This window comes from Wolffia australiana, chromosome 9, assembly GCF_029677425.1.
Source record: "Wolffia australiana isolate 7733 chromosome 9, ASM2967742v1".
Lineage (NCBI taxonomy): Eukaryota > Viridiplantae > Streptophyta > Magnoliopsida > Alismatales > Araceae > Wolffia > Wolffia australiana.
In genome coordinates, this window is record NC_135843.1 from 8532916 (window position 1) to 8604441 (window position 71526).

The 71526-nt window shown below is 41.2% G+C and overlaps 5 protein-coding genes and 1 pseudogene across 6 annotated transcripts in view; 4 read left to right on the top strand and 2 right to left on the bottom strand.

Moving 5' to 3' along the window:
* The first annotated feature begins 26844 nt into the window (after positions 1 to 26844).
* On the top strand, positions 26845 to 28030 carry LOC144707454 (F-box protein At5g46170 pseudogene; annotated as a pseudogene).
* Positions 28031 to 29660: 1630 nt separating this feature from the next.
* INT2 (inositol transporter 2) lies at positions 29661 to 33234 on the bottom strand. Its single transcript, XM_078580565.1, has 6 exons — positions 33121 to 33234; positions 32974 to 33044; positions 32274 to 32609; positions 31693 to 31800; positions 31013 to 31615; positions 29661 to 30231 (listed from the first exon to the last, which is right to left on the bottom strand). Exons 1-6 carry the CDS (start codon positions 33191 to 33193, stop codon positions 29758 to 29760), a joined length of 1665 nt encoding a protein of 554 aa, XP_078436691.1. The 5' UTR covers positions 33194 to 33234; the 3' UTR covers positions 29661 to 29757.
* Positions 33235 to 34996: 1762 nt separating this feature from the next.
* LOC144707594 (glutaredoxin-C1-like) lies at positions 34997 to 36289 on the top strand. The gene has a single exon (XM_078580791.1). The coding sequence runs from the start codon at positions 35301 to 35303 to the stop codon at positions 35802 to 35804; it is 504 nt and encodes a 167-aa protein (XP_078436917.1). The 5' UTR covers positions 34997 to 35300; the 3' UTR covers positions 35805 to 36289.
* Positions 36290 to 36413: 124 nt separating this feature from the next.
* On the bottom strand, positions 36414 to 38945 carry LOC144707592 (putative ALA-interacting subunit 2). Of its 2 annotated transcripts, XM_078580790.1 has the most exons (9): positions 38542 to 38945; positions 38251 to 38425; positions 38071 to 38132; positions 37903 to 37977; positions 37684 to 37800; positions 37520 to 37590; positions 37117 to 37414; positions 36759 to 37048; positions 36414 to 36695 (listed from the first exon to the last, which is right to left on the bottom strand). In XM_078580790.1, the coding sequence occupies exons 4-9, from the start codon at positions 37948 to 37950 to the stop codon at positions 36641 to 36643; spliced, it is 879 nt and encodes a 292-aa protein (XP_078436916.1). In that variant the 5' UTR covers positions 37951 to 37977; positions 38071 to 38132; positions 38251 to 38425; positions 38542 to 38945; the 3' UTR covers positions 36414 to 36640. The 2 variants fall into 2 exon arrangements, with proteins under 2 accessions (XP_078436916.1, XP_078436915.1); XM_078580789.1 differs by lacking the exon at positions 38251 to 38425.
* A 23707-nt stretch (positions 38946 to 62652) lies between these two features.
* Positions 62653 to 68339, top strand: LOC144707931 (S-adenosyl-L-methionine-dependent methyltransferases superfamily protein). The gene is made up of 9 exons (XM_078581209.1): positions 62653 to 62993; positions 63113 to 63257; positions 63354 to 63444; positions 64934 to 65131; positions 66703 to 66908; positions 66974 to 67105; positions 67181 to 67248; positions 67317 to 67378; positions 67644 to 68339. The coding sequence occupies exons 1-9, from the start codon at positions 62887 to 62889 to the stop codon at positions 67790 to 67792; spliced, it is 1158 nt and encodes a 385-aa protein (XP_078437335.1). The 5' UTR covers positions 62653 to 62886; the 3' UTR covers positions 67793 to 68339.
* Positions 68340 to 69244: 905 nt separating this feature from the next.
* The window catches only part of LOC144707930 (glycerol-3-phosphate acyltransferase RAM2-like), a 3423-nt gene continuing 1141 nt past the window's right edge, over positions 69245 to 71526 (top strand). Inside the window, exon 1 of the mRNA XM_078581208.1 lies at positions 69245 to 70487. Coding sequence (XP_078437334.1) covers positions 69684 to 70487 — 804 coding nt within the window. The 5' untranslated portion in view covers positions 69245 to 69683. The remainder of the gene's footprint in view (positions 70488 to 71526) is intronic.

Here is a 71526-nt window from a genome sequence, read left to right on the forward strand (position 1 = left end):
ATAGAGACGGTAGCTAATTTTCTAGAAAATTCAGGTCCAAGTATAATCAGGTAGTGAATATTAAAATGTGGGAAGCAGGATGGCTCATAACATAGTGAAAGTATATGTAAATAATACTTATAATAGTCGTACCCCTGTTTAGAGGGCATAGCGAATTAGAAGAAGAGTAAGAGAGAGGAGAAGAAGATCATTAACCATGATAACTCCCCATTTCATTTTATCTTCACCCATTTATTTGTAATTTTTATTATCATTCTCACACAGAGGGAATGAAAATAAAAAAAAATGCAGTGTATGCGAGAAGATAAAAGGATAAAACTAGAAACATGACATTTAAAAAGACAAAGTAAATGTTTGACGTTAAGGTGAAAGGTAGGAGGTAATGGCATGGGGGGATCGGTAGAAGACGAGTAAGATCCAATAGGCGGATGTAAGGTGAGTAGTGGTAATTTTTTGGGGCGGATGATGGAGCAATGAAGGTGAGGATAGGCTTCAGGAATAGATAAAGTTCCATGTGTTTAAACTAATTTACTCTCAATGATCTACTGAAACTAGTTATGTTGTAGTGCATAAGCACATATAATAGATGGCCTATGCTTCTTTGGTTCAGGGAGGCCCACCTAGAAAAGGAATAATAAGCATGTTGTGAGCCAAAAAAAACTATTCATGTGATTATTACTTAGTCATGCTTCTTCTGGTACATGTTTCATCTTTCAAGATGACAGAGGGGCAAGAATGTCACATGAGATGTCTCAAAAGTTCTATAAGGAACTTGGGGGATCTCTATATCTTCATGATGAACTCAAATTTAGGTTCGTAATTTGTCGTTAATATTGAGTTAATCAATAATAATTTATAAACTTTTACTCATAAAATAATTTGACTAGTTAGTGATGAGCAATGGTCATCTCCACATGGAATGGATAATAAGGCTTAAATACTCGTTAAATGATGATAAAAGAGGGGTGAGAGGAGATACACGTAAACTAGGATATTGTGATGTGATGAAGAGGTGGTTAGAGGGTGATAATAATTATATATCAACTCTTTTTGACAGTCCCTTAGAAAATATGGCCCCCAAAAGTTGGATGTTAACCTTCTCCTTTCATTATGTTCATAATCTATTTCTCTTATCATATCAACCCTCTTGAACATTATTTTCCCTTCCCCTCATCAGCAACCACTGTCCTCAATATTTTTGGAGCTCTCAATAAGAAGTGACGATAACTCCCTAGCTTTCACCTGTTGTGAGTGATGATCACAAATACTCTTGTTGGAATCAGCTAACCACCAGCCTTGATTAAAGGAAGACACAACCCTCTCAACTGCGTTTTGACATTTCACATCTGTGGGATGACTTTTCAGTACATGATCAGGCTCACTTTAATCATTAAATTGATTTTGACCACTTTCCAATCACTCACCTATATCGCTCTTGTGTGGAGCTGTATCATATTAAGTCTTGGTTTTATTGGAGTCTTAAGATTTGTGTATTTCAAAAAATAACAATTTGATTATATTTGCAACTTGTTTTGTTGGTCAAACCTATCATCAAACTCGCTTTACAGTTTTTCCAATGACTCTTTCAAACCCTTTTTTGGAAATTTTTAAGAAACTGAGGTATTCACGATAACATTTAGAGTCAGGATGATACCATCCATATCTTTGGATGGACCTGGACAATTGTTGCATAAAAACCCTTGACTCGTAGTGTATTTTTCAAATTTGATAAGTTTTACTGTTCAGTTTGTGTGCTATTCATTTAAAAAATATTGCCCAACCATGATATTACTAATTTCTTTTAGATTTCATTCAAAATGGTTGGAATATTATATAAAAAAGATAGAGGTAGGATCTGGAAAACACCTGATAATAGGAGTACAGACTTTTACTCAATTAATTAAAAAATCAATCAGTTTGATGCTAACCAAATTTGGACCCTTTTTTTTAAAAAAAAATTCCTATCATCAAGAGATGTATATGGTATGCATGTACATACTAGAGTCTATACTTATGTGTTTATCCGTGATGAGAATAAATTAAAATTACATTATGAGTTTTATTAAACTAAATCATATTTAAAATTAAATAATAAACATAGAGGAATTCTTTGAGTCATTTTGTTGAATTTTTTCAATATATCACAAGTTTATTCCCCCAAAATTGGCTAATGCTTTTATTTTCAAAAAATCAATATTTTTGTGAAAACATAAAAACTAAAAAAATAATGTTTTCATTAAATCTTATATTGAAGAACACCATGACATAAAAACTAAAAAATAACGCTTTGAAATAAATCTTTAACAAGAAGTGAATTTTTAAGTTAGTACCCTGAAACTTACATGTTTTAATATATGTGTGTTATCAATCCTGAAATGATTGTCTATTTTGAAGATATATTATTAGGTTTATATATTTTGTTGGTACTTTTAAGGATTTTCTGGAAGACTTACTCTGAATTTATTTTTTTGAGTCAGATTTTTTATAACTAACATTATATGAAAAAAAATATTAATTTTCTAATTCAAAAAACATATTTTATAGCTTATATTGTATTTAGCTTTATTTATAATTTCATGTCTTAAATTCTCTTCACCTTGTGTGTCCACATTCGATTCGATTGAATGGCGATCAATCATGGTTTTTGGCAATGATTAGCATAGTTTGTCATTGTGAAGAGGTACCACTATAGCATCATAAATCACAATGAGATAACAGTCAATAATTAAATGATGCCAGTTTTTTAAGTATCCTTGCCTTACATTTTTTTCTTTTCATCTTGATCATTAGGGTTGTAATGTTATCCATATCATTATCGTGTCATTTACTTTCTTTCTTCCATTGCATCTTATCCCTTGCGTATCATTGTGGCATCACCATCTCACTATTACTCCATGATCACAACATATGTATTTCACATCATTATGTCTTTATCTTATTACCGTCATTCCACTTCCATGAATTCTTAAATCTTCACATCTCTGTACCTATGTATTTATCTTCTTATCTCATTATCATCACCTCCTTATCAATATCACTCGTTTTTATAATCTCATTCATATCACCATATCTTATATTAATCCTCCGGATATTGTTAATAATTATTATATCCTCACCTCATATTTTCCTCATCTCTCTATCTTGCATTTTACAGGTATCTCCTCTCATCTGTTTAATCAATATTCTAGGAATATTCAGTCCTTAATTATCTGTGGAGATTATCCATACACTTCACTAAGAAGAATTATTTATGTGAGTATAGGTTTATATTTTATTGACTACACTCAAAAGCATCAATGACGAATTAAAAGTATGATTTTGAGTTTATCCGTCTTTTCTTTTCAACCCTTTGAATATTTTGAAAATTAAAGGAGATATAAACTAACATCTAAAAGGGTGTAACAAAGATATAACGAAATAATTTATATAATTCTGATCTTCATCTACCTTTTATCCATTTTATATCATTTCTCTAGGCCTTTTCGTAATAAAAAATTCAAAGTGAACATAATAGTTAATCCCCACAAGTACTATGTATATACCCTTTTCCAGACTTAGTGCATAACATTAAAAATATTATCCAATTGATAACTCCATTTGTAGGGGTAAGACTATGTAATTTAAGTAACCCTTAAGACATGATTAGTGAATTTTACCATTTTATAATTTCACCATGAAAATTTCTCAATTTTCTTGATACTTTCTCCATTTATAATATTTCATTGACACTTTATTGATTTAAAAAAATCAGAGATGTGGACACTTACCCATAAGGATGATTAATGATTTGCTCATGATTCAAAATCAATTGTTGAGGCAAATGAGATTCTTTTTCTCTTTTCTGCCTTTTAGGAGAATTCAGAGAATGGAATGAACATTATGTGACTATTGAGCCAATCACACAGCCATATTATGTTCAATTCAAGTTCATTAAAATAAGTTAAATTCATCTTTATTATTTTCATGAGATGTTTATTATGAAGTACCTAAATATGTGAAATGACTTAGTGAATTATGATGGGGTCATAATATAGTGAGTATTATTAGTTAAGTACATATTGTGAATGTACATATTTGGCAGATACTCAAGTAGACATTGAACTATCCTGATAGAATAACACCATCTGATATTTCTTATATGATGAGTATGATTGTGCTTATGAACATTAGTGTGGAGATAAAGAGACCACTGAATTAATTAATATGAATCCCTGAATGGTATTATAATTCAACATCAACCAGAATGATTCATGTCATGATTGTATAAGTGGTCTGTTAACCTGACACACCAAGGATATAATGTGTGTAGACAACTATATTTTGAGTATGATGTATGAGTCTCTAACCAAGGGGTTCATACATGTATTAGCTCGGACATGTCAATAAGTAGACAAAGGTGATTGAGTGATCAAGATGGAATCATCTGCCCTCGATATAAGAAGAGATTTACTTGAGGAAGAATATGCGTTCATTACTTGGCCAGGGTATTGAGGATATTAGATAAGGTGTTCTCTAATGAATCCCGTTACGCATCAATAATTAATCAATGTGTTGATAGAGTTAATTAGTAAGGTTGGTCGATAAATGTTATTGAGCTATTAAATTAATTAACTAGAAGGTCTTGAGGCTCACATATATAATATTAATGGACATCGGTGATAGTGCCAGCGTGATCTACGTACCCTCCCCAAAAATTTTGTCTTTCTCTTCCATTATATAATCACCCCACTTGAAGGTCTTGATGGTGAGAAGATTAACTAGATCTTCAAAAAGAGTTAGAGAAGAGGAAGACGAAATCCAATAATCCCTTGGTCACTTGGATCCATCTATAGACTGGGCACATGAATGGTTGAAGACACTCTCCCACGGAGCAAGTCAAGGATGGAACATCATAAAAGTTTTAGTTCAATCATTTTTTCTGTGAGTTTTTTCCACTTAAATACATGGCTGAATGATGAATCAAGTTGTAACAAAACCCAACAAACTTCTCTTTAAGTATATGAACTCCATGTCTCATCAACATGAAATATCTTGGAATCATCCATTTCAAAACTCTTTTTGATGATGCTTTATATGTACATATATTTGGAAAATTTTAAAACACTATTTATCTATCACTATAAATACGAATGATGCAGAACGACAAGTTGGATCGAACAACCATTCCGACATCAATTAGACGGGTCAAAAATGCCATGGAATTTTGTTGTGAATGCACATGTAAAATCCACGATAAGGAAAAACAGGATGTAATATGACACTAACGACTACTAAATCATGGTAAGAGGGACCTCGGAATACCACTAGGCTCCTAATGACCCGGACGATGGCTTGAAGACCGATGGTGCGAGCATGGCTACTACCGCTATTGTGTGCACCCTCGACGGGTCCAACTAAGGACATACCAAAAAAAACCCTATCCCTCATAGCGTTAGGCCTATCTATTCATATCCAAGCCCTGACGATGGAGACATGCTCGAGAGGTACTGATGGAAATAACAAACATAGAAAGGGGTGACGATGGGCGCACCTGCAGGGTCGAAGCCCTGTCAGTCATGACAATGATAATGGGAATCCGGTAGGCACTCCATTTATTTTAATGGGGTCAGCGGGCAGTGGTTTGATGGCGGCAATTCGGCGGCTAGGCTCAGCGAATCCCAATTTTTGTGGATGCGAGCTGTGCTCGGGAAGCCGGGGTATTGATCAGGGTGACCGATGATCACAATTGATCTGATGGCAATTTCAGAGTGCGCACACGGAGAAAATTAACAGGCGCAAGGACGCACATGTGGGGACGCAATTCAGGTGCTTCCTTGGCTTCCTCAAAGACGTAGGTTTGCTGATTGATGGGTGTAGAAACCAAGGCATGGCCAGGTAAGACTAACGACACCATCGGCAATGCCACGGGCGGCCCCTGTCATGGTGGGACAGCGCTAGCACTATGAAGGGTGTTAGTGTGACGTCATAGGGTTAGTGGGTCCCTGTTCTATAAGGCCCACTAACCCCACTTATCCCTTAACTATTCTAGGGTATATATACCCTCTTCTTGTCACTTGCTCATTATCAACGAGTATTCTTCTTCTTCTCCCTTGACATGGTATCAGAGCCCTAGGCTCTTACTCGATTTGGTCCCTGTGGAACACGTTGTTTCCACAGTGTTTCTTCTTCCACGTTGTTTCCAAGTGCCGCCGTCCGCTGCCGTCCACTGCCGTCGAACATTCGTCGGACATTCGTCGGATTGTCTTCGGACACTCTTCGTCGGTTTTCCAGTGGTTGATTTGCGGTTTTTTTCATCTTCGATCTGCCATATTCATCTTCGATCTGTTTTTCCGGCCGGAAAACCGCCGGAAATCGACCCTAACAGGCCGCCGGAGGGGCCGCGGACGGGAGAAACCGTCGCGGACGGACCAGCCTCCGCGACGTCAACCAGACGGGTCGGACCGTCATCCGGACGGCATAACCGTCAATCGAACGGCTCTGAACGTCATCCGGACGACTTAACCGTCAACCGGACTGTTCTAAATGTCATCCCGAGGCTGAATTCGTCATCCATACTCGTCATCCGTCATCCGGCGCCGTTTCTTCTGTCCTCCGACGCCGTTTCTGCTGCTTGTGCACCGTCCGTGTAACCAGTGATGGCAGAACTCAAACCGACTGCCTCGAACGTCGAGAATTTGCCCGCTGACCTTACCTACACAGAGGCGGACTTTGCGGACAAGCTTCCCTCAAGCAAAATCGGCACGCCACTTCCCGTCCCGGTGGACAGTCAGCGCCTTCGTGGCCCGAACATCCTACACTGGATGACATTTGTTGAGACCACTCTGCAGGCTCGTCTCCTCTTCAAGCATTGCACGCATCCACCTGTATCAAGATGAGCCCGCATACTTCTGCATGGCAGGCCGAGGAGCATTTCATCCGCGGTTGGCTTCTCAATCAAACCCTACATCCGAGATTTACTCCAAATTCGGAACCGCCTAACCGCCAAAGCTTTTGGGACCAAGCACGTTCATTTGGGGTTCCGACCAGAACAATTGGCGTCTCTTCGGATCTCGACTTCCTTGAGCAAGATTGTTCAGGGAACTATGTCTATCGCCGACTATGCTATGGCTCAGGGACAAATGGGATGATATTGACTATTATGCCCCGGTGAAGGGACGGACAATGCAGATCGACGTGTTACCGTGACGCTCCGTCTCATGGGATTCTTGGCTGGCCTGAATCCTGTGTATGATGCCATCAGTAGTCAGGCCCTGAAGCGCGCCAAGGCCTTCAGACTTCGACTCACTTGTCCAGGAACTCACTGGCGGAAAGCCATTCTCGCAGTCCACTCCGTGGATCCCATATCGGACTCCTCTGCCCTTCTCACCCGCCGCCTTCGACTCCACTGGACCGGGACCGGAGAAGGTACTTCCAAAGTGTGATTACTGTGGAAGTTTGGGCATATCAAGCCCAACTATTTTAAGCGCCTCAATCGCGAGTCCCGGGCCCGCCAAAGAAAAGAGAACCTAAGGAAGCAAAGGACAAGGCTCTCATTGCCGAGACCTCTACTTCTGGGTCTACTTCCGTCGACCAGCTGACGGCAGAGGTAGCCCGTCTCACCGCCATGGTGTCAGCCATGCAGTCCCAGTCCACGGCTTCCTTCGGCAATTTCGGTGGGTCATCGTCTCCTTCATCTGGTGATTGGTATTGTGGAACGTCCGCTCTCACCGCGCCACTTCTGTCGGATACCACCTGGGTGATTGACTCGGGAGCTACCGAGCATATGACTCCGTTCAATCACAGATTCGTGTCCTACACGAAGCATGTTGGGGTCTCCAGTCTCACAGCGGGTGGAGGCAGACTGGTCGCGGTATTGGGGCAATCCATGTGGACGGCCTCGGTGTGGTCACGAATGTTCTGCATGTGCCATCCCTTCGTGCTGTGCTTATGTCTCCTCAGCGTCTTGTTGATTCACTTTATTGCTCCTTTCACCTTCAGCCTGATGGGATGTTCTTGTCTGACAAGGTGGGGAGGACTATTACGATTAGACGGGACCGAGACTTGCTGCTGCTGGACGGTGGGGGCAGTTCGTGTCTGATGATACAGCGGAGCTCGAGTGATGCTGCGGAGCAGAGATGTGGTCGCCTCCAACTTGCCCATCAGCGGCTGGGACACCCGCCCTTCCTTATTCTACAGCGTTTGTTTCCGGATTTGTGTAAGGGGTTGGACCCGAAGACGTTTGTTTGTGACAGTTGTCAGTTGGCGAAGCATCGCCGTGCTTCTTTCTCTCCATCCACCTCTCACACGACAGCCCCACTATATCGGATTCATAGTGATGTGTGGGGACCTGCTCCACAAGCCGGCCTCAAGGGACACCGGTGGTTTCTGATTTTTGTGGATGAGGCCACTCGGTATACCTGGACTTACCTTCTTGTGGCGAAATCGGCTGTTGCGGTGACTGTTCAGCAGTTTGTTGCGATGATTAAGACGCAGTTTGGTCGTCAAATTCAGCGGTTCCGCTCCGACAACGCTCGAGATTTCTTTAACATTGAACTGGATTCGTTCTTTGTCTCTCAGGGCATTCTTCACGAGTCGTCCTGTGTTGCTACTCCGGAGCAGAACGGGATTGCTGAACGTCGGATTGGCTATGTGACATCGACGGCTCGCACCTTGTTGCTGAATTATAATGTACCATGGAGCTATTGGAGTGAGGCGACACTTACGGCATCTCACCTCGTCAATCGCCTTCCATCATCGAGCATCGAGTTCGGCATTCCTATTGATCGGATGGAAGCGGCCTTCCCGGACGTGAAACTTCGCACGGACCTTCTTCCACGAGTCTTTGGATGCACCGCATACGTCCACGACACCACACCGGGCTTGACGAAGCTCGACGCCAAGGCACTAAAATGTGTCTTCGTGGGCTATTCTTCGCTCCAAAAAGGGTATTGTTGCTACCACCCGTCCTCTCGACGATTCTTTGTCTCCGCGAATGTTACGTTCGCGGAGTTCGACTCCTTTTTGGAGCCACCTCCTCTTCACCTGGCCTACGCTTGGTGAGGATCCTTTGTCTCCCCACTTGGAGATAATTCCTTTTACGTCTGAGGAACCCACAGTTCCTAACTTATCTCCTCCTCCTGTTCCACCTTCACTTGAACTTCCTGCTCCTCCGTCGGAGAGTCCTTCGGTGGCGCCTACCGTGGACCCTTCTACGGACTTCTCCTTGCCATCCTCATCGACTTCGCAGTCCACTTCTTCTCATCCCCCTGATGAGTCTATCCTGCTTGATGGATCACCCTCTCCTGCTTCCGCTCCTCTGTCGGGTGATCCATCTCCTTCGTCCTTATCTGACGACGACGACGATGCTGATCTGCCCATTGCTATCCGAAAAGGGGTTCGCAAGTGCACCAGCACTCCCCTCTATCCTCTTGCGCACTATCTGTCTTTCGAACGGCTGAGTACTCCCTACCAGCTGTTTCTCTCCCGCATCGATTCGGATCCCGTACCACGCTGCCTTGCTGACGCTATCGCTTCTCCTCGTTGGAAGGCGGCGATGGACGAAGAGATGCATGCCTTGCTCAAAAATCGTACTTGGGATGTCGTGCCACTACCACCAGGCAAGCAAACCGTGAGCTGCAAGTGGATCCACGCCAAGAAGCATCATGCGGATGGCACTCTTGAGCGTCTCAAGTCTCGGCTTGTAGCGCGGGGATTCACGCAGTCCTACGGTGTTGATTATTTTGAGACATTCTCTCCGGTGGCCAAGATGGACACCGTTCGACTGTTGCTTGCACTGGCGGCCCACTTCCAGTGGGTTATTCGCAATCGATGTCAAGAATGCCTTTCTGCATGGGGATTTGACTGAGGAAGTCTATATGCGACACCCTCCCGGGTATCCGCCCACCGGGACAGCTTGTCTCCGCGAAAGTCTCTACGGACTGAAGCAGTCTCCCGGATGTGGTTGGACGATTCTCCTCCGTCATGCGTGCTCAAGGGTATATTCAAAGTAATGGTGATGCGACTCTCTTCTTCCACCATGGACCTGGAGGGATTGCGATTCTCTCGGTATACGTCGATGATATGTTGATCACCGGGTCAGATGTTTAGGAGGCATCCCGCCTTTCTGCTGCTCTTGCTGCCGAGTTCGAGATCAAGGCCCTTGGACCCTTGAGGTACTTTCTTGGACTGGAGGTGGCGTACTCGTCTCGAGATATCTTTGTATCCCAGCAGAAGTATGCCGTTGACTTGCTGATGCTCACAGGCATGGTTGATGCACGGTGAGTACTCCTATTGACCAAAACGTCAAATTGGGCAAAGGGGAGGACTCCCCCCCGGTGAATCATCGCCAGTATCAACAGTTGGTGGGGAAGCTCTTGTACCTCACTCATACGAGGCCAGACATCAGTTTCGTCGTGAATCTTCTCAGCCAGTTTATGCATGAGCCACATGAGATCCATCGACAGGCAGCCCATCGGGTCCTTGCGTACCTGAAGGGCTGTCCCGGAAAAGGCTTGTTGTTTCCTTGCAGCTCCGACAAGACCGTCAAAGTCTACCGATGCTGATTTCGCTGGGTCGGTGACCGACTACCGATCCACGACATGGTACTGCACTTTATCTTCGGCAGTCTTGTCACTTGGAAGAGCCGCAAACAAGACAAAGTATCCGCTCCAGTGCGGAAGCCGAGTACCGCGCTCTTGCCGATGGGGCCTCGGAAGGCCAGTGGATATATGGGATACTCCGCGAGTTACGCGTTGAGTATGCCGCCCCAATCCACTTCTTCTGTGACAACAAGTCTACCATTGCCCTGGCGAAGAATCCCGGTCAACAGGGTCGAATCAAGCACATGGAACGCGACCGCTACTTCTTCAAGGAGCGGATAGACGAGGGGATCTTCGACCTCGATTTTGTTGCTTCATCCGACCAGGCCGCCGACGTACTCACCAAGGGACTGTCCAACCCCCTACTTGTCCGTGCAGTCTCCAAGCTCGGCATGGATGATATCCACACCTCACTTGCGGGGGGCTGTTAGTGTGACGTCATAGGGTTAGTGGGTCCCTGTTCTATAAGGCCCACTAACCCCACTTATCCCTTAACTATTCTAGGGTATATATACCCTCTTCTTGTCACTTGCTCATTATCAACGAGTATTCTTCTTCTTCTCCCTTGACAAAGGGCATTGTGGGTGCCAACTAACGGCATTGCAACATGCCGAAGCTGTGGGTGGCAACCAATGGCGTGTAGGGAAATGATGATATGGGCAACGACCGACCGCATTGAGAGACAATGGCATTGTGGGCGGCGACCAACGGTGTTGCGGGATGACAATGTAGCGGCGATGGTGGATGCAATGACAATGGCAAGGTTAGGGTTTCACAAGGGTAACCCAAATCATGATGGGAAAATCATAAATAGTGACTCAAAAATAGAAAAATTAAAAATATAATATTTCTTTTTCTTCTATTTTCTCCATTTTCCCAACAAGGGGGTTAACCTCCTCCCAGACCCCACCCTTACATAGGGGTACTAATGGGCATGTAGAAGGCCCACCCTTGAGTCCTCACACCCAAGTCCACACACAAAGACATAGTCCCAAACACATAGGCCCATAAAACGAGAAGAAGTGACAAAAAAATACGAATGAAAATAACGTTAACCTCAGGGAGCCCATTGACTAGGCCAAGGTTTTGAGAGCAGGTATTCAGAGTTATATGGTCCCCATCACTGAAGTTTCAATACATAGGTTGATTCTCCCAAAAATATAGACAAAAACACGATCCACATGCTCCAAAATCAGTTGTAGTGGAATATTAAATTGAAGAATGTATCTAAAAAATATAAACAAACAAAAAAAAATCACATTTTCTCAGATTGAATTTGTGGTTTCTTGATTCCTTAAGTAAGCATCTTCAATCCATTCAAATGTCAAACCTCTAGATGCTTTCGTACAATCTTTATAATTTTGGATCTCCTCTTCATACCCTAAAACTCTATCGTTGGACATATGATTTCCTCTTCATCCAATATCACCAACAATAGCGCCTAGGAAGAAGAAGAGAAGAAAGTGGGGCACTCCACTTGACACACATGGGAAATTTATCACAAAAGTCCCTTCAATCCCATGTATCAGTCTATTTTTGTAATGTCAATGGATTAATAACCTTTATTGGCTAACCATATTAATTATGTATATCAACATATCAAGTAATTAATCACAAATCAATTTAACCTAATTTATTAGTTAACTCACTAGCATGTGGAGTGCTAAGCCACACTCCTTTTAGATCAAGAATAGGTCAACAAAATCTGATGCACTAGGTCTCCAACAAAAAGTTGGAAGCATAAATCCAAGATGAGATACAAAGAGAGAGGATAAGAGATCAAATAGAAGTGCTATAACTCTCCTAGACATTGGGTTTAATTCCAAGGGTTTAGACAGCTTGGATTACTTGATTTCCAGCCTATATCCACATTCCCTCCTTCCCAGGTTTAAAAACAGGCCCGTTAAAATAAAATTTTAGGTTATTTCCATTAATTATTGTCTTTGGTTAACCCAGTTCTTAAAGAGGTCTGAATGTGCTTCTAGAGTGGGCTTCTTGTGTATTGGGACTCTTCTAGATGGCTTAGGTTTCTCCTTTCCTCCCATTTGTATCTTAAATTCACCATTGTATTTACCTAACTCCTGTTTTTCAAATAAACTCGGAAGATGTGAGATATTCACTTGACTCTGAGGAGTCAAGTGGGGTTAGTCTAAAAAATCAGTAAAAATATCTGAAAATAGATATTAGGAAACAAAATCATAAATTTCTTATTTTATCCTTAAATAGTGAATAATGTAAGTGAAAATATAAAAATAAGTGATGAAAAAGATATATAAAAGCATAATTTTATTGATCTAATTTGATGTTATCAGGCAAACAACTCCATCTTGACCACATAATCACCTCTATGGACTTATTTATGCATCCAAGCTATGACAGTCTGAAATCTTGTAGAGAGAGACTCTTGATGGAAATATATGTGCCAGATAAGATAATCACAAGATGATGTATTCATTAATCAAACATATTCATTATAGTGCATGTGTGCCGCTTATAATAAAATCCATAAATACATGGCGCAACTTAGTGAATTATGATGAGATCATAACAGGGAGATGACTAATCTTCAAGGATGTGTTCTAAATCTTCTTATTTGAAATATACTCAAGAATAACGCTATCTAATCTCACTCATATGATGAGTATGGCCGGTCCAGTAGCCATTATTGTGAGACACTAAGGATACATAGTGTGTGCTCTTTAGCAAAAAGAATTCACTCAATTGATCCATAAAAATATCTTTAATGGTATTACACCAAACTGTCAATTAGGTTGATTGATGTTATAGTTGTGTAAGTGGTCATTGGATCTGAGACACCAAAGAAGTCTTGTGGATAGACAGTTTTACATTGACTGTGACATATGGGGTTGTAATAAAGGAATTCTAAAGAGTCTTAGTTTGGGTGTAGCGAGAAATTCACAAAGATGATTGAGCAGTCAAGGTGGGACTGGACTGTACACTCAATATAAGAGAAGACAACTCAAGGAAGATGATGGGATGAATTCCTTGGCTAAGGTGGCGAAATATCAAATAAGAGTTACCTAATGATTTCCAAACACATCAATACTAAATCAGATGCTCAAGTAGGTTTTGGTAGTCGAACATACCCCAAGTCATCTTATTAGCATCAAGCACATGAGGGACTATACGTATAGAGTCAGCGATTATAGACATGTTCCATGAGCAAGTCAATAAAAACTCATTTGTATATGTTATAGAAAAATGTGTATGTTTTCACTTAACAAGTTGGATACTCAACTTATTGATTGGGTTATATCAATATGTCATTAATTAGTTTATACGATGATATAGTTTATCAATTGGGCCAACATGGTTATTAACTAGACTAATACATGGGCCTAGAGGATCACATGTTCATAGTCTTTTATATGTCATAAGATAGACTTCAAGTTTGGGGGTTTTATGAAAGATTCTCAACAAGCATAAATAGCGTAAGGCCCTGAACGACATTCACCTAGACCATAAGTTTTAGGGCCCTTCCCCTTCTGCTCCCTTCACCCTTTTTATCCTCTCCATTCCCATGGTATCAGGATGGTGTAACGATGAAGATGGATCATGAATGGAGCTAATCAACATAAAGGAGGAGATTCAAGGTGCTAGGGATTGCACTGATACATCTAGAGACTTGATATTTCAGACTTTCAACACATTGAGAATCCAAGAAATCTCGGATCTGATCCATGACTAGGTGATTGTATCAATAGTTTAGTATATACCATTTAGTTTAATTATTAGTCTTCCACTTCATGAATCTCTTGAGTTCCACCCAAATGAAGGCGATAGTACCCAATGACTCATAGGTTATAGTTAATACACAACCATCCATCTTCAAGGCATAATTGGTTCCCTGGGTCTAAGGACCACTGACACAAATGTGACATGAATGTACCTGTTTGAGCCTTGAAATAATTCCATTAAGGATTCAAAAGAATCAATTATTTGAACTCCTTTCACAAAGAGAAGTCACTATCTATCATTGAATGGCTCCATAGTAGTGGTTACATGATTGGTATGCTCATCATATGAGCGGGACTAGATAATGTGAATCTTTCCAATTATTATGTTGCCTTCTCCAGTATCCTTTATGTATGTTAAAGTGCGGAATATGACCTAAAAAATTGATACAAGCTAACACTTGAACAATTTGGTGATATATCATAATATATAGTGCAATCTTTATTGAATGTTTCATCAAATGCACCTCTAATGAATGTTTCATAAAAGAGAAAAAATTAACCTTGTTAGATGTAGTGCAATACATGATGAGCTATTTAAGTTTTCTAGGATTCCTTTAGTCATATTTAATCATTCTAGCTACTAAATCCTTGACTTCCAAGTTAATGTCCATAAGAACCGCAGAAAAAGGAAGAAAACTAAATTTTTAGCATGTTAAAGTCTGGACACTCGCTCATGTGATGAGGCATAAGTCTGATTAGCTAGAGTTAAGGTCTCTAAGCTATAGATTGACAGAGGTCTAAAATAGATGTTTTGTATACTAGTGTCATCCTAAGGAACAAAGGTTTTTTTTTTCTAGAAGGATTGTCTTCATAGAAAATGTATCTTCTATGATAAGATATTCTATATTTGTAACCTTCATGAGATCAATAGACGAGGATTCACAGTCCTTATTCTTGTTCAGGTACATACTATTTGTAGACTAACTACACAACTTGAACAAAATTCCATGCAAAAATATTTTTAAAGTTCATCTCAATCACTAAATGACATATACAAAGGGCTCAAACAACGCTGAGGATGAGTATCAATAAAATGGTGAATATTTTAGAATACATAGAGAGTGAAAAAAGTGACAGGAGTATCCACTTAAGAACATCCATTATTGATATCACGATATCCACTATCCAAAAAATAGAAACATGATATTGATATCAGATATCAATAATGTAAAACATTTTTAATGGAGAATGGATAAAAATCATGAATATCATTAAATAGACAAAGATAATGACTATGATATTATGAAGGAACCAATCATGATATATGATACATAAACCTCTCTCCACCTTTTTCTCCCACTCATTTGCTCCGTCTCTCCTTCTTTGTGTGTGTGCGTCTTTCTCTTTCTTTCCCTCCCTCCCTCTTGATATGTTTCTTTATTCTACTCAATCTCTCCCTCTCCCTTACTCTCTCTTTCTCCCTCTCCCTCACCCTCCCACTCTCTCATTATCTTGTTATCTCTCTCTCTCTTGCTCTCTGCTCTCTTTCTCTTTTGCTCTTTCTCTTGCTCTCCCTTGCTCTCTCTTACTCTACCTCTCTCTCTTGCTCTCTCTCTCTCTCTTCAATTTCTATTTTGAGACACATCCTGATTGATCCATTAGCCTTATGTCATTTCTTTAAATAGGGATCATGAAATTAGCGGAAAAGCCCTCAACCAATTGGAAAAATGAGGCAAAAATGACACAAAAGATTATAGAAAAACATAAAAGGGTATTTTAGTGACTATCCCATATTTATAAATGCTCTCGTTATGGATTTACTATAGAAAGGCATTATCCATAAGGCATCTAATCAGCAGGACAGGGCATTCCTCATGGCCAAGTTGTTAAACCTACTTAATGCAAGTTTTTTGATGTTTTCACTCAATCTGTTCGCTTTTTTTTCATTAAAATATGGCTGATACTAGAAAAATGTAAGGATCCAGACATGAGAGGAAGAATTGAGGGCTCAAGAGATGTGTGTTAAGGTCATAGGAACTTAGATCTCCATTTTGTAGCATTTGCTATGCGTTTGTACCTTTATCCCACCATTTTTTTCTCACTCTAAATACATGTTTTCCCTTTTTTATCTCCCTCTATAATCATCTATTTGTCTGTATGAAAAATTATCCATGTCTCTATTTTATTACCCTTGATTTTCATAATAAATATTAACCATTTTGAGCTTCCAATTCCATTCACAACATCTCCTACATTATTTCTTCACTTTCTCTCTCGAGCTCTCTAAAGTCTGCCCTTTTATCTCTCTAGACTACTATATCCTCCCTATCATATCTCCCTGAAAGATCACAAAATTTTCCATCATTTATGAGTTCAAAATTAGGGTTCCATCTAGCGACATAACCTATGCTTACGTGGGTTACAATTTCAGTTGGCCAGCCGCATGGGTTTTCACTTATTCTATGGAGTTTACAAAGATGATTGAGAGTTCAAGATGTGATCTTCTACCCTCGATGAAAGATGAGACATAATCAATGAAGATGATGCAATTAAATCATTGCCAAGCTAGTGTAAATATCAAAGAGCCCGTTCTCTAATAAATTCTAATTTATGAATTCATCCTTAAATACTAATTATCTCTATATTAGTATCATCATAATTCAATAAGTCGGGCCATGTATTCATGGACTTCATCATGAGCATCACATGTGCATTATGATGTGAATATTATATTAATGAACATCGAACAAAATATGGAATGTGTTATTGGCCTATTGACCACCATGACAAGGTACTCAATTATTGTGTGCAAACTGGCTGCTTGAAGATACGTAAAATACTTGTAAAGAATTCTCGGCATCCTACAATTATGATCTAGACCAGGCATCATATCATCTTCATAATCTTCTTAATCATATCATTATAATTATAATATATTCAGAAAAATCCTGAGTATCATCAAACATATGAAACAAAATTTATGTCATGAAGTGTTATTTTAGTATCATTTAAGGCTAACTAAAAGGTGAACTGAGTGGCACCAAAAAAACCCCAGAATAATGGAAAACTAAGGAGAGAATCAGCATGAAACAAGGGCTTAACTATTCCTAGAAAAAAATTGTATTAAGCCATTGATCGGATTTTTCCTGTATCATTTTGATACTCAACTAGGGTCGTAAAATATTTATCTCCTAGTTAAGATTAGTGGATTAATCGAGAAAGAGTTCAGTAATATGTATTTAAACTTGTGAAATATTGTTTCAGTTTCCCTCATTTGGGACTCTGAATATTTGATCGCATTTGTCTTTCATCTGAAATTAATCTAAAATATAAAACTGAAAATGTTAACATTCAATCCAATTAGAAATTCCTAATTCCTAACTTCTTCTGGATGATCATGGAATTTATTTGTATCTAAAAGTATTTTTAATAATCAATTTTTTTTATAATCAAAATTTACATTAACTTATAAAATTTTGCATTGACTTCGACAGGTTAGCCATGATGGCCACCCATGGTGTTGTTGGATAGTTATCCTGGATGGGGATGTTAGGACGGATCCGGACATCATCCCTGTCCCTGACGAGAAATTAAGAAGCCGCTTTGTTGAATTGGTCTATCCATATCTGGATGGTATGCATAGCTGAATGACAATTAACTTATATAGACTTTAAGGCCCCGTACGATATCATCTCTCTCACACCCTCCCTCCTCCCTCTTGCTCCTCTCTCTCCCCCCTCTTCCTCTCTCACTCTCTCTTTCTTTCTCTCTTCTCTCTCTCTCTCTCTCTCTCTCTCTCTCTCTCTCTCTCTTCCTTTTTCTCTCTCCCTCCCTCTCCCTGTCTCTCCCTCCACCCTCTTCTTCTTCTCCCTCCCTCTCCCTATCTCTCCCTCCCCCCTCTTCTTCTTCTCCCTCTCTCTCATTCTATCTCCCTCCCTCTCCCTATCTCTCCCATATAGTGCAGGGACACGAACGGGATGGGATGCGGATAGGGCAGGATGAAATTCGTCCCGTCCTACGTCCAATGTTAGCGTAGGAATGGAGGACGGGACATTTTTTCATCTACCGACAAAAAAACCGTCCCGTCCAATAATCTCGGGATGGTGTTTCATCCCATCCAGGCTCAGAACCGTCCAGGCCTTCGTCCTGGATGAAAAACTATAATATAGTAGTATTTTTAATTATAAGCTTTCCTCTTTGAAAAGTAAAGTCTCTCGCGCGGCGCAGGGCGATCCTCCCAAGGAAGGAAGAAGAAGAAGATTTGGGGCATCCTCTGGAACTCTGAAGGAGGAAGAAGACCACCATGCACAGGGCTATCCTCCACCGCTTCTTTGACGTCGAGGTATGTTCGCAGCTTGAGTGTCTCTGAATATTCTCCTTCGTCTCCATCTCTTCCAATGGATTAAGTATTCCGTCTCTTTATTGCATCCTATTTTTTCATAGTTCGATTGATTCCGTTCCTCTGCGCCATCAAGCGATATGTGTGTTTGTGCGTTTGTGTCGTGATCATCGCACTAACATCTTTTGTATTTATAATCTGTGGAATTCAAAAACATACAATTCAAAAAATCTGTCTATGATTGTATTGGGAATTTTTTTATTGCGGGAACAATTGAAAATTTAAACGTCTTTGTTAGTGCTCAATGTTCCTAAAATGTTCGACATCAGTTATTCTTTGATTTTTTTTTGGAACGTTGTCTTGAGAACAAGTAATTTCATTGTCTTGACAGGATTTTTTATGATTTTTTTTCATTATTATATATAGTATTTTTTGTTAGATCTCTAAATTTTTAACAATAATCCCCCTACATCGCATGATATTTGGGGTTCAAATATTACTATTCCTCTCTTACCCATTAAACCAGCATTTATTTCATTACTCACCACACAAAAATGACATTCCATGAGTTTTCTGAAATACAATGGAATCTGTAATGGAATGTTCAAAATTTATCACAATTTAATTTCATAAATTTTTATTGGTCTGTTTTCTACTAAATATTTTCCTTACAGATATTGTCTTCCGATTGTATTTCCACATATCACAAGAAAATTATTTATTTAAAATCAAATTTCTAAAAGAATTTTTGTCAAAAATATTTAGGGAAAGTGATAGAAGGAAGAATAAAATGAATATTTATGGAAATTCATATCAATTGTCACCATATTTTTAACTTTGAGTTAATTTATAAATTCAGTAAAATAAATGTACCGATGTTGGTTTTCTAAAAAAAACACAGAGCCTTTTGATTTTTATTAGTGATGAGAAATACAGAGATATCATGTGTCTGTAATGTGAAATAGGGATATTGAAACATAGTAACTGGTCATCATCTAAGACCATGCATTAGCCAGAACTACATTGAGAGACAGGAGTTTCATCTTGAGATCATCTCCCATACTCTAGAAGTTTGGATTTTACCTGTTTAAGGTCTGAAATCACTAATATCTTCTGAATAGCTCGCTTGGCGATTTTAGAATATATCTTGGGGTTTTATTATTGAAATTAGGTAATCCATTGTCCACGGTACCACCTGTTAGAGATGTATTTTTTTCGTGTTTGTCTTGTAAATCTAATGCTAAAGGTGCTCCTTAATTCCTCTTTTCTTTATTTACGATTTGAAATCGACGCTTATGAGATTCACTACCGATAACGATACTCCACTTTGTAATTCTTCTGTTTTTCCTAGATTAATTCTTAGTTATGCTAGTTTTTTTTTGATAATTTTATGAGACATTTATGGAACAGGCAATGAATGCAACATATCGTTTTTATACTAAGTGTGAAGGGAGATGACACCATTTGAACACCGTGGAAAGAGTGTCTTTCCTTTTTTTGTTTATCCCTTAGTTTAATTTTCATTTTGGATTAACTCATATTGAGGACTATTATCTTACATTTGTAAAATTGACTATTTAAAAGTGAACTTCTTCCATGTACTGTAATGTAATGATGAAGTGCTAATTCAACTTATTAATTCATTCTCTCCTAATTTAATTTTCGTTGTGGATGAACTGATCTTTTCAGGGCTTTAATCTTTTCTTTTTAAAATAGACAATTTAAAATGAACTATGTCCATGTAAATTAATGTAATGAGTTTTCTTCGCTTTCTTTGATGGTTTGTTTGTTCTATGGTGGTTTGTATGTTGATTGAGTATTGTTTTTTTTAAACTAAGTTGTTTGTTGAGAGATGATAACTTGTATGGGAGCTGGTTCATACGACATAATGATAAAATTGCTCTAATAATTTTAATGCAAACTTGTTGACTGATTATCTACTTTTCGTGGATTTATTTTCTTTGGAGAATCGTGTTGTTTAATTTTGATACTGTTAGTTTTGTTATTCATTGTGGTGTTCTGAAATTTTGAGTTGCATGTATTATCACGAAAAGGACTCTTCAAAATATTTTCTGAAATTCTAGTTTGACACATTTTAATCGTAAATGTAAGTGATACGTATTTTACAAATGATTGCATCTTGCTAATTACCTTGGTAGAGTAATGGAGTCTACATCTGCTACTACCCGAAAATCCCCAGCTAAGGCTATGTCGTCGATGTCCGCGGAGTGCATCCCAGTAGAGTTGATGACAACATATCAACTCGTAGCGGAAGACGCAATCGGTCCAAAGTTTTAGATCAATTTGTGGAAGTTGCCCCAGATGAGTATCAGTGCACGCTATGTCAGGCAAAGAACCCCATCCGTAAGGTCTTCATCAAGAGGAATAAAGATAAGAGCACAAACGTATTTTGGAGACATCTTGAGAAGGTGCACCGTAAATTTCACAACGAAATTAAGGGACTCAAGCTGAAGCACAGAACCATTCTCCACTACGAACTACTCTCCCAGAAGTTGTACTTACGTGGCATCACTGTGGAGCAGACGAAAGAAGAGTTCGTTAGGTTTATCTGCGACAACGATCTTCCTTGGCGTCTTGTGAAGAAGAAGTCTTTTTGAAGATTGTGGTTCTACGGGACACAGGTGGTCGGGGACATCCCTGGTCCGAATGCGGTCAAGGCGACGACTAAAAGGATGTACAAAGAAGTCCAAGGGAAGCTTGTGGAGATGTTTGTCGACATCTCCAGCGTCTCACTTACCGTGGATGCTTGGACATCCCAAAATAACCTCGTCCTTCTTGGAATCACAGCCCATTGGATTGACAATGAGTGGAAGCTATTTGATCTTCTTCTTGGATTGCGACAGATCAAGGGACCCCATAGCGGCTTGAGCTTAGCGATTATCGTTATGTAAGTTGCATACCAATACGGCATCGAGTCGAAGCTATATGCCATCACCACGGACAATGCCTCCAACAACAGAACGATGATGGCCTCCATTGTGGATCAACTGAAGATAGTAAACCCCCAATTTACCATGGACCGACATGTACCATGCGTTACCCATGTAGTCCAGGCTGGACTCAAGGTCATTCGCAATCCAGAACCTCCTAGATCTAATACGCTACGTGCCCGAGATCTTTGCCTAGTAACATCGTTGGACACGGATGACCCAACCGATTCACAAGTCGACGAAGATACTACGGCAACAATTGCACCTTTGGGAGAAGCATTTTCATGCATGAGAACCATTGTCAATGCCGTTTAGGGATCCACACAGCGTATGAAAAAATATGTTGATATGTGCAAAATTTTTGACCTATCGGATTCGAACAAGATAAAGATCGTCTGCCCAACGCGCTGGAACTCCACTTTCACGATGTTAGAGCATGCTCTTGGTAAGAAAGAGGTTCTGGACCATATGGCTATGAGGTTCCTTTCGACGTCCGCCAGAGATTACTGCCTATGTCAAGAGTACTAGGAGTTGATTGATGAATACATGTGCATCCTTGGCCCACTATGCCAGGTAATTGACTTTGTGTGTTCGGTGAAGAAATTGCCAATAACTGAAGTAACATCATTGGTCACGGAGCTGAAGAATCACCTTGAGCATGCTACAAACAATGCAGGGGCAGCATTGGATGCTGAGCGACGTAATGCCCTGCGGTCAGCGTGTGATGCTATGCATAGCAAGTTGATACAATATGCAACGATACTTTGGGGCAATAATATCGTCGCTTTAGCGACGACATAGGATCTATTCTCAAAGTTCAAGGTTGTCGATCCGTCATGTTGACAAAGTGTGATTTCCTATCTTGGCAGTCTATTGGATTATGCAGGTATGACAAAAGCAGCTGAATGTGACTCAAAGCCGGGGGTGTTATCGAAAAGTCACCACCCAACACAATATGTTTCGTCCAAGCGGCAATATACGCGTCCATGCAGTCGTCAACGACCACCGTCAATGCCGAGGCAAGAGATGGATAAGTATCTTAACATCATATGTAGTGAGGAGGAGGATAATCCTTTAGGTTGGTGGAAGGATGTCGGGATGCGGTATTTGCCAATTTTTGGTTGTGAGTCTGACCAGTGCACCAGTGGAGCGGTTTTTTTCAGTCGGCCGAGGCATCACAATGTACCGAAGATCACTCCTGGATCAAAAGACGATGAACCAGGAGTGATCTTCGGTTCATCATCTTTTGAGTAACAGGTTTTTTTCCAATTTTTCCATTTATTTTTGCCCTTTGAAGACAATTCCTATTTGCCTCCTTAGCAGGATTTTCTGTTCCCTTCTCCGTCGTATTATTCGCCTAATTTTTCTCGTACTGAAAATACATGTTTCACAGGGTGTTAAGCATCTTTTTTAGTCTTGTCCTTTCATGGAAGATGTTTCTTACTCTTCGTAAATATCATTCACAATCATTTACTCATAATCTGAAGTCAAGTATATTCTCAAGAGCAATACCAGAAAAGAGCTGACATCTCCGTGACTCTCGCATTGCGGTATTTACAGGGACTAGATGAACATCTAAGTAAGTTGATGGCTACAAATTAATTTAATTTGAAAAATTAAACGTATGACATATTATGATTTTTAGAAATATACAGATCGAGTAATTAACGTCTTGAAAGTCAATATTAATTTCTTAAAGAGGGAACCGATCTTTTATGTCTCGATTTTCCCTATTCATTGATTTAAGTAATCAAAATTGAACCCATAAACATAATGTTTTAATAATGCAATATAATAATAAGTAATAAGACCAAAAAATTCTTCTTACCTTCAGGGATGCTAGAATTATTTTCTCCATATTAAGAAATCAAAATTGAACCCATACACATAATATTTCTCCATATCTATAATTAATTAAAATCCCCAAGTAAATTCGATTAATTAAATTGCAAATGGACTCAACTGTAATAAAAAAATACTTACCCTGCAGGGGGATTTAAATTAATTTGAAAATCCATACATTTTTTGGGAATTAAATACAAATTTTGCCAATTTTTTTCGTTCACATTCATCCGTCCATTGTCCACGACTTTCAGACGAATGAATTTTTCATCCCGTCCCATCGTCCAGTGGACGATTTTTCGTCAGCAAATTTGTCCGAACCCCCTGGACGGGACGAATTTTTCGTCCCCGCACGAAAAAACCGTCCCATCTGCATCCCTGCACTATACTCTCCCTCCCCCCTCTTCTTCTTCTTCTCTCTCTCCCTTTCTCCCTCCCTTCCCTTCCCTCTCCCCCCTCCATTTATTACTCTCTCTCCACCCTCTCTCTCCCTTCCCCTTCCCTCTCTCAATCTTGATTTATCTCTCTCTCTCTGTCTGGCTCTCTCCCTCTCCCTCCCTCCCTCCTCTTTCCCTTTCTCCCTCTCCATTTCTCCATTTCTCTCTCTTTCTCTCTCTCTCTCTTTCTCTCTCTCTCTTTCTCTCTTTCTCTCTCTCTCTTTTTTCTCTCTTTCTCTCTCTCTCTCTCTCTCTCTCTCTCTCTCTCTCTCTCTCTCTCTCTCTCTCTCTCTCTCTCTCTCTCTGGCTACTAGGCCCATCTTTTTCGTCCGCCATTCTCTATTTTCCGCTTCTCTCTCTCTTTTCGATTGTCTGGTTGACTGGACATCAGCCCGACAGGGAGTTAATGATATTAAAATAGAGTTCTGATCATAAATACAGATCTACTCCACCTTCCCCGTCCTATCCTCTTCTTCTCGTCTGATTGAGCGGAGGAATACGACTCTCTCTCTGAGCCTCTCGATGTTTAGACGTTCTACTCTATATGTCTCTCTCTCTTCTTGAAGTTTATACGTTATACTCTTCTTCCGCTCTCTTTCTCTCTCTGAGCTTTTATCGCTCTCAGTTGACAAATCCAATGGTGGTCGTAGGCGGGGAGAGAGAAAGACAGGTCAGAGGAGGCGGCAGTCGGACGTCGCGGAGAGAGAAAGAGAGAGAGTCGGACGTCGGCGAAGAAAGAGATAGAAGGATGGCTTCGGCGGCGGTCGGAGGCAGAGAAAGAGATCGAGATAGCGAGAGAGATATATAGAGATGGATAGAGATAGATAGAGATGGAGATAGATAGTTAGAGACAGATGGAGATAGATAGATTGTTAGAGAGAGATAGAGATAGATAGATTGTTAGAGAGATATGGAGATAGGCAGTTAGAGAGATAGATAGAAAGAGAGAGAGAGAGATGGAGAGAGAGATAGATAGATAGAGAGAGATAGAAAGAGTGATAGAGATAGATAGAGAGAGATAGAAAGAGAGAAAAAGAGATAGAGATAAATAGAGAGAGATAGAGAGAGAGGGGGAAGTTTGTCAGCGGTGGGAGAGGTCGGCCACGGAGAGAGACAGAAAGAGAGAGAGAGAGAGAGAGAGAGAGAGAGAGAGAGAATATATTAATCTCCCTACAAATCTCACTTTTCTCTCTTCCAAAACACAATTTAATATATCTATATTTTCTAAATGTCTATCGAACTTGACGTATATTTTCTAAATTTCTAAACACAATTAACTGTTCCTCTTGACGTATAAACAATGGTATCTTATTATACCTCTCTATTTTCCTGAAAAAGTCGCCAAATTTAGTCTCAATCAGATGTTCACAAAAGATTAAGCCTTCTACATGTGTTCAAGCGATAAATCTTCAACTATGCCTAAAATATAGCTTTAGATCCGCGGTATTAAAATGGTATTAGATAAATGACATTTAACGACGATGACCAAGTGCCAATTAAGAATCATATGGGCATTCTCAAATGAAGTTCTTTTATTCATACAATGGTCATAACTTCCGTTTATGGGGAAGCCTGAGACAGGATTATTAGTTTCTAGTATTTTACTGGGGAAGGATTCTTCAATATTCAAGCCAATTACAATTGATTGCTCGTTTGTCTTGATCAGCCTAGCTTGATTTTTTCATGCAAGCTTCCTTATCATTTCCTCATTCATTTTTCATGCATCTTGATGAATCTCACAACCTTTTCCACTGGTATATCATCTGATTCCTTGGATTCTCCATGGTCATGAAACCTATGCTCTAATTTTCTTAACCAGAACTAAAAAACATTTATTTTAAATTCGAAGCTATAAATCTCCTTACCTATTGCGACCTTAGAGTTAAAGGAATTTTTCCAATAGATTCCTCGTCACCTTATTCCTTTCTGCACATTTCATCTAATTCAAATGCATTTATAAAAAAATACCTTAAAAGGTCCCCTTTTTCCTTGTTATTTCGTTAGTGGAGTTTAAATTAAAACAACACTCTCTTATATTAATAACTTTTATAAATTAAAGGAAAGTTCATTACCATCAATATCATCAAATTTAAAGAGAGCTCACTACTACGGCTGACTAACAGCTATACTCAAGGTCTGATATTGGTTTGAATAATTGTTGCATGGGCATAGGCTTTGCTTATGAAATCAGATGGATGGAAGTCAATTTTATATGTTTTTTGTCTTTTTATTATCGTACGAGGATCATTAGAACTTAATCTACTGTCTGACTGACACATCACAATCTGGGTAGAAAATTCCATCCAATCACATTACAAAGATTCAGTCTTACAAATGACTATTACCCAAAATATTCCCCCACAAATGCTTCATCTCTGATAACTTCAGACATGAAAAATGTAATAAAATTGACAACAAAAGTCTAGCAAAGATAATATGGTGAAACATTAAGTATGAAACCAATACAAAATTTATTGCAATAATTTAATAACTCCTGTTTGACCAAGTTGATAAGATGAAATAACCCCACCTTGAACATCAGCATCACATCCTGTTGTCATTCGGAAGCAATTGCAAGACTTTTTCAACTCAAGTCTGGCCAAGTGAGTCTGAAAAGTTTCAGAGTTAACTTAGAAGTGAGAACAAAGAAAAGCAACAAAACATCAAAAAAAGAATCTCTCCTCGACAGTTGCAACCAAAAAAAAGCAGCTCAAAAGCTACTACTAGAAACCAGCACAGTGACAGGCCTCGAACCAATCAATAATTCATAAAGTCGACTTTGGAAAAGCGATTTAATTAAATGCGATGCGAAAGCCGGTCGGACCGATCCGACCGACAAGCCCACGCCCGCCCGACAACGACGGTCCCTCTCTGCCCGTCCTTGTCGCCCGCTATTCCGACCAACCGGGGCCCACCGACAGCGACAGATCGCAGCCGTCCGATCCTGGGGGACAATATCGTAATTCCCGCGAACCTCTCTCTTTTTATTCTTCCTTCCTTCCTTCCCTCTTTTTGAGCTTAGACAAGACCATGGCGGCGGAGGACTGGCTTGAGCGGTTACCAGATCCCGTCGTGGTGCTTATTCTGGGGAAGGTCGGTGACGCGACCTCGCTGGGGCGGTGCGCCGCCGTCTGCCGCCGTCTCCGCTGTCTCAGCCGCCAGACAGACGCCGTCGTGCTCCGGCTGGACGGCGGCGGTGACCGGATCCCCAGCCGGCGCCGCCGCGTTCTCACCGCTCTCCTCCGCTTCGTGCCGCGGCCGTTACAGGCGGTGACGGCTCGGTTATTCTCCTCCGCCGCCGTGGCCCGGGCGGAGCCGGCGGCGGTGCTCCGCCAGTTCGGGTCGGTCCGGCGGATCCGGGTCGAGGCGGCGGCGGGGGAGATAAGGGTGGGGCCCGGGGAGCTGGTGACGTGGCGGGCGGAGTTCGGCGGCGGGTTCGAGCGGTGCGCCGTTCTCGGCGCCGCCGCCGCCGTGACGGCGGCGCCGCCGGCGGAGAAGGAGGGCGGCGCCGCCGGTCTCCGGCGGGAAGAGAGAATACCCGGTTCGTTCTTCTCCGACGGGCGGCTGAAGAGAGGGGTGACGTGGACGATCAGCTCTCTGGTGGCCGCCTCGACCAGGCACCATAGTCTCCGGCCAATCGCCGCCGGACACGTGGCATTAGAGCGCTTGGAGTTCGCCGACGGCGACTCGCAGGGGCTGCTGGTCATGGGGCGGCGCCACCTGGCGGCGCTCCGGGCTCAGCCGGCGGCGGCGGCGGCGGAGGAGAGGACGGCGGTGCCGGCGGTGAAGATGACGATGTGGTTCGCGCCGAGGGTGGAGCTGGGTGCGGGGACGGTGCTGGAGGGTGCGACCCTGGTCGCGGCCAGGCCGAGCCAGGGGTCCGGGGGGGACGAGCTGGAGTGGCTCGAGGGGGCCTTCGAGGAGCCTTACGCGGCCGCCGTGAAGCAGCTGGTGAGGAGAGAGATGTACTCTCTGGAGATGAACGCGTTCTGAAGTCAGCTTCTGGCTGTCCCGTGGAACTTTCTTCTTTCAGTCTGTCCATCTCTTCATCTCTTCTCTACGTCGTGATTGGGGGATGAAAATCTGGGAAAAAAAACTTGTCAATCTGAATCTCTCTCTCTCTCTGTCTGTTCTCTACATGATTCATGAATGAAATCCAAGAAAACCTGTGAATTCTCTCTCTGTATCTCTCCATCTCTTCATCTCTCTCTCTTTCTCTCTTCTCCACGTCGTGATTGGGGGATGAAAATCTGGAAAAAAACTTGTGAATCTGAATCTCTCTCTCTCTCTCTCTCTCTCTCTGTTCTCTGCACGATTCATGAATGAAATCCAAGGAAAACCTGTGAATTCTCTCTCTGTATCTCTCCATCTCTTCATCTCTCTCTCTTCTCTTTGTCATGATTCGTGGATGAGAACCCAGGAAAAAACTTGTAATCCGAATCCTCTTCTCTCTGTCTGTTCTCTACATGATTCATGAATGAAATCCAAGAAAAACCTGTGAATTCTCTCGCTGTATCTCTCTCTCTCTCTTCTCTTCGTCATGATTCGTGGATGAGAACCCAGAAAAAAAACTTGTGAATCCTCCTTCTGTACCTCTTCATATTTTCATCTCTCTCTGTCTGTTCTCTAACATGATTCATGAATGAAATCCAAGGAAAACCTGTGAATTCTATCGCTGTATCTCTCCGTCTCTTCATCTCTCTCTCTTCTCTCCGTCATGAATCGCGGATGGAAACCCAGAAAAATCTGTGAATTTTCTCTCTGTATCTCTTCATCTCTCTCTCTCTGTTCTCCAACAGGATTCATGAATGAAATCCCAGAAAATCTGTGAATTCTCTCTCTCTCTGTTCTCCGACTGGATTCTTGAAGGGAATCCAGAATACCTTATGAATTCTCTCTCCATCTCTTCATCTCCCTCTCTGTAAGTTCTGAAAGTCCAGAAAACCTGGTGAATTTTTTTCTCAGCACCTCTCCATCTCTCTCTCTCTCTCTCTTTTCTCCGTCGTGATTCATGAATGAAAACCGACAAAACCCTGTGAATCCTCTCTCTGCACAACTCCATATCTTAGTCCTTACCTCTCTCTCTCTCTGTTCTGCGACATGATTCACAAATGAAAACCCAGAAAATCATGTGAATTCTCTCTCTGCATCTCTTCAGTTTTTCATCTCTCTCTGTGTTCTCCGACATGATTCATGAATGAAAACCCAGAAACCTTGCGAATTCACCCTTTGCATCTCTTCATTTCTTCATCTCTCTCTCTGTTCTCCGACATGATTCATGAATGAAAACCCAGAAAACCCTGTGAATCCTCTCTCTTTCTATTTTTCATCTCGCTCAGATGACGAGAGACGATGACGAAATCTCAAGGATGGGTGAGAAAGTGGATAGAAATGGATCGGCGGCGGTTCTTTGGCGCGGTGTTCTTCTGGATTTTTTGCTTCAGAGGATGGATTCGATTTGGATTTTTCGATTCGGCTTCCCGACAGCGCACGATACTTCTGCAAGTCGTTCGTGTTGGAGCAGATTGTCCTACCTGATTATTGATCTTTCCTTGTCGGCAGCTGATTTTGATTTGCTTTTCAAACTGCCTCGCAGGTTTCGGATTAATCTCAGCTTTGTTATGATTGGCCCTCCTCTAGAACCCAGCCAGAACTCAAATTTATGACATCAACGCGGTCACAGAGTTAAAACTTTCTTGTTCATCAGAATGAATTCCGATCTTACTTGATCGTAATTTTCTGATCTTCATAGATTTCTCTCTTCCGGTGGTTTAACAGTGGTTATACACATCATCCACCGCCATGGTTATACTCAGTAAGCCAATAACCATCAGTATATCAACTTGTTTGCATGACCTCGTCATAATTGAAAAGAAAAAAAAACAGACAAACCCATTCAAGAAACAATGCTCTCTAAACGTTTGAACTCTTCTCTGTCTGAGCAGGTTTCGCTATCTTCTTCCAGGACTTGCTCTCCAGCATCTTCTCTACCACTTCGATGGGCAGTCCCTTGGTCTCTGGCACACAGAGCAAAACAAAGATCAAGGCGATGACTGAGATCACCCCGAAGATCATGAAAGTCAACGATGTTCCGATGGCCTCCGTCAGGGTGAGGAACGTCTGCGCCACGATCAGGTTCGAAACCCAGTTTGCCGTGGCGGCGATCCCGCCGCCAATTCCCCGGTACCGCAGCGGGTATATCTCGGCGTTGACCACCCATGGTGCCGTCCCCATCCCGGGCGAGAAGAATATGATGTACAGAGCTAGGCCGGTCAACGCCAGCCACCCGTAGCGGCTCGGGCATCCTCTGGTGTACCAATCCCGGCCCTCCACATGGCACTGACCCTTTGTCGTCGCATTGGCGATCAGGCAAGCTCCAGGGTGCATCTACGGTTCCCAATAGAAAGCCAACAAATTTGATTCATCAGAAGTCAACAGAAGTCAACAAAGTCAACGGAAGTCAACAAAGTCAACGGAAGTCAACCCACGTCAGAAAATAGATGATGAGAATTCAACTAACTAGCTTATGGTCAGCTCAGGTTAACTCCTCAATTGAAGTTAGATCAAAGTCAACACAGATTCATCATGGGGAAAAGAAAAGTTAACGAACGTGGACAGTCCAGACCAGGAAAAACCAGCTCAAGATTACGTCATGTTAGCTGAATTCAATTCGAGCAAAGTCAACACAATAGGTAAATAATGAAAAATAAAGTATGAAAGTCACATACAGAAAATAAATGGCTCAAGAACAACTCAACTAAAGTCAAGGAAAAGTCAACTATTGTCAGCAAAGTCACAGCCAAGTACAACAGTTCAAGTTCAGGTTAACCCCTCCAGGTCTACCAAAGCAGGGACAATGTGAAATCCATGCAAGAAGCAGCTCATAGTCAGTTCAGGCGTACTCAACTAAAGTCAATTAAAGTCAATTATAGTCATGGAAAAGTCAATGGAATTTGGATAGTCAGATGAGGGTAAGAACAGATCAACTTAACTTATTCAGGTGAACCAAAGTGAAAGAAAATTAAATAAAAGTCTGCGCAAAGTACAGTTTAAGTGAAAACAGCTCACGGTCAGCTCAAATTAAACTACTCAACAGAAGTAGAGCGAAGTCAACAAAAAAGGTTAACATGGGAGAAAAGATGAGTCAAATCAAGTAAAGTCAATGCACCTTGTTGGTCATGGAGGCACAAAATCCACAGTCTGGCGAAGAGGCCTTTAGGCAATCCATGCAGTCCCAGCTACGGGATGGATCAGATTGGATGAAATCTGGACATTTGTAAGCAATGGAGAAGGCAGGATCTTGGTGACTGGCTGATGGCGAGTGGGCGGCAGTGGCGTGGAACGCCGCAGACAAGAGTCCAAGCGAGGCGATCACGCCACAGAGGCTGATGATCAGGAGTTTCCTCCTCCCCGTCCGATCGATGAGACAGATGCTGACGATAGATCCAAGTGCGTTGAGGCCGGAGGTGATGAGGGAGAGAAGGAGAGCCGTCTGATTGGAGGCGAAGCCAGCGAGCTGGACGATGGTAGGGCTGTAGTACATGACCGTGTTGATGCCCACAAACTGCTGGAAGATTTGGAGGCCGACACCGGCAACAAGTGCTCTCCTTGCCGCTGTAGTCTTCCACAGATTGAGAACGTTGACTTTGAGCGTTGACCCTTCATCTTGACTCTCTGCTTGGATGGAGTTCCTCAGGTCCTGCATTTCTTGCTCCGCCTCATCAGGTTTATAGAGTCTCCGAAGAATGGCTGCGGCCTCTTCCTCTCTACCCTGATGCAGAAAAGTCAACAGGGTTTTGGGTCAACAGATTTGGTTGACTTGGTTTTATGGGTGCGATGGAGGTCAACCTTCCGGAAGAGCCAGCGAGGAGATTCGGGAAGGAAGAGGAGCAGGATGAATTGCACCAGTGCAGGAACTCCGGCTATCCCCAGCATCCACCTCCAGGTCCCTGGCGCCTGAGCGACATGCCCATCATCAATTTACAATTCTACGCCCATTAATAAATTTAGAGAGATAAATGGATAGAGAGAGTGAGTGTGTGAGAGAAATGAATGAATGAAAATGGAGATCTGTTTGTATATATGCCGATACATAGCCAGATATAGGTGTATTGATAGATAGATATATGGCGAGAGAGATAGAGGAATGAAGATGGAGATAAATATATGTATCTTTCCATAAAATGTAAACAGATAGATATAGATAGAGAGAGGAATTAGGAGTAGGAAACCCCAAAGCTGGAGCATTTAGAGATAGGGGAGAATTGAGTAAAGACAGAGACATAAATAAAGCGGTAAACATAAATAGGAGATGATGAATTTAGAGATAGAGAAAGGCGTGGGCAAAAAAAAACAATGAGATAGAGTAGGGGGGAGGGAGCCAGTGATAGAGAAAGAGAGATAGGATAAAGGTCAACGGAATGTTTCACCTTGGTGAAAGCAAGGTTGATGAGATAAGCCAGGAACTGGCCCCCAGTGATGAGGAAGCCATTAAGGCTAACGAGGGCCCCTCTAATTCCAGCAGGAGAAGCCTCTGAGATGTATAGCGGTGACGTCATCGAGGCCATCCCCACGCCGAGCCCGACCAACACCCGCCCGAGGACGACGATCCCAGGGCTCGGCGCCGCCGCCATGCCGACGGCGCCGCCCAAAAACAAAACGTCCGCCGCAAGAATTGCCGATCGCCGCCCAAATCTGTCACTCACATACCCCCCCACCGCCGCCCCCGCTATCGCCCCCGCCACCGCCGCGCTCACAATTATCTCCTGCGCCACCAACAAGTTTGACTTTTCTCTCTCCTTTGACCAAACTGACTTATCTCCGTTGACCCTGTTGACTTTTCAATCTTTTGCCGAATTGACTTATCTCTTGACCAAATTGACTTTCCACGGTCAGCCTCTAGTGTGTAACTTTGGTGTGACGGATGACGAACGGAGAAGAATCCAACCGTCATCAACGAACCGTCCTGACATCGGAACCGAAACAGAACGGGACCCTTCGTCCCGTACCGTCATCGTTTCCGTCATCCAGTAGGATAGAAAATTAGAAATGAAACTGCGGTACCAGCAACGGATGACGGAACGAAATAAACCCGTCATCCGTTGTCCATCATCCATCGCCGTTCGTTACCTGCAGCCATGTTTTCCGATCGACGGCGGAGAAGTCGTCCCGGATGTAGAGCAGCGCGCCGGAGATGACTCCTGCGCATAGTTTTTTCAGAGCATGGGCCCGTCTCTCTCTCTAGATCTTCCGCCGAGAAGAGTTTCTCTCTCTAACCTGTATCGTAGCCGAAGAGGAGCCCGCCGATGCCCGCGGTGAGGGCGAGCCGGACGACGAACCCCGAAGCCATGGCCGGCCTAGAGAGAGATACATCATGGGATGGATATATAGGACAAGAAGAGAGAGAGAGAGGACAAGCACCGAAAAGCCTCGAGAGCCGCGCCACGGCCCAATAAGCCGGCCCAATAAGCTCTGCCTTTGACCGGGCAGAGCGCGTCTGAGCGGGTCAGCCGGCCATCTCTCTCTCTAGAACATCTCTCTAACATGGCGGGTTTCTCTCTCTAGGCTTGCAGAGGCCTTTCCAAATACGTCGAGGAGAAGGGGCCAAATCTGTTGGCCGCGCCCGTGACCGGCGGCGCTCCCCGGCGAGAGACGCACGGCGTGGGGTACGTGGCCGTACGGGTCGTTGCCCATGAAAACTTACATGCCGATAAGAAAGGGTAGAGATAGAGAGAGAAAGGGTAGAGATAGAGAGAGAAAGGGTAGAGATAGAGAGAGAAAGGGTAGAGAGAGAGAGAGAGAGAGAGAGAGAGAGAGAGAGAGAGAGAGAGAGAGGAGGGGAGGTTTGGCGGCGGGCGGATGGCTTGTGTGTCGGGTTGTCGGTTTGGAATCTCACCGGCTACGATGGCTGTGTGAGTGTATCTCTCTAGGAGAGGGGTTTCTCTCTCTAGAAGAGGGGGGTTTCTCTCTCTAGGGGGCTGGGGACCTCGAGAAGGGCACCGTTATCGCGGTCAGCGGCCGTGACTACGTTCACAGAAACCGTCGCGAGCCATCTTCATTGCATGGGGTGTGCCCACCAAATCTCTGGCACCTTCAACTCGTCCAGTCAGAGTAGAGAGAGAAAGTGGTGTTCTAGATAGAGAGATGGATAGATAATACAGAGAAGATGGATAGATGTTATACATGTAGAGATAGATAAAGAGATGGATAGATATACTGACAGATTGAGAGATAAATAAAGATAGATAGAGAAAGCGTGATATATATATATATATTGAGACAGATAAAAGATAGATAGATTGATAGATAGAGAGATAGATAGATAGATTGATAGTGAGAGAAATACAGATATACAAATAATAGATAGAAAGATAGATAGATGGAGAGATAGATAGATAAATAGAGAGGGCGAGAGAGAGATAAATAGATAGAGAGAGAGGGAGGTAGAGCGAGAGGTAGATAGATAGATAGAGAGAGAGACAGAGAGAGAGAGATGGATATATAGAGATTGTGAGAAAGAGAGAGAAATAGATAGATAGATGGATTGATAGAGATAGAGGTAAATAGAGAGCGAGAGGGAGACAGAGCGAGAGGTAGATGGATAGATAGATAGATAGAGAGACTGAGAGACAGAGAGAAAAGGAGAGATAGATAGAGAGCGAGAGGGAGACAGAGCGAGAGGTAGATAGATAGATATAGAGATAGGGAAAAGGAGAGAAATGGATAGATGATGAAGATTGAAAGAAAGAGAGAGATATAGATAGATAGATGGAGATTGAGAGTAAGAGAGAGAGATGGATAGATATATGGAGATCGAGAGAAATGGATAGACAGATGGAGATTGAGAGAAAGAGAGAGAAATGGATAGATAGATGGATAGATAATGAGAGTGTGAGAGAGAGAGGGAGAGACAGATAGAGAGGGAGAGAGAGAGAGAGAGAGAGAGAGAGAGAGAGAGAGAGAGAGAGAGAGAGAGAGAGAGAGAGAGAGAGAGAGAGAGAGGGAGAGAGAGAGAGAGAGAGAGAGAGAGAGAGAGAGAGAGAGAGAGAGAGAGAGAGAGAGAGAGAGAGAGAGAGAGAGAGAGAGAGAGGGAGAGAGAGAGAGAGAGCTTATTTCGGAAGTCTGGGGAAAGGGAAGGAAGAGAGGGGTCAGAAGCTGCCGGGATAGTTGGACAGGAAAGGGGGAGCAAAGCCTACTCGAGGACGGCAGCAGCTACATAACTCTGACGACCAACACCCTACGGAGAAAGAATAACGTTCAATATCTTCAACCTGCAGCCCCACACCAGGCGAATACATCCCTCCACAGATAAAGAGCGACCCATCTTCTTCTAATCTTCTTCCTCCTCCTCCTCTCTCTCTCTCTCTCTCTCTCTCTCTCTCTAGAATTCTCGCCCCGGCCCAAACCTGCACCTTTTCTCTCTCGCTCTCTCTGTCGTTCTATCGTTCTCCTTGCAGATGGGGAGAACGGGGGTGGTCGTGGAGAGGTGGAGAGAGAGAGAGGAGGGGAAAGGAGGGAGGGTGATGGCGGCGGAGAAAAGGCTGGGCGGCGGCGCCGCCGCCGCGTACGAGAGGCTGCGGCGGATCGTCGCCGGAAACGCCGTCGTGGTGTTCAGCCTGAGCGGCTGCTGCATGTGCCACGTGGTCAAGCGGCTTCTTCTCGGGCTTGGCGTGGGGCCCGCCGTCTTCGACCTCGACGTCGAGAAAGGCGGCGCCGAAATGCAAGCCGTCCTCCGCCGCCTCATCTCCGCCTCCGTCGCCGCCGCCGCCGCAGCCGCCGCCGCTGCCTCCTCCTCCCCCGCCGCCGCCGCCGCCGCCGCCGCCTCTTCTCTCTCCTCCCCGCCACTCCCCGCCGTCTTCGTCGGCGGGAAGCTCGTCGGCGGCCTCGAAGCCGTCATGGCCTGCCATATCAGCGGCTCCCTCATCCCACTCCTCAAAAACGCCGGTGCACTCTGGCTCTGACTCTCTCTCTCTCTCTCTCTCTTTCTCTCTCTCTCTACATCTTCATCTCTCTCTCTACCGTTCCATCTCCATGAGTGCTCTGTTTGTACATGGCATGAGCGAGAGATGGGCCATCCAAGTATAGACAGATAGATCTCTATCTCTAACGTTCCATCTCCGAGGGTGCTCCTGTTTGTGCATGGCATGAGCGAGAGATGGGCCATCCAAGTATAGACAGATAGATCTCTCTCTCATCTCTACCGTTCCATCTCCGAGTGTGCTTCTGAGCGAGAGATGGGGCATCCAAGTATAGGTAGATAGATCTCTCTCTCTAACGTTCCATCTCCGAGTGTGCTCTGTTTGTACATGGCATGAGCGAGAGATGGGGCATCCGAGTATAGATAGATAGATGGATGGATAAAGCCCCGGATGAGATCCCCCCTCCCTCTCGCTCGCTCTTTTTTTCTTCAATGCTTGAGAAAGATAACTGCCTTCGTCTCTCGTTCCTTGAGTCTTCTGTTTCTAGAGAGAGAACGAGGGATTGCGAGAAGAGTTGGTTGGTGTTCTGGGAGAGAGAGGTAATAATTACAAAATTAGTTAACGGATTACAGAGTAGAGAGAGAGAGAGACTGAGGGAAAAGGTGTAATAATTAAGAAATTACATCAGATTATGTGTAGCTCATCATCGGTGACGTTAGTTAACGACTTACAGAAGAGAGAGAAAGAAAGAGTGAGAGATCGATATAGAGACAGAAACATGGAGAGAGAGAGAGATCATCGGAGAAAGTGACCAAAAAGTGTAATAATTACAACACTAAGAAATCGCATGATATTATCGTACTCTCCAACCGATATTATCAAAGTCCGCCATTTTTTCTGCTCCGAGACAACAACGCGGGATCCGAGCGGGGCCTGCCGAAGCAAATCACGAGTCAACGCCGAGTCAACCAACCGTTGACTTTTAAAAAGTCAAACCTCGGGTTCCTGACGTGGAGCAGAGCGGCGGCGACGGCCATCAGCACGGAGACGCATCCGGCGGAGACGCAGGCGCCGCCAAGGAAGTCGTTCTTCGCGCCCAGCCAATGAGAGGTCGACAACACAAGCTTCTTCGTCCCCCCAAAGTTGTAGGTGTTATAATTGTTGACCAGCCTCACCTCCACGATCTCGCCGCGGTCAATGTCCGCGTCAATCCTCCCGTAAAGTTTCCGGAAGCTCGGCAGCGCCGCCACCCGCATCCACACCATCAGATCCTCCTGCTCACTCAGCTGAGCACATCACCAAAGTCAACATCAAAGTCAAAAAGTCAAGATCTTGGGTTGACCCGCAGACTCACTGGGAGAGTTGGGTCGAGACTGGCGCCGCCAGCCATCGTGCCATTCTGGAAGTTGAAGGGGAAGACGTCGCCGCCGAACTTGCGGTCCCGGTCGCTGCTCCAGGCGATGTTCTTGCGGTTGACTGCTAGAGGGACCCCACCACGGAAAAAGTCAAAGGTGTCGTTGAACAGAGACCATGCGATCAGACCACAGGGGACGATCGGAAGCCCGTTGCTCGAATCCAACGGCTGGCATTGGCCCGTGTCCTGTTGCTTCAGCCCTCTTTGCAGCTGGGAATCGCTCCTGCTCTTCACATACCTGCAATAATTTTTTTTGAAAAAAGAAAAAAAATCACGAAAAAATGAGTGAAATCCCAGATAAAATTGTAGTTTATAATAGATGAGAAGAGGGCTGAGAAATCACCGTCGATGGTTCTGGTAGAAGTTATCAAGCTGGTAGTAAATGCTGATTGGAGCTTTCATTCGCTTCATCACCTGAAGAAAAATTTCCCAAATCATAACTAAAGAATGAACGTCATGGGTTGAAATTGGTGCTTTTTTAAGTGAGAAGAAAAGCAAACGAGTTACCCTCAACTGCCTGATGCAGATTTTAGAAATTGAGCTGTCTTTGATGTAAGCCACCTTGTTTCCTCTGAATTCTTCTGGGACACAATCGTTATCATACCGATCCACAATTTCAACAATCTGTGCATGAGATAAATGCAGAAAAATTAAAAAAATTATCATCTGTAGAACATTTGATCTATGGAGCGAAAAGATGATTCCAAAATAGAAAGAAGGCATTACGCTCTGAGAAACTCGAAGGACCAAAAGACCAGTTGGCAGGAGAATCATCCCAGTCAGGAGAAAAATTGTTATGACCTGAAGAAAAAGATTCAGGATGCGCAGGTAAATCAAGCATAAATCTGCAGATTTTTTCCAAAAAATACTACGATAATACGCAATTAGTCTCACCCATCCAGGCGTCAAGATTGGTTTACATGCAGGGAGATTCTGTTGGGTGAAGCGGTGGAAAGCTGGGCAACATCCATATCAACCATGTTTTAGCAAAATAATGTTATTAGATCATCATATCAAGCAAAATGTAGAAAATTGTTCTGACATCCTCATAGAACGCCCATCGTGCTCACTCACCATCTAGTTCATAATCTTTTCGCCCCAGCTTCTACGCAGATATGAATTCGGGAAGATTTTAATAAATGTACAAGGCGAAGAGGACATGACGAATCGCGAAACGTACAAACGATACATCAACACACAGAATTCACAAGGAAGAAGATCCATCGTTCTCCCCAGAACACAATTTAACCTAGTTTGCCAAAACCGATGTAAATTGGTCGGACAATTTTGAAATAATCAATAAATCGAAGAGCGCAGTCGAGTAATTCAAAAAATTCGACCCATTTAGTAAGGATTTGAACAAACCATCTTTTGATCTCCGATTGGAGACAGAAGGGCGGCTTGATGAGCTGTCAGCCACTTCTCCCGACGTGCGACCTCGAATCTGCAGCTCCATTGGTCCCAAATCAAGATCTTTGCGGCAGAACCCGCGTTACCAGGGATCATTGTCGACTGCTTCCCCTCCAAACAAACAAGCCCAGGAACCCTAGAATGAACGGCATCGGGAAAGAACAGCCTATGGAAGCAACCGCAGCTAATTGGCCGAGCCCGCCGAGGTCAACGTCGAGAAACAACAGAGTAAATGCTGTCGATTCTACTCCGGCCTCTGCCATCAACTATAAAGCTGACACGCGCCGCGCCGCTGCGGTCAACGCAGCCGCCATGGCACAGCTCACCGCCGCTGCAGAGAAGACTCCCCCTTTCTTCTGTCTGATGGGATTGTACGAGAGGGTCGCCCCATTAAAAAGGTCAATGCCTGAATACATAATGGGCCGAAATTCGATCATAATGGGCCGAAATTCGAGCATAATTGGCCGAAATTCCAGCATTATGAGCCGAACTTCGAGCATTATGGGTCTAAATTCGAGCATCATGAGCCGAAATTTGAGCATAATGGGCAAAAATTTGAGCATAATGGGACAAAATTTGAGCATAATTGGCCTAAAGTTGAGCATAATGGGCCAAAATTCGAGCATAGCAGACCTAAATTTGAGCATAATGGGCCTAAATTCAAGCGCTAAAATTTGAGCATAACGTCCTCCAAAATTTGAGCATAATGGGCCCAAATTTGAGCATAGTGAAAACTAAAGTCCTCCACTACAGATCATTTTGAGTTGGTCATCGAGATCAAGGCCTTTCAAACCCAACACTAACCCCTCTTGACTCCCTAGAGTCAAGTTGATTGCTCACATCATCTTGGAGTTTTATTTGAAAAACAGGAGTTAGGTAAATACAATGGTGAATTTGGGATACAAATATGAGGAAAGGAAAAACCCAAGCCATCTCATAGATAATAAGAAGAGGCCCAATACACAACAAGCTTACTCTAGAAGCCCATTCAAACCTCCTTAAAAATGGGTCAAATAAAGGAAATTGTGTAACTAAACCAAAATTTGAATTCAAAAGATCTTTTTTCAAATCTGGGAAGGAGTTAACAAAGATCCAGGCTAGAAATCAAGTAATCCTAGCCATCCAAGCACTTGTAATTAAATCGAATGGCTGGGAGAGTTAGGGCACATCTATTTAGCTTCTTCTCCCCTCTCTTTATATTTCACCTTTGATTTATGCCGCCAACTTCTTGTTGGAGGCCTAGTACATCAGCTTTGATCCATTCATTTTCTAAAAGAGTGTGGAAGAGAGAGTTCAAGGGTGATCAAGATTCTTGGTTAAAAAAACACCACTTGGCCCTTGGGGGAAATGACAATAAGTTTCGTGTGATCTCCTGAATTTTTTATTTGAATTTTCTCACCTTTTTTTAGGTAAATATTCCAGTGGATAGCATAAACTTCTATTGTTCCAATACATCAAACAGCACGAAAAAATTCCTCATGTAGCAAAAGTTACAGGTGTTTTTTGTCCATTAACCGTTGGCGTTGCCATCTGCAAATTGCGACCAAATTTTCTATTGAACCTTAAGATTTATTTCTTGCCCTAAAAGTACCAAAAAATCATGAAAAATCCCAATAAATTATTAAAATTTAGTGGAAACAACATAAATATTTATTTCATCTATTTTAAATAGGTTTGACTAGTTTCCCTTCATTTCGTTGTTTTGCGCTTTAGAGAATAGTTAAAAAATCTAGAAAAGTATAAAATCACCTAAATTTTATTTTAATTGTAATTTACTCTCTCATTATCTTCTCCATGTGGATTTGACCCTTACCCTATTCTAAGGAAAATTTTATAATATTGTTGCATAAATTAGAGCCTTAAAAATACATTTTTAACTGTAATTTCTGGTTTATCCTAATCACCATATTTCCTTCCACACGTTGACGTGCACCCAACACCATGTAAAATTGGTGTGACAAATGATATGGCTAATGATGTCATTTGGTTCAACCCCATAATGGTCACCTACCCCAAAGAGTCCTGATACCCCATCATTCAAAAACTCCTCCGAACAACATTTTGTGGTATTCATGCCCTTGAACACATCATGATTTTTAGGGTGGACAAATTTAAAGTGGCACCAAAAGACACATACTAATGTCTGATGGATGCTTCACTTGTATATTCTTTGTCGCATTCTTGCCACGACAAATTTTGCACTCATAAATGGTATCCCCAACCAGTGTAAAATATTTAAGTATTTGGGGACCTTTTTGACTGTTTTCAACCTTCTAAAAGCTCACCGTTCATGTCTTCGACAACTTTCTCCTTTGCTAAGCCGAATGTTTGGGGTAATGCGCTATCTGCCATCGACAGGACAACCATCAAAGTGAACAATGAACGCTAAACATATTATGTGATAATTAAGTAGGTCCATCAAATTTGGATACAAATGAAAGTAAGCCTTTTCTTCTTTGAATCAAAATAAACTTGTTTGAAATAACATGAAAATTAAACGTGTATGACACATTTTATTACTTTTGAGCATTATATTAGAAATGAAATACATCATCATTCATCATTTTATTAGAATATACCTGAAATTGAGGTTGTCAACCACAGTCACCGCCGCCCTAACCTGCTTGTTGTTATCCCCACACTAGTTGCCCTTAGCTGCTACAACCACCGATACTGCCTCTCCTAACGGCCTCTTCCAGCAGCTGGTTCACCGTCACTGTTGGTAATGGCTGTTAACCTACACAGCTGAAGGTTCTACACAACTATTGCTGGTAGATATCAGCTCCGCTGTCGCTGATGCCTGTTCACTGACATCTTCATTATTGCCCTCTTCTATCGAGCTGCTTGCTGCCAACACCTCTCACGACATCTCTGCCACTTGTTCTTTGCTCCTGCACTATCGCTGCTGCCACCTATTCACCGCCACCATTCCAACATCTTCACCTCCACCACCATGGCTACGGGTTCACCACTAAGAGCCTTGCCACCACAAGTTCACCGCCTTTACTAGAGGTCATTGTTGAGAGCCTCATCAACAGAAGTCAGCCATCACCGCCATGAGGTTGCCACTGCACCAAGTCAGCCATCACCATTGAGAGCCTTGTTGCCACAAGTTTGACGCAGCTTCCATGAGTTTACCACCTCTGCTGCCGCCATGAGTTCATCGTTAAGAGCCTCGTCACCACGAGTCTACCGCAGATACCATGAGTTTTCTGCCTCTGCTACGACCATGACTTCACAGTTGAGAGTCTTGTTGTCATAAGTCTGTCATAGCTGTCGTGACTTTGCTGCCACCACCGCCACCACGAGTTCACCATAGAGAGCCTCGTCGCCACAAGTTCTCTAAAAAGGACCTCGTCATCACGAGCTCACCATTGAGAGCATCCTTGCCACGAGTTCATCACCGTTGTGAGTATGCTCTCAATGCCTTGTGTTCACTACTGGGAGCCTCAAGGCCATTAGTTTACTACTTTCACGAGTCTGCTGCTGCCACCACGAGTTTGCCGCTGCCATGAGTCTGCTATTGTGGCCACAAATTCCTACTGTTGTGAGTCCACCACCCCCACCACAAGTACAACGTCGCCACAAATTCAGTGCTGCCACCTTCTCTCAAATCCTAACCGAGAGACTCACTAACTGAGTTGGGCCAATGCCGAGTGCATGGGTGTTCGGTGGACAGCCCCACCCTAAATATATCAGATCCTTTCAATATTTGTGATCCATTCACAGTTGGTACCTTGACCCCCTCATGCTAAGTAGTATATGACCCATTGAATAATCATACTAGCGACATTATATTTGTCCATTTCTTGTTCAATTCATATTAGCCCCATTAAATATATTTGATTACTTTGACATTTGAGTTGATGTGAATTGTTGTAAACTTTATTTATTAGAGAAGACTGATTATATGGTGGTAATTTCAATAGAAACAGCTATTGCAGCATCTCTTCTTCAACATCAATCAGCTCCTCTTGGGTTCCTCCCTCCCTTAATTCCATACCTTATCTTCCTCCAGCATCTTCTTAACATCTAATCCTTGACCTCATTGACCACACACCTTCGTCTCACCCCCATAATCTCCATCTCGCCTCTCATTTTCTCCCTTCTTCATATCTTCATCCATTTTAACACCTTATCCAATCTACCTTGCGGATTCATTTTCAACACTGACCTCCACCATTTTCACACTACACGTGAACATCTTCTCTCGCCAAAAGATTTTTTCACTTCCATTATATCCATTTTGCACACTTTCCCCTATTCTCATTCATACCCATCCGTGGAGCTATAGATCAACGTCAATCAAGGCCATTCAATATCAGAGAAACCAAGCTATTGGCTCCCTTCTCCAAGATACCTTGTGATGCTTCAACTTAGAGATGATTGTTGGTTCATGGTGATTGTTGATTTGCTTTGAGTTGTTGACCATATGAATCCATGTGTTGAACTTTGATTGAGTATTTTTAATCTTCTACTTACATTAAGTTAGGGATATCATACTTATTCCCTATTTGTCCTTGTTAAATCCTTGCTTCACCGACTTAGCCCCCATCTACAAGATTAAACCCATTTGAATCATCCTCAAGGAATAATTTGTTGATATCATTCGGTGTTAGTTTAACAATTTCATGAAGTCCACTATCGTGTCCCACATCATCAGAATTGTTCGAGGTCCTTCCCCTATTTGCCATGCCAGCGATCATGTGGATATGTCTTGATGGTGCACACATGAGCAGCCCTAGCACATCTCACTTGCAGATTCACTAAATCAGGGATCTAAACTGTGATGAGGTGATTTGCCTTGGTAATTTGACTTCCATTTTTCATTCTATTCAAAATCTTCCATTGCAATAATTGATTGTATTGGATCCAGATAGAGGCCATAGAAACCAATGATAATTTGAAGTAGTATACAACCCACAAGATTTATATTTACATCAATAAATATTTACAAAAAATAAATGGCAAACAAACTAATTTGAGCATTGAGGAAAATTGTGTGCACTTGTAACAATGTGTTGACTGCAGAAAAATATAGAAATAACATTATGCCCATAAAGAATAATGCATATGGAATACTCAAATTTGAAATGAATATAAAATTAAACACCAGAATAATACAAATGTACAACCATTCTAACATTGAACAATAGTATGCATAATGGTTTAAATTTCATGGCAAGAGGTCAAAAGAAGAAATCAAAGTCTCTGTATGACATAATTTTGGATTATTTACCATGCACCATTCAAGGAGTCACGTCATCATTCATGACACTTTATAAAAAAAGTGGACACATAAATACACAAAATTAATTATAATATTGATAAGCCAAAAATCGGGGTAGAAATTATGCAGTTTTTAGCCCTTGTCGTTGTGAATTTTGGCTTATGCAATCAAATTTATAAAAACTCTACTTAAGATGTGTAGTGATAAGTACGAGTGTCATCCAAGGGAAGAAAGTAAGGAATTCAATTTGATGATCTTGTTGGTAGTTTAACCCTAATTAGAGTGAATTTGATCTTCAATCAGGACCAACTCACCCTAATTAGAAGAGAAGTTTAGAAAGGGGGGGTAGAAGAGATGAGATGAATAGAAGAGATTGGGAGCTCTAAATTGGTTTCTTTGATCCAAATAAAAGGATCAAAGAGGTCAATTAGAGAGGTTGAGAGGGAAGTTTAAATTTGAGTTTGGTTGGTTTTGTAAGTTTGATAATTCAGAAATGAAATGGGGGTAATTTAATCTCCTAAAAATTAAATCTAATTTTTTTTAGAGTTTTTCTTTGGGAATGTAGTTGAATGCCTAGTTAAATCCCTCAAATTCTCCTCTTAATCCTAATCAGGGCTCGTACATGCCGCTCAAGCCAAGCAATTTAGAAGTTCAGATCAGAATCAAGAAGAAGAAACAAGAAATTGGACTAATTTCATTCAAAATGCCCAAAAATCCAAATACAATGAAAGGGAAATGTACCAAACAGGTTGATCCAGGCTGGGGCTCCTCTCTGTCTTGCAGCTGTGATAGAGAACCATCAAGAATGAGCTCCCCCTCTCAAAATTTAGCTTTTATACTTAGGTTATATGGTAAAAATCACCATTTTACCCCCGTTTAGTAATTAATATTTATCTATCAATGTAGGTTTGATCTGAATGATCCAACCATACAGATAGCAAGAGGGGATCAAGACGAACAGATCCATAAAAAAATCACCACAATCGGACTTCAGGATCAAAAGTTATTAATAAATCAATTTTAAACCAATTTAATCCATTGGATTTAAAATTGATTTATTTATTCATTTCGTTTTTAAACACGCCATGACGTGTCGCTCTCTCATTGGCTGGCGCATTTTGAATCCTTTGTTTTGCAGAAAAGTCCTTAAAAAGTCTGGAATTGTTGTTGGACGCCGCCCAAAAGTAATTGTGTATATGCCCTTGCCACACTCTCTCTCCTCTGGTTTCTCCTAAAAATATTAAAAAATATATTAAATAATTGCAATAAAACCCTGGAAGATTTTAAATTACATATTTACGCCTGCAATGGCGACCGAGAGCTGTTTTCAGGGTCTTTTTGCAACAAAACTTTGCAAAAAGGCCCTTCAAAGTTCGAAAATGATATAAATACTTTTTTTCTCTTATAAATATACCTTTTTTCCTTAGAATAAATACATTTCCTCTTCAAATAAATCTCAGAAAAATCCTAAAAATTCGTAAAAAATTCTAGAAAATTCACTGATTCATCCCCATGCTGATAAATGTCGAAATTAAATATTAAACTTGCCATTTTCATTCAAAATTAGTTATTTGGAGCTTCAATAAATCCTTTAAAATTCATAGAATTAATAGAAAATTAGGGAAAAATCAGAAATCACTTGAAAACACTATTTTCATGTAAATATATGATAACAACCCCCATTTTAAGCTCTTTAAATGCATAAAATTGTGCTAATAACATGAAATAAAGACAGAAGTTAAGGTGTTATCAAATATACAAGACAAAAAGTTGTACACTTGGTCTGCTATTATCGCGTGAGGTAAAAGAAGAAACCAAAGTCTTTGTGAGACATAATTAAAGGAGAAACAAAACCTCAAAGGCATTAAGGAAAATATACCAAAGTAAATCCTATAGGATTTTTTTATTAGCAAAAAATGCGGTGACGGGTACGGCCAACCCAAGAGTTGTGTACGTAGACCAATCTAGTCGTGCCCTAGATTCCATCCAGGAGGGTTTATTGGTGTTGAGTGTTTATAAGCGTTTATAGATGTGGATTGAGCGTAAATGTCCCAATTACACACAGACCCTACTCGCCCACATCTATAGCACAAAAAGAAAAGATACAATAGATGATACCGAGGCTGCTCCTAGAGAAGGCTGCAAGCTTCCATGTCATGCGCGTGTCCATCGGAGTTGGTACTACATGGAGTATGACGGTCCTTGCACCATATTTAGATATGAGCATATAGGTACGCTGAGGGACATCATTTTTTTTGGTTTGGTGCCTTGGTTTGGCACCAAGGGACTTTCAAGATTTTCACAATCGATCTTTAAAATCAACATACTGAGTGTACCTTTTGGGGAACTTGTTCCACCCTTGACTTTGCTGCTCCAAGATCATTCTGAAGCCATTCACGTGTTCGGCCTCTAGAAGTATCCATGCGATCACTTGGCGCTTGGATCTCCACGTCTTCTTCTTCAACTCTTCTTGAAAATCTTGAAGATCTCCTCACCATGAAGACACTCTTCCTTGGATGAGAGGAGAAGAGAGTGGAGAAGGGGAGAGGCTCTCAAATCAGGCTTGCATGGCTGCTTAAAATGAGACCCCTTTCCCTCTTTATATTTCATTTAAAGTTTTTCTCAAAAACCCTCCTAAGTAAAATATATCTGCCAATGCCCTTATGACCTTGTACGTGAGACCCTCTAGGCCTATGTATCATTCTAGTTAATAACTTTAATGGTCCAATAACATTTATTGACCAACCTTATTAATTAACTATATCAACATATAAATTAATTAAATAATGATCGATTTAACCCAACCAAGAGGTTAAGTTTCCAGCCCGTGGGGTGCCAAGTTACACCTCGTGCGCTAGAAGATACCGAGTAGTCTCAAACTCTCTCATAGAACCTTTACCGTCATCGATTACCGTATATGTATAATCCATCATCCGCGCGAAACTCTCGAACGACTTAGGGTATGGTTTATCATCAAACCCTAATCCATCATTCGATTAGTACTAATGTATAACGGGGATCATTGGAGAACGCCTTCTCCAATATCCTCACTACCCTGGCCAGGGATTTTTCTGCATCGTCTTCCTCGAGTCTGTCTCCTCTTATATCAAGAGCGGATGATCCCATCTTGACTACTCAATCATCTTCGTAAGCTTCTTACTACATTTGATCTACATCTTATTTGAATCCCATGATTAGAGGCTCGTAAGTCATAGTCGAAATATAGTCATCCACTCACGATATGTCCTTGGTGTCTTAGGCTAATGGATCACTTATACAACCGTGACTTGAATCAACCTGATTGACGTTTAGGTATAATACCATTCAGGGATTCATATGGATCAATTCAGTAAACTCTTTCTCCAAAGAGCACCCTCTATCTATCCATAGTGTCGCCACACTAATAGCTATAGGATCAACTATACTTATCATATAAGTAGGATCAGCTTGTGTTGTTCTATCCAGATAATTCGATGTCTGTCTCGATTATCCATTGAATATGAATATTTAGAATACATGTTTAAAGACTAGTGATCACTGTATTATGATCTCATCATAATTCACTAAGTCATTGCACGTATTCATGGACTTCATTATAAACATCACATGGAATAATAATGAATGTAAATATTTTATTCAATGAACTTAAATAAACATGGTAGTATGATTGGCTTGACGACCACATAATATCCATCAAGTTTGGCACAAGGTCACACACTCGCACCACTCTCGAGGACTAGCCTTCGGTAGGAGGCGACACGTGCAAAGCGTAGGTAAGTTGAGGCTCTCAACGTGATGATAGCCACGAGATGTACGGGGGAGGTCCTGCTAAGTGATGAAAATGGAGGGGCTGCCGGAGCATACCACATCGTTGGCAAAGGCATTTGTCGTCTGGTTCCCCTCGCGGAACTGGTGGTGAATGTTGGTCACATGGGGGTGACACTACATGATGTCTTGCCATATGCTCCAAAGATACCATTGTGAGCATGAGCCTATACTAAGCATGTTGACCAACAACTGTGGGTTCGATTCTATGATGATATGGTGAAGGTTGCACTCCTCGTAGAGCAGCAAACCATCACGTATCACCATAGCCTTGGCTGTTATGTTAGTTTGGACTCCAAAGAAATATGAAAAGGCAAAAATGATACTCCATGTGTGATCTCGTAAAATACCACCACCCCCCCGAACCCCGGATGGTCCTGCGTTACCTTTGACCGCACCATCCCCATTGAACTTTAGAATGCCCATTGGTGGTGGGTGCTAATGGACAATCTATGGTCGAGTGGTGATGGGTGTTAAGGCCACCAAGATGCCCTAAGTGCAAAGTAAGTCTCAGATAACTAGGGAGATCTGGGCAATGGGTGGTACGAGGTGATGCGTGTGCTGTAACCATTGCTTGATGCGTCACACTATATCCTGTGCTTGCATGGGAGACCCTACAAAATGAGAAGAATTTAGACTTTCCATATCTCCCATAGTAAGTAAGCTATGCTGATGTGTAGATAGGGGCTCTGCTTAAAGAGTGTTGATGCGATAAAGATCTTGTCAAAATACTCTAATGGTGTTAGAGGAGGGTGGGTGCGTAAGAGCAGGTGCTGATGATGAGTACATTGGCTCCAACATTCTATAGCAATCTCACTAGGGAAGAAAAGGTGTTCTATGGTATCAATCTAAGGAGAGACGTGGCAACAATGGCAGCGCAAACTGAGTGCGTGACCAATACGGGTCACCGGATCATCAATAGGAATTAACACGAATAGAGAAGAGCCATGCAGCGTGAATAGTGAGATAGATATCTATTGTCAGTGCATGAGGCTCCAAAGGAAGAATGAAACGCGAGTGAGCGTCTCATTCTTCCTTTGGAGCCTCATGCGCTGTGAGCTCCCCAAGTTTGTATAGGGAATCTCTCTCGAAAATGGAGTCCAAACTAACAAAGAGAATGAGAAATTCTCATAAATCGTGAGCGTCCAAATAAGCTACAGGAATTAACATAAATGAGTACATTACTAAAAAAGCTAATCGAGTAAAACAAGGCCAACAATAAATTTTGAGAAATTAAAAAGACATTACAAAACAATCCATCCTCAATAGGGAGAAGACAATAAAATGAAGGTTACAAAAGAGAAGCACATAAAGTCTAAGTTAAAATGAAATGAGAGATAAAATAACATTTAAAAGAGTTAAAAATAATAAAAGGTAAATAATTTAAAATGAATTATAAAAATGAGAAATCGAAACCCAAGGTAAGTAAAAAATGAGATATTGAAAATAATTGGATACTACATTTTTTTTTAACAAAAATCACGGTACCGGGTACGGCCAACCCTGTGGTTGTGCCCGTAGTCCGATCCAGCCGTGCCGTGAATGCCACCCAGTGGGATTTTAAGTGTTTATCATTGTTTATAGGTGTGGAGCGAGCATAAATATCCCAATTACACTCGGATCCCACTCGTCCACGCCAATGTGCAAGAAAGGAAAAGATACATAAATGATACCTAGCAGGAGCTCGGAGAAGTTCACGCATGCCGACCTCACCCGTCCGTGCTCCCTCCGAGTGAAAGCAGGGGTGGAGAGTGTGGTGGCCACGGAGCAGCTACGATGGTGGAAGTGTGCGCAGTCCACCCTGCCGTTGTGAAAGTTGTCTGATTAGGCGAGAGGTTGAGGGCGCCCACCTCGAGTGTTCCATGCAATCTGCCACTCCTGAGGGCCCTCCTTCGGTAGTATGCGACGCATACGGAGAGTCGGCAAGTCGAGGCCTTCCACGCGATAGCATCCTCGAGCTGAGGGAGGGAGGGCCTACCAAGAAAGAAAAAGAGAGGAGGAGTGTCGTGTGTGTACCGCATGGTTGGCCAGGGCATTTGCTATCTGATTGCCTTCTCGCAGCTGGTGACATATACTAGTTGTGCAAGGGCGGCACCGCATGATGTCCTCGTTGGACCTTCTTCTGAATCTTCATCTGAATGCTCCATCGCGCCTTCATCTTGTAGCCATCACTGGGAGCATGTACCTACACGAAGCATGTCAATCAACACCTGTGAGTCCAATTCTACGACGATGTGGAGAAGGTTTCGTTCCTCGTAGAGGAGTAAACCATCAAGTATCACCATAGCTTCGGCTACTGTATTAGTTTGCATGCCATAGAAAGAGGAAAAAGCGAAGAGAATACTCCTTGTATGATCACAAAGGATACCACCTCCCCTTGCTTGCCCTGGGTTTCCTTTGGCCGCACCATCCACATTCAGTTTGAGGATGCAGAGTGGCGGTGGAAGCCAACGGACGACTTGTAGCTGAATGCGGACCCAGGCAAGGGCCACCGAAATGCCCCAAGAGCGAAGGAAGCCGCACGTGAGGGCTGAGATGCATTCGCGATGTGAGATGAGATGGTCGGTGGGCTGTATCCATAGCTTGATTCAACGCACGATATCTGCGGCGCACATGAATTGGATACTAGATAACAACATGATAAACTTTGAATCATTTAGAAGTGCCTTTGTCCTGCCAAAACCTGACAGATTAAAATAAATACAAATGGATCATAAATAATGTATACCTAAATAAAGAATACACTCATTTTTTATTTATTTCATGCCGTCATTTTCCCTTTCCCTTTCTTCACTGTGTACAATGTTAACTTCTTAAGGCTTATGAGGCTTGATGATAAGCTCAAATTGGTTGTCTTTGAATCCAAAATTTAATACTTATAACTAGAAACTATGGGTAAAGATTTATATTATATCGGTTTCTAAGTCGATATTTAGAGATTTTAGGATGTGGAAATACCAATTAACGTGAAATAGCAAGAAAAGATAGCAAATCAGAATAGAGAGAAGTCAAAAGCATGATATAAAAAATAAGTAGATAGAAGATAAAACAAGAAATTGGGGAGTTTATAAAAGAGAATATGAGAGAACTTAATTTGATTGAGCCCTAACACTCTAACTTCAGTCATTCCAAATAAATTTAAATAGAGGTTTACATAAGTAGCATAATGATGATATTAATTTCAAAAGTTTCCTAAAAAACAATACCCAGTATGTTCTGTATGCAAGGAGAACTGAATTCGACAATACTGCGGAAAGGAATGGAGTGCCCAATTGTATCTGCTCTGATGAATATTAGCCTTTGATTTTCCACATGCTAGGGGAGGAGAAGAGATTAACAAAGAGGTTAAGAGGAGGATCTTCAGAAAAATCAGAACAAGAAGAACATAACTTAGAAAAAAGAAGAGAGAATATATTTCAGAAAAATGAGGAGAAGAGAGGAGAGCTGAGAGAGTATAAGAGAGAATATATTTTTTTACGAGAGAGGTAGAACGAGAGAGAGAGATAGAGAGATAGAGAGAGAGGCAGAATGAGAGAGAGAGATAGAGAGAGAGGAAGAAAGAGAAAGGGCGAAAGGGAGAAAGGGAAAGGGAGGAATTCAGAAAGGAAGAAGAAGAGAGGGGGCATGAGCAAAAATTAAGGGGATTCAAAATGAGAGAAAACTGTAAAAGGAAATAGAATGAAAGGAGAGAGAGAGTGGAAGAAGGAAAACTTGATGAAACTGGAAGAGAGAAAGGGAACTGGGAGAGTGGACAGCTGAGAGAGAAGTAAAGGAGAGGACTAGAGAGAGATGGAGCAGAAATCTAGAGTTGCCGACCGTAAGAGGAAAAAGAATCTAGAAAAAAAACAGCTGAAAGAGGAAGAACCATCCCCCTGAGAGAGAGATTGGGGAGAAAAAAGGAATAGAGAGAGTGAGGAAAAACCACAGAAAATCTATAATTAATATACATCTAGATTGAGGAAAAACCAGAGAAATCTATAATTAATATATATCTAGAGAGAAAAAGAGAAACGTCTAGGAGTAGAGATGTAAAATAGGGAGGAAAGAGAGAGAGATCTATAGTTTTGGAGGTGGAGAGAGAAATAGAGAAAGACAGATAGAATGAGTGTGATAGACATCTCTTGTCCTCCCTTTCTTTAGGTCTTCACTTCTTCACTTAATTTTGACAACCACTCTTCATTGCTCTTAAGACATTGTTCTTGGAGTTTTAAGGCTTCCCCAACAGATAAACTCTAGAATTATGTAGAGAAATTCATCTTTTCATACATGTATACCATAAAAATGTCAAAGTGTAAAATGATGAGCTTAGAGCAATATTTATGAGATTATTGTAGTAGATAATAATATTTTAGATATATATATATATATTATGCTATTATCACTTGAGTACTAGTTTTTTTATTATGTCCAACACTTGATCACCGTCAACATCTCAATGCTGTCGACAATTAAATCCTTCCTCTTGTATGCGGCACAACCATAACAAGCATAGAAGTGTTTCTATGATGTACACTAGCTGGGGAGGCTAAGAAGAACCACTGTGATCCTTGAAAACTTGGGAAATTGAATTGTGTCACATTTTCTTTTAATCCACTAAGAAAATACACCCTTAATTGGGTGGAGTTGTCATCTTAATTAATATCCCATCCCATTTGTATGAGTAATTGAGGATTTATGCATTCCACCAGGCATTACAAATAGTAAACCTGATTAAAAAGTTGTGGTCTTTCATGATGATATGAAGTGTAATTATAATAATAATTTTGACTGTGTTGGTCCCTTTGACAAAAAGAGGATGTACATATGCTCCTACCTATGAATCATGTAGATGATTGATATTGGGGAACTTAGAGGAAGGTGCATCAAGACCACATTTTAGAAGGTTTGATTATGCTTCAAAAGTAACATAAAGTGGGGCAAAATTTCATTGATTTTTTTGAATGGATCATGTATACTCTTGAGAATTTTTTTAAAAAATATTAAGTTTGAATTAATAATCAAATGAATGAAGAAAAAATAACCCTGTGAATGAATACATATAGTTAATTATGATGACCAAATGGGCAGCTTACGCATATGGCCGTACTTTTAATAAAAGGCAGTACAATTTCCTTCATGTATCACATTAGAACTATCTTTGAAAGATTGATTGGATCAGTGATATTTTATGGTCAATTCCAAAAACTAGTCATAACTAAATATATTTTATGGTCTATTCACAAATTTACTTTAAATAGTCTATTCCAAAAACTACTTCGTGGTCCCTTATTAATTAAATATATTTACTAGAGAAATGAATTTTTTTTAGTATTCCAAGATTAGGCTAAAATTTAGGGGTTTTCATTCGGACTTGGCCAAATTTTTTATGAAAGCATTCCATTTAGTTACTCAAAATCAAAGAGAATGCAAGGAATGGGTCATTTGATACGAAGGTGGAAGTTTAACTTCTTACTCTTTGAGGGACCATAGAGGAAACATGTTTATAAAGTGACAAATATATTTCAATGAATTTCGTGGATTTTATTAACTTATATTTATTTTTATAGGTTTATTTTCATGAAAAAAGGAGGAAATGTGAATACAAACAATTTAGATTATTTTCCTAATTTTTCTAAATCCTTTTAACTTCAGAAGCCATTAAACATGATATAATAAATGAAAAATATTTATTAAACATGATATAATTATTTTTATATTTTAAAATATCATATGATTTTGCATCAATTAGATTCATGATATTATAACTATAATTTATTTATTTATACTATTTATTAATACATATATAATAATTTATTTAATATTTTGATTTATAAATTTAACTAATTGCTACCTTTATCAGTGTATGAGGGATCATTCTTGATGGTAGGAGAGTTGATAGGATCGTGAGGGTCCAATTTTTATCTTGACTCTTTCCAGAATGATCCAAAATTTCTGAAATTTCACCATGTTTAGAAGGTGCGTAATGAACGAAAACATTTTGGGAGCTAATTTTTCATTGATGATTGAATTAGTCAATAAACTCCTTAAAACCATGTTTGTTGAAAAAAATATTTAGCTAGTGATGAGAAATGATCATCTCCGTAATAAACAATGACTAGGGAGTTTCTGATCATTTCAACCAGTAATTAGGGAAGAGAAAATAATTTTATAATATAATAAAAATGGTACGATGAGAATATGATATGTAAGCACAGATAAATGTGATAATTAATGTATATGTATGTTTATAAAATGAAATAACTGCCACAATGGATGATGACGACAGATATATGGTTTTGGTATGGAAGGATATGATGGGTGGGTGGTGAGAAGAAGAAAAAAATGTAAGCATAAGGAATTCATTGTAGATTATTATACTATGCCAGTTAAGGTGATTCTTGCTTTAAAGAGACCCTTCTCTTCTCCTTTGTCTTCAAACTTCAATCAACAATTTCCGCCAATACATCTTTTAGTATTGTGATATCATTTCTTTCAATCCACTTACCAATTTACAAGAAATTCCAAGATTATTCTAAGGGTAAGAATGAGAGACACAAAGCTACCCTCAAAATTTTATTTAATTCCTCCCAGATTATAAGGTATAACATTTGAAGTTGGATTATTCCGAGCCATTAATTTTTTCTCTCTCCTTTTCAAACCATTATAAACTAGAAGTTGATACTGAGAGCCATACTAGGTTTTGCGATTCACGTAATCCAACTTACAGATTTCATTGTGTGCTCACAATCAGTAAGGTTCAAATACATCAAAAGCAGATATTAAGAAAGTGAAAATTTTGGTTATCTTATTTTTTAGTTATTAAATCTAATTTAATTCATGAAAACCAGTAAAAAAAGGTTCAAAATAATTATCATAAAGAGAGAAAATATTTATCACAATTAACCTAATTTATCCAAAATTTATAAGAAATTAGGAAATGGATGGAATTTCCTTTTAGGAAATACTAATTGATTGTAATTAAAATACCTTTGTAGTCAACTTTATAGTGTTGGGTCATGGTTGACTGCCATAGGAGTGAGTGAAGAAGAGTGGGGTTTACAAATACTTTACGACATAGTGGAGCGAGTGATGCAGATATGTGCCATTGTTTACAAAAAAGGGTGGCAGATACGCCCTAGAGATCGGTTGAGTTAATATATAGTGTGTACAAATCCGAGGACTCAGCTACACTATGTATGTAACCTTGGAGAAAGGTTGAAAAAATCCAAATGAAAAAGAGAGCAAATCATATTATCATCATCATCATGTGCCCAACTGGTTCAATGGTAAATTTTCATCATTATTCTTGATCGAAATCACCACTCCCATAATCTTGAAAATTATGAATGGACCCAAACAAGATAAAAGAGAAAATCACTTCCCAATTCCCTCTATACTACTTGGTAGGATCTTCCCTGAGAGGATCGAGGCAGCCATCATGTCGAGAGTCGCAGCCTGCCTGCTCTCCGCACACGCATGACTCTTGTGCTTGATGGCCCCCACAAGTGGCGTATCGACGTTTTGCCTAGATGTTGTACCCTTCGCGGAGATCCAAGATGATACCTGATGAGTGCAAACATAACACTTGCTCCACACATCGCCAACTCAGGGGGACATGAATGAGATGCTGGCACCTAAGGTCTCTAGAACAACATGTAGCAGTATCATTATTGTATTTTTTTTCCTCTGTGTTATGGGCGTGGGCGAGTGGGGTTCATGTGTAATTGGGATATTTATGCTCACTTCACGCCTATAAACACTTCTAAACATTCAACCTTACATAAATAAAACCCCCCTAAGTGGCATCTAGGGCACAACTAGATCAGTCTACGAGCACAACCCTTGGGTTGGTTGTACCTGTCACCATGTTTTTGCCAATAATAAAAATAAACAATGACTCTATGATGGATTTTATACTTAATCCCCTGAATAAATATAGGATAAGAAGACATGCCCCGAAAAGTTCAACCCAAAACTCCTTGATCTATGCTATATATATATATATCACATTTTTAAGTTGAAGAATTCTAGATTGCTGGATAGTTCTCTGTTTTCAGATTCCCTGAACATCCACATCAAAATCTACAATTAAGCATGACTTTAGTTCAGCTGCTGATGTGTGTCCTTAGAATTTCAAAAAAAGTGTCGATAACTTTCTCAGAAGTAATGTTTAATCATTTCATATAATCATATTTTATTTCTCCTTAAAACCATTAATATTACAGGTGCAATGAAATAAGAGGATATCCAATGCTTTGAGGTTTTCATGTTTGCATTCAGAGGTTAGAAATCTGAATGGCTTATAAATGCTCAATTGAGGAAACCCGAAATCATGGATTTTATTCGAGCTAAGGTAATAATTTTTTTCTATCTATTTATTTGGTTTTCAGATCTATTTTTTATTGGATACACCGCTACACAATCAATTTCAGATTGGGTTGATCAAAACCATGATTTCTAGAGGAAACCAAAACTTTAAGCCATTATGCTACAATATTTGATCAACCTTTCCTTTAGACACCTAAAGCCAATCTGGAATAAATGAATAAGTGGAATTAAACCTAGGAGATGAAAAGATAGAGGTAAACATAGCCAAACTCATGAAGTATCTTCATATGGATCATGAAGATCTTCAAATGTGCAGTCTAATGGAAGAGAATGGTGAATCATAAGAAAATGTTTTTCAGTAAGAAACTGAACAAGGAAAAGAAGCACTTGAATCCATTCATAACAGAAAGACAGTCTAAACCAGGGACAGGAAAAAAGTTTTGTTCATTCACGAATGTGTGAACGAACATGAAAGAACACGAACACGAACAGAAAAAATCCAATATGAACAGGTTTGGGAATGATAATATTTCTTTCTCTCTTTTCCCATATCCCTGCCCTCATCTCCCATCTCCCATGCCCCCCTCCCCTCTCTCCCCCCACCTCTCTTCTCCCTCCCTCTCTCTCTCTCTCTCTCTCTTCCTGTCCCCTCTCCCATGCCCTCCACTCTCCCTCCCTCCCTCTCTCTCCCTCTCACTCTCCCCGTCCCCCTCTCCCGTGCCCCCCTCTCTCTCTCTGCCCCCCTCTGCCGTGTGGCCGTGCCCCCCTCTCCTTCTCTCTCTCTCACTCTCTCTCTCTCTCCCTCCCTCCCCTGCCCACCCCCTCTCTCTCCTCACCCCCTCCCCTGCTCCTCTCCTCTTTCTCTCTCTATATCTCTATGATAATACATTTTTTGACCATTTTTCTAAATACGCAGCATTCGTGAATGAACACGGATGTTGATTTTGACTTGTTTATTCGTCGTCGAACAGCGTTCGTTCGACGCCAAACAAGGAATTTCCCATCCCTACTTTAAACCTTCACCTTTGTATTTGAGATATGCATTCTTTGGACCTAAATAAACTATGTTTGTTACGATTTCTTATGATTTAACTACTAAACAAGAATGTGATCTAATAAATTTGATGAAAATGCAAAAATCATCTATGGGATGGACCTTTGATGATATTGGTGGAGTTTCTTATAACATATGTGAACATGTAATTTTTGTTGAAAAGGGATCTAGACCATCAAGAGAGGTCAAATCCTCAAACTTTAGAAGTATTAATGGCAGTGCTTCTTAAATTGTTGGAAGCTGAAGTGATTTATGCCATTTCAGGTAGCTCCAAGGTGAGTCCAGTTCTCATGATACCAAAATATTCTGGAATTACTATTGAAGAAAATGAACAAGGAGAAGCAGTTATAATGAACTCAAATTTGGAGGGGGCTTGTGTTGCGAACTCATTATTGATATTTGAGTCAGTCCATAAAAACTGTAAGACCTTGACTCATAAAAAATTTGACTAGAAACTGATGAGAAAGAGTGATCCCAATAGGGACTTTTTACATGGAAATTAACATATTTTAAATGCTAACTAAATATTAAGATACATTTTATAATATAATAAAAATAGTGCGATGAGAAACATGATAAAGAGGAACATATGTGATAGTTGGTGAATATAACTGTTTATAAAATCTAATAAAGAGTGCATGATGAATAATGATGATGAGTAAATTGAATATGGATAAAATGTATATATCTGATGGTCAGTATTTGTCTCTAAAGGCAATCACACATTTCATATCTGTTTTAATGTTCATTAATAAAATATATAAATTATAATGCATGTATGATGCTTATGATGAAGTCCATGAATACATGATCTGACTTTGTGAATCATGATGAAATCATAAGAGGGAGATTACTTGTGATGTGTTCTTAGTATAAATATGTAAAGGATACTCTAGAAATATATCAAAATATCTGTATAAAGTAGCATTATCTAGTCCTACTCATATAATAAATATGGCCAATCCTGTAGATGGTCGTTTGACCTGAGATGTGGAAGATGTCTTGTGAATGGATGATTTTTCTTTGACTATGACCTATGAGTTTTTAATCATGGAATTCCAAATCATCTTAGCTCGGGTGCAACAGGAAGTTCGCAACAGAGATTGGGTGGTTAAGATGGGATTTTCTTCCCCCAGTATAAGAAGACACATTTAAAGGGAGATGATATAATGAAGTCCTTATCAAGGTTGTGAAATATCAGAGAAGAATTCACCAAAGATTTCCTACTACATCAGTATTAGGTTTGACAATTGAGAGATTATGTTTTGATATTTGACATACCCTAAGTCATCCTAGGAACATAATATAGATGAGATGTTATATGCACATGTTAACTAATGACAATAAAGGTTACATGCGAGAGTTGATATACTCCTCTTTGTATCCTCTCGAGCACGAGGTATAGATAATGATATATATGAACAATGAAAGTGGCCGGTAAATGTGATTTGGCCATTAAATTCACTAACTAGAGTGATACATGGCCCTAGAGGGTCATACACATATGGTCAATGGGATGTTGGAAGATAAATTTAAAATTAAGGGCTTTTATGAAAAATTCTAGTTAAGTATATATAGGAGAAGGCCTTATAGGTAATTCATGGAAGCCAGGATTCTTTAGGTTCCTATCATTCTTATCCCTTCTCTCCTTGGGTGCAATCCCCTCTCAATGAAATTCGAAAGGTGAAAAAACTAAGGTAGATCCATAATGGGGCTCATCGATATCGGGGATGAGATTTGAGTGGAAGAGGATCGTGCAATTATATCAAGAGGCTAGGCACTTGAATATCTTAGCATGACTTCCTTGATGAGAAAACAAAAAACTAAAGTAGATCCATAGCAGGGCTTATCGATATCGGGGAGAAGATTTGAGGTGAAGAGGATCGTGCATACATATCAAGAGGCTGAACACTTGAATATTTCAGCATGACTTCCTTGATGAAGTAAGAAAAAACTAAGGTAGATCCATAACGGGGCTCATCGATATCGGGAAGAAGATTTGAGGCGAAGAGGATCATGCATAAATATCAAGAGGCTGGACACTTGAATATCTCAGTATGATGTCCTTGATGAAGTAAGAAAAAATGGATATCATTTTATCCAAAGGTCATTCCATCATTGGATCTTAATCTGTTTCAAAGGTCAATTTTGATTTCATTTTTTCTTAACCTGTGTGAATATTATTTGGATATTGATAATAATGGCCTCAAATCCAACATGATTTATGGGTCATTTTTTGTAATTATAATGTTTTCAAAAATAACCTCATGGCTATTAATTATATTGCTAGATTAGTTGATGTCATAGCTTTTGAACCAATGATGGTGAAATAGTTACCCGTTTCTTTAAAAAAACACTTTTATGAGATTTGGTTATCGGAAGGCAATTTTTAGTCATGGTGGCTCTAATTTTACCAACCTTAAATTCATATTTTTAAAAAAAGAGATTTGGCGTGGATCATAGAGTCAACACATTCCATCTTTCACAGGCCAACAGAGATTGTGAATAAATTATGAACTTATGAAGATTATAAAGAAAAAAATGTCAAAGCTGATGGAAAATGTTGGTATAAAATATACGGTGAGACATTATGACATACCATGATTCCTTAGATATGTCCCCCTTTAGCCTAATTTTTGGCAAATCATGTCATCTTCCTGTGGAATAGGAGCACACAACCTTTTGGACAATAATAAGTCATTTTTTTTACTAGATGATGCACAAAAAGTAGAACGTTCCAACTCGATAAATTACAACGTGAGATTAAGTTTGTGAAAATTTTGAATCTTAACATCGAAAATGAAGGTTTTCCATGACAAAAACTTGTGGATGAGAAAATTTGTTAAAAATATTATATTGGGCATCTTAATTGAAGATAAATTGTTTCCTAGAATATTAAAATCTGGATGGGATGGACCATTAATTATTTGAGAAGTTTTTAAATGGGGATACATGTTTAATACTAACTGATGAAATCAAGTTTTAGTATTTATTTGTTGTTATTTCAGTAAAACAATAAAGAAATGTGAACCTTGACTGGTAAAAGAATTTGAATAGTTAGCAATGAGCAAAGGTTTTCTCCATAGGGAAAGTAAATTATAGTTTAAAATGCTTTTATATGGTGATAGGCGATGCGATGATTATTAAGAATATGATGAGATGAGGAAGATGATCTGTAATGATAGTCATATGCAATATCTAATAAGTAAATAGAAAAAGTGTGATGGATGACACTGATGTGTAAAATAGAGATGCATGATCTGTATGGATGTGATGGATGCTATGTATTTTGATGGGTAGACATCAATGAATGGATACAAATAGGTGGATGATGTCAGGAAGAAGATGCAAATAGGTGCAAGATGACTCACTTGAGATCATTATATTTTGCCAGACTAAGCAGATTTACAACAACGATGCATCATAAATTGGGGCAATTTTTTGGATTCAGACCTCTGATTTGTAAAAAAAAATTAACAATTTTCCAAAGACCATGTAGATATTAAGGGTTAAATCCCCATGGAGAAAGTATTGAAAAGTGAAAATTTAAATTTACTTTAATTATTTTTATATCATATTGTAGGAATTATAATTTTCATAAGTTTTAATGAAAGAAAGATAACGCAAATAGACTCAAAATTAATCTACGATAGTTTAAAAATATTTATCTTATTTAACACAATTTAGTCAAATTCTACAGAATAATTTTGGGAACTTTCTAGTGATAAATACACATTATTTCTAATTAAATAACTCGCCCAATGGTGGGTGATAGTTGATAGTGGCAGCAGATATGAAGAATGGGGATTAGTTTTAACAACATGAATTACAAAAGATAGGGCTCCAGATACGTCTCTGCGAGTGGCAGAGCTGTGTGAACCCCCAAAGGTGTGTGAACCCCCATATGACCGTGCCTTTCATGAGCCAGCCCTACTTATGTCATGGATACCCAGTAGTGCTATCTTATTAAGGGATAGAAGTATGCATCCCTTACTTTCCTAAAACACAGAATCACCACTCTTTGAGCTACGAAAAGTTAAATTTGAAACTTATGTATATATAATTGCGCTCTTTTTCCTGTCCTACCTTAAACCATTTCACCCCTTCTCACTCATTCCTATCGAAACCATCTCTCCCACATTATTTTTAATTACTTATTATAGGATTTACTGACAACATTTTCTATTCGACCCCTTTGTGATATTAATATTTCATGATATCTTTTCATTCTTATCTCCCTCCTTTTTTAACTCCACATCTCCTGAACTATTTCTTCTCTTTTTCTCACTTGCATTGGATGAATTTTATCAAGAGAACTCAATTTTAAAAGACTTCCTAATATTTATAATAAAATTTTCTATTTTTTGTTCACCATTTGGAACGGAAAACAAAAAACAGAGAAAAATAGAAACAAAGAAGTGAAAAAAACATTGTACAGTTTCTTGTTTTGGAACAATGTATGGTTATTCCTACTCTTCTGTAAGTATTTCTTGATTAAAATATACTCATGCTTATATGGACATAATACCATCCACTCTATTAGAGAATTTTACATCCTCATCTTCCTCTACTTAATCCTGCTGTATTTTGCTCATTCATCAATTATCGGGAGAAACCCATCTAAGTAATCCATAAAAATCCATAAAAACCTCTTCTTGAGACATTATGGCTTTGGGGACATAATACCCCGAAGAAGGAATCCATAAAAACTTGGGATCCAACATATTTATCTTCCCATCACCTCTTACGTTCCCAAATACTTTATTCTAAGCCATTAACTGGTTTAATATTTCTCAAATACTTCTCTTGATAAAATGCATCCCACATTTTATTGATACACACATAAAATTCATCCCTACTTCTTGTCAAAGCTCATAAAATTCATACCACATTTTATGCTAGTGAGAGCCTCATCACCCACATTTTATTGATACACACTTTATATTATGTACTTCGACAAGAGGAAGACAATGAGTACTTCCTACTTTAAGGTACTATGTAGCGATCACTGGACAGAGATTGATCATGATTGTGACAGATGTGAGGACCACCATTTCAATAAGTGAACTCAGAAAAATATAGGGTTATTGGATCACACTCGACGAGAAGTAGGGTTCACTGCTCATGACCACCAGCTCTTTCCGAACCAAGAGAGGCTGTTACACATATTCTTCCAAAAGCTGGTGCCTAAATTGTCATAGGGAGTATTCATGCAAAGCCTGTCATTAACATTTTTTTATACTTCATGCACATCCTCTTTTGTTTAATGGTGAATAGACGATCTAAAGAGAACCTAAAGGACATTATTAAGGGACTCCGAATGATTAAGTTATTTGTGACCTTTGATAATTCGTAAAACATTAACTTAATAAGTCGTAATATATTTTTATATTTAGATAAATGTATTTGATTGCATTGCATTTAAATAAAATCCACTATTTCTCTCAATGATTGGTGGCATCAATATTCAAAACCGATGTCCGCCATCAACATCTGACAATTGGCATCAAAATAACGAGACACTGACAGATACCTAAATCGATCTGGATACCGACATCTGATATCAGTTTCTACAGTAACAATACCCAATAAACAACTATCATTCCAATTTTTAAAATATCTGATATCTGATATCCATTCCAGTATAATCTTCTAACTTCTTTAGTAGTGAGCAAAATAGTCGACCGTTATACGTCCCCTTAACGGCTGAAAGGACGAAATCCTCCTGACCGTCCGATCCCCATCGGACGGCAAAAACATCGTCTTCTTCCTCCCGACACCCCCTCCCTCTTCTCGGCAGAAACCCCCTTCTCTTCGCCTTACTCTGCGTTTCCCGCCTGCGGCGCGTTTGATCTCTGCTGACGCTCTCTCACGCTCTACGGCGATGGCTTCGGCTCTGCCTCTACCCGATTCTTTTCTATGTTTCCTCGAAGAAAACGGTCTCGATCCGTCGATTTACTCCATCGAAAGCTCAATTCCCCGCTACATCAGGTTCTCTCTGGTTCCTTGTTTCCGATTTTCGTTTTTTTTCATCATTCTCGCCCTTCCTCACTTCACTGCACGTTAGCTGCTTGCGCAATTGCTTGTTTGATCATCGAATTTCTGTGAAGGTTGAAGCCCGGTTGCGAGATCGAACTCTCCAGTTTGGAGGAAGAGCTCGGGTGCAACTTGGAGGGCGTTGTCTGGTTGAAGGGTTTCTTCGCTATTCCGCCTCACGTGAGAATTTCCGGATCAGATGCCTATCGCAATGGAAAGGTGATATCTTCCTCAAATTCAATCTCTATTTCATCTCTCTCTCTAAATGTATTCCAGTCTCTATCTCTCTTTCTTTATCTCTCCGACTGCAAGCAGATTTACGGAATGGATGCCGCATCGGGGGCAGCGGTCTTGGCTCTGAACGTCCTGCCGGGTGATCACGTTCTCGACCTCTGCGCGGCACCAGGTGCAGTCAACCGATTTTAGTGTTCGACATCACCATCACCATCACCTTCGTCTTCATCCTCGTTGTCATCATCATCACCATCAGCATCATCATCATCATCGACGCCATGGTCATCATCACTATCACCATCACCATGGCCATCACCCTTGCCATTCCCATCACCATCACCATCACCTTTGTCCTCGTCATCATCATGACCATCAGCATCATCATCATCACTGTCACCATCACCTGCATTGTCTGTCCTGATTATCATCGTCCTCGTCCTCCGCCTTGTCATTGTCCTCGTCATCACCGTCTTCATTATCAGTGTCCTCGTCATCACCATCTTCATTATCACACTCATCGTCATCACCATCTTCATTATCACACTCATCGTCATCGCCATCTTCATTATCACACTCATCATCATCGCGATCTTCATTATCACACTCATCGTCATCGCCATCTTCATTATCACACTCATCGTCATCACCATCTTCATTATCACACTCATCGTCATCGCCATCTTCATTATCACACTCATCATCATCGCGATCTTCATTATCACACTCATCATCATCGCGATCTTCATTATCACACTCATCGTCATCACCATCTTCATTATCACACTCATCGTCATCGCCATCTTCATTATCACACTCATCGTCATCACCATCATTATCACACTCATTGTCATCACCATCATTATCACACTCATTGTCATCACCATCCTCATTATCAGTGTCCTCGTCATCATTATACTCATTCGTTGCTATCATGATGATCATCGTCTCCATTATCACTCTCATTATCATCATTATACTTGTACTTATTCTCATTATTGTCGTCATCATCATCGTCGACATCATTAAAAGTAAGGTAGGGTGATTGTCAACGGATGACTGAACAGGACGGATGGAACGCGACAGTACATTTGTCACAGAGTCTGCAATTTTGCTCCGAAGGCTGGACAGAGCAGACTGATGAGAAGGGCTGTAAACCTAGAACAAATCATAGGTTGCCCAAGATGGAATGGAACAGCAAGATGATGACTTATGTTACGTTTCCCATCCCGAGGTCAGGACATATGGCAGATGACAATGAGGGAATGGATGATAATGTATCACTCAAATTATGGTGAGATACGATGACGCAGTTTTCATCATCATACAAGCCTATGAAAGATAATGGGTTTTGGATGAAAATGACAGTCTCCTGAATCTGAATTGACTTAGTAACATCAAGAATCATCTTGATTGGCTTCATAGTATTGATTTTCATTTCTTGTTCCATCGTGTGGCTCCTCATGCCTTGAATACCGTTCTTTCTTCTGATTCTCTTCATCTTCTTAATCCGTTGGATAACATTCATCAAATTCATGCATTTTTTTTTCAACATTATCCTTCCTTCAAAGATTAACATTCATCAAAGAGTAGCGGTCACATGCCAATGTGTCGTCTTTCATGCACTAATGTCTGCAACAACATTTTTGTGAGTCTCTCTGTAGGTGCCAAGCTATGCATGATCTCTGACCTTCTCGGTGGATTGGGTACGGTCACTGGCGTTGATGTCATCAGGCACCGTTTGACCTCCTGTCGCACGATAGTTCTCAAGTATTCTCTCGGTGACTGCTGCCGCCTCTTTTTGGCCGATGGTACCTCCTTCTCTGTGCCCCCGCCGGCATCCTCCGACACCCAGCTGTCACGTAAGTGCTTCTCTTGTTCATGCTCCTATGATCTAGCTTTGGATTTGTGGTTGGATGACAAATGGAATGGGAAGGATCCAATTCCTTGATCTGTCCTCACCTAATAGTATGATAGATCCCAAAATCAATGTGTCTCCGATATGATGAATTGAGCAGTGATAAGATCGTAGAATGTTGTCTTCAAATCACAAATGTTGGAATATAGCAAGATAACAGGAATCCCTCTCCAACTGTGGCGCTCCCCCTCGTTTGACGAGACGACTCCTTCTCGGAGCTCCTTCTCCCTGATCAAGATGACTCCAGCTCCGAACGGTGAGACCCTCCCTCCAGGCGGCTCCCTAGCTGGCGAGCTCCTCCCTCCAAGCAGTTGACGAGAATTTCCCGCCCACTCCTTGGCCTTTCCCGATTAGAGCAAATCGGGCTCTTCTTCAAGATTTAGAAAAAAACATACCTGACCCTACTGGTGTGGGGTCTTTATTTATAGAGTCGAGGAGTCCTTTCCCCTCCTCGTTTACTGGTCTCGGTCAACGGCCTGTTGACCGGATCTTGATTTCCTCCTCCTTTGGTATTTCCGAAAGTGGAACTTATCATAGTATAAGGGTCAAAACTCCTTTACAGTTCCTTCATCAAATCCTGGTCAATTAGGGACTGGTAGTCATTGTCCTTCTGTCCTCTGTCAATGTTGGCAAAGATGACGATGATGCCAATGATGAAGGTCAATGCCATGTACTACGGCAGACGATGTAGACAGCCTCCTTGACAATGATGATGACCACGGAGGGTCATTGATGGGCGGCGATGACACTGCCATCGTTGGTGGAAGACAAGTGTGTATTTTATTGGTTAATTTAGTTTAAAAATGATGTGTTTTTATTCACAAAATTTTGGAAATTTAGAGAAAAATATAATTTTATTGGTTGATTCGATTTTTTCTCCAGCGAGGATGATATAAATAGTGGCTTGGAATACTATGGTCAATTAGTGGTGGGAGAGGCTAGTGGCGACATTCTCTTAACAGGATGAGGACTGGTGGAGAGAGACTACAGTCAGGACTGATACTAGACAGTCGTGACTTTTTTTTTCCTGAAGCGAGTCGCCAGATAGGGACTCCAGTCAGGACAGAAGAGAGTCGCGACCTTTCTTTTTTTCCTGATGACGGTCCTCAACAACGATTGTCGTCGATGACATCAACATTGACCTCGACGTTAATTTCAATATGAATGATGATGAATTTTAGGGACTCCACAGATGGACGATGTCAATGTCATGTCTGTTAACGACGATACTGTCGTCGTGTTTTTTGCCGTCTCTCCATTGACGTGCACTCTGTTTTCTTGGTGTGTCATCATCTGGACGTGCAGATCCTTTCATTCAGTTAGTCTACTTTACAATCGTCCCTTAATTCGCACAATTCCTTGGATGGAATGGGACAAGAAGGCAAGCCTTGTGATGGTTGACCAAACTGGAAACCAGTTCAGTCCTCTTCTGCCTGTCCCTATCCGTTGTCCCAAATCTGTCCTTAAACCATAATCTTGGATTTCTCTCAGAGTTTTAGGGTTTGAATTTGACAGAAAGTGCGGAGTCTGCCGAAGTCTTCGAAGGATGGTCATCAAAGAGAACACGACGGGAGAGGAGAATGGCTAGAAAGTCAATGGTGGCGCCACCAACTGATGAGCCTGAGCTCATCTTCTACGGCAGGTCTGCAGGAGTGGTAGGTCGGAGAAGAGAAGAGATTTTTCGAAGTTTGACCGACGTTGACATCTCAGGGTATGACAAGGTGAGTTTTATGAAAAGTTTGATATGATGGTTGACTCCAGGCATTGACTTTGATTTTATGGGTAGGTGCTCGTTGACTCAGAGTGCACCCACGATGGATCGGTCAAGCACCTGAGGAAATTTGACCAGTGGGGCTGGGACACGCTCCAGCGCAGGGTCTTAGATGCGTCGAGAACGGACGGCTTGGATCAGCTCCAGGTTTGACTTTTTTCATCGCCTCGATGCATGGTCCAATGAGTGTTTGACACTTGGTTTGTGGCTTCTTGCGGCCAGCTGAAGCTTCTAAGCAACGGGTTCAGACTGCTCAAGACTGGGGGCTCTCTTGTGTACAGCACTTGCAGGTCTGTGCGTTGACTTTGACTTTATGAAGGTAGTTGGAGTTTTGGTTGACTTTTGGATGGTTGACCAGCCTGACGGTGACCCAGAACGAGGACGTAGTGCGCCGGTTCCTCGCGGAGAATTCGTCTGCAGGTATGATTCAAGGATTTTTTTAGAATCTATTGAATGTGGATGGTCTGATCACGAAGTGGGTGCTTGGTCGTTGTGCGGTCCGGTTCAAATTTTCTTATCCTTCAAGGAATCTGCTAAGCTCACCGCGCAAGCTCAAGGGCGGAGCGGTTGCTCTTTGTTTATCTCTCCGTGGCTCTCTCGTTTTTCATCTCTCTCATGACTCTATGTTTCTCTCCATGAGACTGCCCTACTGACGATGGGTTTTGTTTTAATTTTGTATGCGTAGAGTTGAAGGATGTGGAATGGGCGGAAGACTGGCCTTGCACAAGTGGGAAGATCCCCAAGACCTTGCGCTTTGATCCTGCAACGTCGCGCACCAGCGGTCTCTTTATTGCCAAGATCACGAAGAGGGCCTCTCACCATGACAAATCTTAATCCCCTGTTTCTCTCTCATCTTCTATTTATCTCTCAATCTTGTCTCTCTCTCTCTCTCATCTTCTATTTATCTCTCTATCTAGTCTCTCTCTCTCTTCTATTTGTCTCTATCTCGTCTCTCTCTCTCTCTCTCTTCAATTTATCTCTATCTCTATCTCGTCTCTCTCTCTCTCTCTCTCTTTAATTTATCTCTATTTCTATCTCGTCTCTCTCTTTCTCTTTAATTTATCTCTATTTCTATCTTTTCTCTCTCTCTCATCTTCTATCTATTTATCTCTATCTGGTCTCTCTCTCTCTCTCTCATCTTCTACTTATCTCTTTCTCGTCTCTCTCTGTCATCTTCTATTTATCTTTATCTTCTATTTATCTTTATCTTCTCTCTCCCTCTCTCCATATAAAATATCCATCTCTGTTTGCCACTGAAGTTGAGCAAATATTTAATCCTGCAAAGGCATCTCTTTTTCTTTTCTTTTCTTCTCTTTCTTTCTCCATGTATCTATTTTAATCCGTTTACCACAAAGCTAGACCAATTATCCGTTCCTGAGAAGACATCTCTCTCTCTAACTCTTAACTCTCTCTATCATTCTCTTCATCTATTTCTTTCCCTACCTTGACCTCTATCTCATCATCAGCCTCTATACCTGTCTGAAGTTTCCTAGGATCCTTTCGAAAGTATCACCGGAGCCAAGGCAACTCTCTCTCTCTCTCTCTCCGTGAAGGTGACCTATTGCCAAGTGTCGCAATTCAATTTTCGTCAAGTTTGTATACTGTTTCTCGCAATTCCTTCCTCCAGGAACTGTATTGCATGAAGATTACTCTGGGGAGAGAGAGGGAGAGAGAGAGAGAGGGAGAGAAGGAGAGAGAGAGGGAGAGGGAAAGAGAGAGAAAGAGAGAGGGAGAGAGAGAAAGATAGAGGGAAAGAGAGAAAGAGAGAGGGAAAGAGAGAGAGAGAAAGAGAGAGGGAAAGAGAGAGGGAGAGAGAGAGAGAGAAAGAGAGGGAAAGAGAGAGGGAGTGAGAGGGAGAGAAAGAGAGAGGGAAAGAGAGAGGGAGTGAGAGGGAGAGAAAGAGAGAGGGAAAAAGAGAGAGGGAGAGAGAAAGAGAGAGGGAAAGAGAGAGACGGGGAGAGAGAGACAGAGAGGGATAGAGAGGGAGAGAGGGAGGGAGGGAGAGAGAGGAAGAGCGAGAGAGAGAGAGAGAGGGAGACAGAGGGATATAGAGTGAGAGGGTGAGAGGGAGAGAGGGAGAGAGAGAGAGATTTCGTCGTCTTCGTCTTCATCTTCTGTCGGCGCAGTTACACTTGTCGCATTGGCCAGGGGTAGAGAGGAGTTGCTTAGCCTTCCCTTGTCATGGGTTGGGTGTGACCAGTGAGTAGACCAGCTTCGGCACGTCTTGTACTGTAACGAACTCCTCGGCTTCTTGAAACTTTTTCCATGCGCAGTTACTCCAACATTTGAGAAAGAGAGAGAGGGATAGAAAGAGATAGTGAGAGACATGTAGAAAGAGATACAGAGAGATAGAAAGAGAAAAATAGAAATAGATAGAGAGTTAGAGAGAGATAGAGAAACACACAGAGAGAAGTAGATAGATAGTTAGAGAGATAGAGAAACACAGAGAGAGAAATAGATAGATTAGTAGATTGAGAGAGTGAGAGAGTGAGATAGATTGATTGAGAGAGTGAGAGAGTGAGATAGATAGATAGAGAGAGATAGAGAGAGTGAGATAGAGAGTGAAAGAGTGAGATAGCGAGATATATAGATAGAGATAGAGATAGAGAGAGAGAGAGAGAGAGAGAGAGAGAGAGAGAGAGAGAGAGAGAGAGAGAGAGAGAGAGAGAGAGAGAGAGAGAGAGAGAGAGAGAGAGTTGTTCCTCTCCAGTCCCCTTTCTCTGTCATGGGTTTGTGTGTGACCAGAGAGAAGAGCTCGCTCGGCATGCGTCCACACAGTCGCCATCATGTAAACTTCGTGCAGTCTTCTGCAGCGCCCGCCGTTGCCCTCCCCGCCGCCGCCGCCCCCGAATCTAACCGTTGGTCTCCTCCCATTCAATTCCCCGACGGTTCGCCTTCCCTTCTCGAGAACACCTCCGCCATGCACGCCTCCTCCCCTTCATTTACTCCTCTCCTCTCTCCTCCTCCCTCTCTCCCCCTCTTTCTCTCTCTATCATTCTCTCTCATGGTGAGGTTCCAAGTCTGCGGCAAGAACGGCGAGACCGTCGCTGAGCTCGAGGGCGAGCTGCTAAGGAAGAAGAGAGTTTTCTCTTACTTCATGCTCGTTGCTCTCGAAGCAGGAGGGCCTCTCAGAGCTCTCCTCCTGCTGGTTACTTCACCTGTTATCTATCTTCTTGATCTTATTGGCCTCGCCGGCGCTGCCATCCGAGTGATGATCTTTATCTCGACGGTGGGGATGAGGCCGTCCGATCTGACGGCTGTGGCAAGAGCTACTCTTCCGAAGCACTTCTTCTCTGATCTTTCTGAGATGGCCTTTGAGGCTTTTTCCGGCCATGGCGGTAACAAGTTCGTGGCCACTTTCATGCCTCGTTTAATGGCGGAGTATTTCTTGAGGGAGCATTTGGGCGCGGACGGCGTGCTTGGCCCGGAGTTGCTCGTCGCCGGCGGCCGTTTCACTGGTCTGGTGGCGGCGCTGCCGCCGTCGCTTATCGTTCCTCGCCGTGTTAGCGACGCCCTGCTCCCCTCTAAGGTGAGGAAATATGATAATATGGATTATACCCATATATCCACCCTCTGGTTTGCGGGGTCTCTTCCTCTCTCTAGAAATCTTCCGATTTTTTTATCACTCAGCTATGCATGGGTTGGTTCTCAAGGTGGAGACAAACTTGGTAATCGGCGACTTTAACAACTGTTTTAGCTCTCAGGGTTTTCTCTAGTTCTTCTCTCTCTTCCTCTAGAAAGCTTTCAACTTTTGATCTCTTTAGCTCTTGGTGGCGACATCAGCTTCAGATTTTACATGCGTGTTATGTGCCAGATTCTTAGTTTCGTCTTTTCTTTTCATCCCTCTGTCTGTATCTATGCTTCTAGAAAGCTTCCTGCTTTATGATCTGATTGGCTGTGCATCAACTTCTTCCACAAGAAATATATCTACCACTCTTGCTCTGAAGCTTTTCTTTGTTTTACTCTCGCTCTCTCTTTAGAAAGCTTCCAACCTTTTGATATGTTTGACTATGCATCAAACTCCCCCTAGCTACGCGGGTTTTCTTTTGTTCATCTCTCCATGTAGAAAGCTTCCAACCTTTTGATTTGATTAACTTTGCGTCAACCCATCTCTCTCTCAGTCTCTTACATTTGCAGTTTTTTGATCTGATTAACTTTAACAGATACAATATTTTACAAGCATGCTATCATTCTCGTTCTTATGATTTATCTCTCTTTCTCTCTATGAGCATTTCGGCCTTTCGATCTGATGAACTCTGCATGAAGTTTAAGACTTGACAAATCTATCATCCAACTGTTTCATAATGCTCTCTCTCTCTATCTTGGAATCATCATTCTAAAGCTTCAAAATCTCCCTGAATTATCGAACTGATGAATGCACTCTGTTCTCTCCGTTCCAGGAACTCCTCTTAAACTCTCTATCCTCTTTCTCTCCCCCTATCTCGCTTACAGTTTTTTGATCTCATTAACTCTGCATGAACCTCCCCACTTCACAGGCGACAAAGTATAGTATTTTACGAGCTTATTTTCATTCTTGTTCTTAGAGTTTATATCTCTCTATCTCTCTA

What these genes read in the sequence shown, in the direction of transcription:
- INT2 (XM_078580565.1), bottom strand. Translation starts at nt 33,193, where the DNA reads ATGGCTTCGGGGTTCGTCGTCCGGCTCGCCCTCACCGCGGGCATCGGC. An exon ending in ATCGGAAAACATGGCTGCAG is followed by an intron (nt 32,610 to 32,973) that starts GTAACGAACGGC and finishes TTGGTGGCGCAG; the next exon opens with GAGATAATTGTGAGCGCGGC. An exon ending in CTCGCTGGCTCTTCCGGAAG is followed by an intron (nt 31,616 to 31,692) that starts GTTGACCTCCAT and finishes TTTCTGCATCAG; the next exon opens with GGTAGAGAGGAAGAGGCCGC.
- LOC144707594 (XM_078580791.1), top strand. Translation starts at nt 35,301, where the DNA reads ATGGGGAGAACGGGGGTGGTCGTGGAGAGGTGGAGAGAGAGAGAGGAG.
- LOC144707592 (XM_078580789.1), bottom strand. Translation starts at nt 38,632, where the DNA reads ATGGAGCTGCAGATTCGAGGTCGCACGTCGGGAGAAGTGGCTGACAGC. An exon ending in CAATCGGAGATCAAAAGATG is followed by an intron (nt 38,133 to 38,541) that starts GTTTGTTCAAAT and finishes GATGTTGCCCAG; the next exon opens with CTTTCCACCGCTTCACCCAA. An exon ending in GTCTCGACCCAACTCTCCCA is followed by an intron (nt 37,049 to 37,116) that starts GTGAGTCTGCGG and finishes TGATGTGCTCAG; the next exon opens with CTGAGTGAGCAGGAGGATCT.
- LOC144707931 (XM_078581209.1), top strand. Translation starts at nt 62,887, where the DNA reads ATGGCTTCGGCTCTGCCTCTACCCGATTCTTTTCTATGTTTCCTCGAA. An exon ending in CGACCTCTGCGCGGCACCAG is followed by an intron (nt 63,445 to 64,933) that starts GTGCAGTCAACC and finishes GTCTCTCTGTAG; the next exon opens with GTGCCAAGCTATGCATGATC. An exon ending in CTCCGACACCCAGCTGTCAC is followed by an intron (nt 65,132 to 66,702) that starts GTAAGTGCTTCT and finishes TGAATTTGACAG; the next exon opens with AAAGTGCGGAGTCTGCCGAA.